The sequence below is a fragment of the Miniopterus natalensis genome, chromosome 7 (assembly GCF_054644295.1).
Source record: "Miniopterus natalensis isolate mMinNat1 chromosome 7, mMinNat1.hap1, whole genome shotgun sequence".
NCBI classification, from domain to species: Eukaryota; Metazoa; Chordata; class Mammalia; order Chiroptera; family Miniopteridae; genus Miniopterus; species Miniopterus natalensis.
Window position 1 is genome coordinate 6,303,114 of NC_142087.1, and position 60,948 is coordinate 6,364,061.

A 60,948-nucleotide genomic window follows, 5' to 3' on the forward strand; every position below is an offset into this window, starting at 1 on the left:
AGGCTTATTGCTGAAGGACAGGTTTGAAAATCTGTTTTCACCTTGTCTGGCTGGATTTGAGCTCCTCAGTAAGCCGAGTATCATGCTTTGTCATAAGAGCAAACAAATGAATGTACAGCCAACTGTGTGACCTCAGGTAATTCACTTAACCTCTCTGAGCCTTAATCTCCTCAATTGTTACACTGAGATAACAATGCTGACCATGATCATCAAATGAGATGATATCCGGGACAATCCTTGAATCGGAGACAGATGTAAGGTGTCTGTTCCACTAAACTGACAATTCATCAAGGGCAGGGAGCAGGCTCTGGCCAATTGTGCCCTCCCAGTGGATCTTGTACAGGGCCTGGCCCACAAAAAGTGTTTCATAAATGTTGGGTGGATGGATGGATGGATGGATGGGTCAGTGGGTGATGGTTTGGTGGGTGGATGTCTGGACACACAAAGAGATGAATGAATGAAAAAGGGATGGCTGGATGCAATGATGTGCTGGGAAATATCTGTCCAAGAAAGAAATAAAACAGACCTGGCCAGGTAGCTCAGTTGGTTGGAGTGTCATCCTGATATGCCAAGGTTACGGGTTTGATCCCCGGTCAAGGCACATACAAGAATCAACCAATGAATGTTTAAGTAAGTAGAACAACAAATTGATGTTCCTCTAACTCTCTCTCTCTCTCTCAAAATCAATTTTTTAAAATCTTAAAGGAGAAAAAGAAACAAATAAAAAAAAAACGCCTTTCCTTGTACTGGCCTCCAATTTCCAGAGTATACCTGCTCCCACCAATGCTGATTTCAAGCCACCAGTGTGACATCAGTGAATGCAGGGTTGGAAAGAGACCTGCAAAACTGGCATTTATGAGTCTATAGAAAGCAGCCCCTGCACCAGACTGGAAGGAAGAGAGGGAGGGAGGGAGGGAGGGAGGAAGAGAAGGAGGGAGGGGGGACTTACAGAGAAGGAGAACCATAAATAAATGTCTACCGTAGAGAAGAAAATAAAAATACTCAGGTCCCAGAAAGAGCAAAGCCCGAGGAGGCCGAACACCTGGGTCTGCCAGCATTCATCATGGACTAGGACCAAATCCACCCATTTTCTAGAGTAAATGATTTCTTAAGGCTGAGGTGTGGCATGGGGGAGTTTTCATAGTGCAGAGCAATGGTCCTTGATTACTTTTAAGAATTAGAAATCTTCCTTTTTTCAAATGAAATCTTTCTTGGAAGACACATGATCATTACAGCTGACATTTATTAAGCATTTACTAGGTACCGGGCACAGTCTAAGTACCTTGCATGGGATACCCCAGGGAATCTTCCCAACAACCCAGAGAAACAGACAATCTCATTACCCCCCATGCAGCAGTGGGGTCGAGGCACCTGCCCAAGGTCACATAATAAGCAGTAGGTCCAGGGTTTGAACAGGTGGTGACGGAGTCCTAACCATTCTGATGTCCCGCCCTAATAGAGCAAACGAAAAAGAAGGGCTCTGATATAATGTTACATATCAATTATACCTCAATTTAAAAAATAAAAAAATTTTAAAGGAATAATAAAAACAGAAAAAAGGAAAGGAAAAGAAGGGCTGCCAGCTGAACTCCCCCTGCAGGCCCTAAGCCAGCGGCTCCAGAGACCCCACATAGAGCCAGGTTCTTGGGAAAGAAGCAGGAGGAACAGGTGCCCGCCCTGGTTCTGAGCCTGGCTGCTGTGTATCCTGGAAAAAACTTCACCCTCTCTGAGCCTCAGCTTTCTCATGTATAAAACAAGGGGATCACCCCCTACAACTATTACAGACTATACGTTGGGCAATTCTCATAAGGATCAGGTGGCCTTCGGAGTAAAATAGCTCCAGTAAGTCACATTACATACGACTTATTTACCTCTAGGACACCAAGACCCATTCGACTTAGAATGCATCCATTCTTATATGACATTCTTGAAAAAACTGCCAGTGATTACTTCTCTAGTGACATTAAATCTTGTAGGGATGACTTTATTCTCAAGGATACCTATTATAAGTCACTTCTGTAAATGCAGAATAATACTTAGTTTCCAGCACTGCCTTCACATTCATTTACAAATGTGCATGAAATTAAGCCTATTTTTGTGCAGGGAAACAACAAAGGACAAAAAGTGGTCAGCCTACTGAGTGTTACTTTCTTTGGGACTCACATCCCTTTGAAAATCTAAAGAGAAATATGGGCTTTTCTCCCCAGAGAAATGCACACACTTGCCAGACTTTGGATATAAGTTTGGGACGGGAAGGATGAGGGGACTGTCAGCCCCAGGATAAGGGAGGATCTTAGTAGAAACCAGAATGTCTCTAAGGTTCCAGGTAATTCTTCAGGTCCTCAATCAATGCAGAAAAATAGCCAGAAGCCACTCAGACACTGCCCGAGATTTTAAAATGAAGAATTCTCTTGATAAATAAATCTCTTAATGAAATACAAACAATTAAGCTAAAAGTCCTATCAAATGCAGTCTGTCACTCAGCCGCCTGACACTTAATTGAATTTCTTTTTCCATCCCCTGGCTCCTTTTCCCTGATAAACAAATTCATTCACCACAGATCAAGTTTCTCTAACCCAGAAACCAATGATAGTCAATCAACTAATTGACACAACAAAGACTTCTATTTAAAAAAAAAAAAAAGAGTTTCCCTAATTAAAGTGGGAATGAAATGTTATAATACTCTGGTGTCTGATATTAATTACTCTGTGGTTAACCCTCTCCCTCCACCTCGGGGACCTGGCAGCGAATTGGAGGGACGAGGGAGCCCCAGACTCAGTTACAAGTCAGCCTTCCAGCTTTATCCTGAATTTGCTGTGTGACCTTGGGAGGTGGCTTCCCCCTCTGTTTTCATCAGCTATAACATAAGAGATAGAACTAGGTGATATTACTCCAGCTCTAACTCTTAGGTTTTATGATCCAGAGGACAGTCTGATGGCACAGTCTTCACTCTGTGATGGCAGGTTAACCAGTGTGGCTGCCAGCAGCTCTCACACAGCCTCGAGTAGAAAATACAGCCCGTCTTCACTGGGCTCCCTCCATCTGTACCTGAAAAATGCGGCAGCCCCTGAATGCATTCACCCAGCTCCCCACGCACCCACCCATACATTTCTAGGCACACTTCTTACACACATTCATACACTCTCTCCTTGCAGCAAACTCCCTCACACACTCATGTCACACACACACACACACACACATGCACATGTTTAGACACAAGCCCCTCTAGAGGGAAGACCCCCTCAAAGCCACACACACACTCATCTCCCTCACCCTGGACTCACGAGCACACGTATGCAGCCCAGACTCCCTTCTAGAGCAAACCCTGTCCAAACAGGCCATGCACACACGTTTACCCACTCACGTGCCACACACAATCACGTCACATGTGAGCTTGAGCTGGATGTGAGCAGGTTTCCCAATCACAAGGAAGCTTTGGCTGGGGCAGCCCAGAGGACCTCAGAAACCCAGCAGCCGGCCCAACAGGACTTTCCAGAACTGACTGGGTTCCAAAGTGTCTTGCATTCATCCAAGGCCCACCGAGTGCCTTCCCTGTGCCTGGCGTGGGGAGGAGAGTGGTGAATGAGACAGACACTGTCCCCCAGAAGTAGCTCTGTTCCTGGTGCCCCCAGCCCAGACTCACCTGCAGGTAGTGAGGGCCTCATCCTTAGGCCCTGACACATCCAGGTGTCTAGTTTAGACGTGGCTTTTCATGACATCATGGTAAAGGTGGCCTTCGAGCCAGGCCTTACGTGACACGCGAGAGAATGTCGCAGGTAGAGAGACAGCCTGAACAGTCAGGGAGGCTGCGGAGGAGGGGTGCTGAGAGGCAGCGCACGCGGGGTGAGCTGCCCAGTCCCACTGCTCACTGTCTCCCAGGCTTGGCCAAGTCACTGAGTGTCTCTAAGCCTCAATTTCCTCATCTGCAGAATGGGGACGATAGCAGTAGCTCCAGAGGAGGACCATCCGTTCGCTCAGCAGAGAGATTGAGCAGCCACTCTGTGCCAGGCACTTTTCTGGGCACTTGGAGTTGTGAAGGTTAGAGGAGATGACGGATGCCAGCTCTTAGTGCCATGTCTGTACACACTGGGCACCAGCTAGGCAGGACCCCCAGGCATGTGAGGGAATGGAGTGAGTGGGAGGCCCTGAAGGCCAGAGGGAAGACTGGGCTCTGGAATGAACAGGGGCCTCTGGGGCTCTTCTTGAGCAGGGCGGGCAGAAAGGAGCTGACAGAAGAATGGAAAGGGCAGAAGGTTAGTCTGGAGGCCAACCTGGAGGAGGAGACCCTGGAGAGGGACTGGTGATGGAACCCCCAGGCTCAAGCCACACCCCAGTGAGAGACAGTCTCGGCCCTGACCTCCTCTGGGCCCACCCCCAATTCCTCACAGGGACCCCTTCCAGGGCAGGGCCTGGTTTCCCCTCTGGGTGGGCAAAGCTGGGGGGGGAGGGGGTAGTGGCAGAGGGCGCATTTCCCTCCCCCTCAGACACAGAGCAGATGCTCTCTCTCCACATCTGATGCCTTCTGTTGAGCTCATCTCCCTGTCTCTGTTTTCATGTTTTCCTCTCTCATGCTGGCTGTGAAAATACTTGCTTTTGAAAGTTGTTGCCATAACAACCACTTCATTACACGCCAGGCCCAGTATCTCAGAAATGCAGAATCTTTCCTTAAAAGCGTGCGCACTGCACATCAAAGGGGAATAGGAGCTCATTATTTTTACATTATTTTGCAGGCAAATAGATATTTTCCAATACACATTTCTTTTCTAAGTTGATTTTCTTGTTCAGTGGAAATGCACATTTCTTTCTTAACGCTTTCCTGCCTGCAGGGCTCAGGGTTGAGAAACTGAAGTTCCTCAAAGCAGGAGGGAGAAGGCATGCCCCTGCCAAGACATCCAGCCCTTGGGCCCTCACGCTGCAGCTCATGAAGGACGGGCGCTCTAATTCACAATTGAACCGCACCCAGAAGTTCGAGAAATGGCAGAAATTCTCAGTGTGCCATACATACGCCTTCAGTGGTCAGACTTTGTTCTAACCAAGGTTTCATAACAAGTGAAGCTAATTATTTAAGGAGCCAAAATCAAATCAAACCAAACAAACATCTTAACCATCTGGGATGGAAATGTGGTCCAGGATTTTGTTTCCTAGACCAGAGGGCCCTGTTAGAATTCAATCAGTCCCTGTATCGGGGGGGGGGGGGGGGGGGGTCCAACCTGCGGGCTATATATGGCCCGCGAAATCATTTGGTCTGGCCCTGCCAAGGCCGCACCAAAGAGAAACAGTTCCAGCCATCACATTAGGGGTGAGTTAATTAAATGTTTGACCAAATATAGCAGGCTGATTTTTAAGTTGATAATTTTGTATGGCCCTCGAATGATATTATAACTATTCAAATGGCCCTTGGCAGAAAAAAGTTTTCCCACCCCTGCAAATGAATGCCTAGCATGCCTCTCCCCCCTCACTAGCACGCAAGGCCCATGATTTTTGTCTTTCTGACTCACTGCTTTCTCACCTGCACCTAGAACAGCTCTCAGGCCCATAGGCGCTCAGGAAAGATCTGTTGAATGGACCAGTGAATGAACATGCTGTGGAAACCATATCTCACAACAGTTCTGCAAAGAAAAGGGTTATCATCCCCATTATTCAGGCAAAGAGTTCGAGGCTTAAAGACAATACAATAGTAACATCAATAACAGTAATAGCTGACGTCTTCAAGTTTTTATTGAAGTGTAACATGCATTTGGGAAGGTGCACCTATCTTAAGTGCACAGCTCCCTGACTTTTCATAAAATGAAAACCTCCAGGCAACCAACACCCAGATCCAGAAACAAACACCTGGAGGGGAAGGAGGCTGAACAGGATGCCTTCTCAGGTCGTTTACAATCACCCCCTAAGCTGCTGCACATTTGTTTTGTGTGGATTTTTGTATCTGTTGTACTTTACAAAAGAAAAGGCAAGTCCCCTTGGGTAACTGCCTCCCATAACCACCATCCTGACCACTAATGTCATAGATTAGCTTTGCCTGTCCTGTGATTTCTGTAAATGGAGCTATAGAGTGGGTCCCCTTTCGTGCCTAACTTCTTACCCTCATGGTTATGTTTTTCAGATCCGCCATGCAGTCGGCCATCATTCATCTCTCTGCTAATGGCACCTATTTTTTAATGAGTATTTACTATGCACCTGTAAGTTCGTTAACCCTCCCAATTCTCTAAGATGAAGGCATCATTATAAGTGATCTGCCTGGAGCCCCACAATAGTGGAGGCTTGTACCCAGCACTTTATGGCCCCCAAACACCTGCCGTTGTCTTGCTAAGCACAGTCAACAGGTAGGTTAGGCCAGGGGTGAGCGGAGAGCTTTTTGCTCCAACATTAAATGATCCCAGCGTACCCTGTCTCAGTATCTTGTAACTGCTTGTGTATTTACCCGGCTCCTGACCTCACTGTCAGGCTCTCAGCTGCACCCTCCTGTGGATGTCACTGTGCCTGCCAACAGCTCTTCCTGTACTTCTGATCCACTGTGCCCAGGAGACCAAAACACTGGGGTTATTAGAATTGTGTGCAAAACAAGAGCAAGTGGCTATGAACAAGGGCTTGCCAACTAATGCGTTACAGGCAACGTTATCTGGGTTAGCTGCCCTGCTGCTTGTTCCCTGGATCTGGATAGGGGAAGTTCCTAGATAAGCCAAGCGCCACTCATAAAATTGTTCCCTTATTGACTGCTTCAATACGTTTTGTGGTTTGGGGTCTGAGGACTTCATTTTTTTTTTTTTTTTTTTTTTTTAAGAAGTGTATTGATTTTTCGAGACGAAGGGGGAAGAGAGAATCACCAATGGGAGAGCATAACATCACCTGGCTGCCTCCTGCACGCCCCCTGCTGGGGATCAAAGCGGGCATGTGCTCTGAGCTGGAACGGAGCCTGCAACCTTTTGGATGACATCCAACCTATTGAGCCACACAGGCCAGGGCTCTTTTTTTTAAATCCTCATCTGAAGACATGCTCTTACTGGTTTTAAAGAAAGAGGAAGGGAGAGGGAGAGAGAAACATCGATCGGTTGCCTCCTGCATGCACCTATGGCCAGGCATCAAACCCACAACCTGGGTATGTGTCCTGACTGGGAACCGAACCCATGACCTTTCGGTGCATGGGATGACGCTCATCCAGCTGAGCAACACCAGCCAGGGCCTGAGGACTTCATTCTTGCCTGATTTCTGTGGCTGGTGCTGATGGTCAGCATCTGACGAGCTAGCTCAGGTCTTTGTAGTCCTGAAACCCTTCAGACAGAAGAGCCAGGAGAATCAAAAGCCCTTTGCAGTTCTCAGACTTGAGGCAGAAGCGAGTGCTGGTGGGTCTACCCGCGAGGGACTGGTTTCTGGCCCTGGGGCAGAGCTGGTGTCCTCTAACCCTGGGCTCTGGCGGGTCTGCTGCAACTCCATTCATGGCAGGTTCCCTGCCGTCCCTTCATGCGCCAAGGCTGGCAGCTCTCTTACCTTATTCTGGGCCTGTGCTGGGCGCTGGGGACTCCAACATAAGCAGATAGGAGCCGCCAGCCTCCTGCTCCTCTGCGAACAGCCCTCCTGGATGGCCCAGGCCGAGGGGACATGGCCCACACTAGTCCCCACCCCAGCCTGTCCATCCCTCCATGAGAGCGCTCGCTCACCTCCGCTGGGCACCTTTGGCTCTCCATATTTTTTTTAATGAAAAACTGAACCTTCTCCCCGCCCCATTAGCTCCCTCGGAAGAAGCCAATTTTGCTCCTATTCAGCTCATTTTCACCTGCCTCTCTTGATTCTCTCCTGAGCCACTTTTTAACACCTTACTGGTTCCTTCATTAATGAATGGGTTAAAAAAAATCTTTGACACAGCTTCCAAAAAAGAAGTAATCCGTCCCTTTGGGCTGTCACCATGAGCGTGAGCACTCGGTTTTCCTGGGATTTACACTCCCTGGATCCAGGGCCTGACACCAGTGTCTCTCGTTATGGACGGGGGTGGCCATCTGTTTGTTTTCTGACACTTTCTGCAGAAGCCCCGATGGCTGTGGTGTAAAAAGCCACTCCACCCTGGACTCGCGGCTCACATTTGGCAACTGTGTCCCTTTAATGGATGCACACGTGTCTATTGAGAGCACAAACATAATGGTTTCCACGGAGACATGGTCACAATGACTAATTAGACAAAAGAGTTTTTTCCAAAGCCTTGAAAGACATCGTGGATGTAATAAATGAACTTCCTCTTGTTCAATTGATGTATGCCTTCTCATTTCTCCCTAGAAACATCAATAAATGGTCCCTGGTGACCCCAGCTTATTACGGGCTGGGTCTCTTTAGGCACCGTCAGAGCCTCCCAGATCCCCACCCGCAGGATCCTGAGCACGGAACGCGTCCCAAAGGCAGCCTCGGGGTCTCCTGTCCCCCGCCAGCATTTCTAGGCTGAGCCGTCCCACTCCAGTCCCACCTGCTCACTCTCATGGTGGCCAGTAAGGAGACCAGGGATGCTCCAGGCTTTGGGGACCTTATCCTGTCCCCTTCAGCACACCAGCCTGACTCGGCCATCCACTGTCCCGCGGGGCTCGCCCCACCACCTTCATTTATTTGTTTCAGAATGTTGGGTGTCACTTTTCGCGTTACCGTCCTCCCCAGCAGAGCATTAGCCAGCCCACAGTCTAAAGAAAAGGAACCCTTTTCCCCGAGGGGGTGTGGCCCTTGAGAGAGAGAACAGCCCCGGGTATTTCTCCCAAAGTCTGTACGCTGATCCGGTTGAGTGTTTCCACCCTTCCCTCATCCCACCATGATCCCAGGTGAAAGGGAAAAATGTTCAGAACACAAAATGCCCAGATCGCAAACTATGGCTTGGCAAGGAAAACAAACCTGTTTCAGCTACTGAGAAATGGGTCCAAAAGCCACCCTATGTAACACCAAAAAGAATACCTGGGTAGAAATTCCTGGACACAAGAAACCAATGGCAACTATGCAAATGTACTCCAACCAACACCCCAAGTAAAAATCACCCAGATTGGAAGAAAGCTATAACCCCAAACCAGAAGAAAAATTTACTGGGTTTTTCCTCCTATAAAACTATATAAGACTGAATATTTTAAAGGCATAAAATGTTAAGAACAAATATTTGTTCTTAACAAACGTAAGTGACGACAACAGAGATGTATCAAAATTTTACAAGGCTCGCAAGAAGCTCCGGGCTGAGCAGGCCGAGGCCGCAGGCCTGAGACCAAGGAGGCCCGCGGGCGCCCTGAAGAGCGGCTCCGGCTCCGGGCCAGGGAGGGGAGGTCAGCGGGGCCCGAGGAGCGAGGGGCCGAGAAGTGAAGCCCCACCTCCCTCACGTGTACACAGCGGCCCGGCCAGGGCATGGGCCGATCAGTAAAGTAGCCTTCACCTACGAAAAAAATTTTTTGAAGATAAAAAAGTAACTGACCCAGGAAAAGAGAAACTACGTGTGTCTGCAGCTTTATTTAGAGCAGCTTTATTCAAAATTGTTCAAAACTGGAACCCAATGTTCTTTCATCTACCGATTAAACCAACCGTGGCACATCTGTACAATGGACTTCACGATAACCAGGAGCAAACCACTGGGACACACAGCGTGGTTCATCTCAGATGCAGTAGGCGAAGTGATAAAAGCCAGACTTCTAGGGCTACCTTCTCTAAGACGTAGGTGATTTTTCTGGAAAAGGCAAAACTACAGGTACAGAAAGCACATCAGTGATTGCCAAGGTCCAGGTACGAACGGAGGGGTTGACCACGAAGAGGCCCAAAGCATTGGGCAGAGCCATGGAACCACTCCCCAGCCTGACCGATTGCGGGTGACTGTGTGACTGCGCGTTTGTCAAAACTCCGAACTGGCTGCACTCTGCTCTGTGCAAAATGGATTAGGACAGGGGAGGGAAAGTTAGTCACAGACTGTCCACCAAATAGGCCCCTGTCTTTTGGTTTAATGGACAGTTTTATGTTGCTCTCTCAAAAATCCACCATCGGATTAACTTAAGTATGTTATCTCAGAATAACATTGTTACTTGTGCTTATAATAAAATAGATGGGTTTAAAACACCATGTGACTGTAACCACGATGTTTTCCCCAATCTCTTGTTAAACTTGGAGGGATGTTTCAGGAAAACAATCCCATTGTGATCATGTAATCTATGTTTGAGGTTCGGAAATTCCTTTGGTTTCACTGGTTTCCTTTTCCTCTCTCAAGTAAAATTACATGTAATAACTTTTATTTTCAAAAGTTTCCCGTTTTACAAAAATAGCCCAACCTTGCTCTCTATCTAGAAACCCCACATAGAAACATAATTTGAATGATGGGTTTTTTGGTGCATGGGGGGTCTTTTTGTCATTTATTGCACCTTTCTGTACTTTTTGCATATTACTGATATGCACTATTTTTCTGAAAACAATAAGTCCTTCCCTGACCCCACCCTAGTGACAGTGACAGTGCCCTCCTCTCTCTCCCTGGCATGGACGTCACACTCCTTACTCAGAGGTGGTGCCAAGTCTGTTGCACCCCCTTCTAGACTGCACATCTTTGAGGGGCAAGAACTGTCTTGTTCATCGTAAATCCCATGGAGGGCCATGGTCCACACAGCAGGTCTTCAACACACACAGTTGGAATAAAGGAGACCACAGATCAAGGAAGTCAGAGGAGAAACCCTTCCTGAGTTTGAAAAGTACCAAAAAAAATCTGAGTTTTCAATCCTGACCTCAGGCGATCGCTTTCCATGGTCTACCATGCGAGAGAGACTCAAGGGAGGAAGAGACATGGCTAAAAGCTTAGCTCACAAGGACACTCGGAGACCAAGCACAGCCAGCTCCCTGCCCAGCATCTAGTGGCATCTCTCCTACTGACAGGCTGAGCCTTTGACCTGGTGGACGGGGCTCTAGAACCGCAAATAAACAAAGAGAACCTCGAACGCAATGGCACCACGGAGACCAGGACGACACCAAGGTTAAGTCAGCAGAGATGGAGCAGATAAGCCCAACAGACCCTATGGCGTGGACGATGTCAACATTAATACCTTACAGCCATCCTCGGACCCTGCAACTTGAGATTGTTTGTGGTTTGATATACAGTTATTGACGAATTAATTCAAATGATGTGCCCTGCAGAGCTGGGTGTGGAAGGTACTGAAGGTGAGTCCCTTAGTCAGAGAGTGAGCCTAGCCCGCCGCCCAACACATCTCAGCAGGGGCTGGTTAGCCTCTCATAGTCCTTACATGTCCCCAGCTACTCCCAAGAAGTGATAAAAACTTTGCTTTTGTGAGACATGGCCCCCAAAATAAATCCAATTGCTTATGTTGGTCACGGGAGTGAAGAAAAAGTGAAGGCATCCGCAAAAGTGATGTCGAGCTACACATTGAAAAAGAATATCAAATTGCAGTGCAGCTCAAATCTACCCCGCGAACTTCAATACACACTCAATATGGAAATCGGAAAACGTGACTCATGAAACTTTCAGCCAGTGCTTCCGTCATGGGCAGAAACACACCAAATGAAAGCTCAGTTTACCCCTTCATCCGCTCATTCAGTTCAGCCAATATCCCTGTTATCCTACTGTGGCCCAGGCATTGGTCTTGGCCCTAAAGATACAACAGTGAGCAGAGGAAGTCCCTGCTTTCACGGAGTTTGTCATCTAGTGGAGGAAGACAGTAGATAAATATACCCTATGTCACGGGGGAGACAAAATATGAGGAGAAAGTGAGCAGGCAGAGGGAGAAAGAGTGGAGGAAGCTGAGATTTTAGATGGTTAAGCAGGGCCTCTCTGAGGAGGAGGCAATTAAGCAGGAACTTGAAAAAGGAGGGGGAGCTACATGGATGTCTGGGGGAATAGGCATGAATATTTCAGGCAGAGAGCAGCAAGTGCAAAGGCCCTGAGGTAGGAAGGCACTTGGAGGAATGGCACGGAGACAAGAGTAACTGGACCAAGGTGAGCAAAAGCGGCACATGAGATAAGCTCAGACAGGGAGCAGGCAGACCCGTAAGGCTACGTAGGCCGCCGTAAGGACCTTGGCTTTGACTCCGAGCAGAAGGAAAACCATTTGAGGGTTGTGAGCAGAGTCTGGTGGTATTTGACTTAAGTTTCTAACAGGATCCTTCCACTGCTCTCGGGAGAATACTCTGCAGGGAGAGCAAATTTGCAGGAGGACCAGTGAGGCCACTGCAATAACCCGAGCCGTTCACTGGTGGCTTGGACGAAGGAGGTAAAGTAGAAATGGTGAGGAGTGGTCAGATTTGGAAAATAGTTTGAAAAATCATAGTCACCTGACCGGGGACTTTGGGGTCCATCCCTAGAGGGTAAGAAGAGTCTACCTGGAGCAAGAATCTTTTACTTGCGCTGAGCTCGTTATGTTTAAATACTGCTTTAAATTACGCATTATATTCATTTCTTAATTTTTGCAATTATAGTTTACAATCAATATTATTTCGTATTAGTTTAAGATGTGCAGCATATATTGAGGGAATACTTTGTAAAGCACTATATTCTGAAGTACACTGCCGATAACAGCGGCTTAGGTTCACGTGTGGTACATTCTCATTGTGATAAGAATGACCAGCTAGGATGCTATGACCTGTAAGCAATCCCCTTGGAGGCAAAGTCCAGATCCAGACACAGCCAACTACTTACCTGATGTCAGATACCTAAATGGCCATCAGGTCCTGGCCGGGTAGCTCAGTTGCTTAGAGCATCGTCCTGATACGCCAAGGCTGCGGGTTCAACCCCTGGTCAGAGTGCATGTAAGAATCAACCAATGCGTGCATAAATAAGTGGAACGACAAATCTCTCTCTCCCTCTCCCTCTCTCAAGTCAATAAATAAAAATTTAAAAATTAATAAATACATGGCCATCAGTGTGCTCAGGATACCTGGGAGGATACGCCTGACCTAGTATGGCCTAGTAACAAGGTCAACATTTAAGGCAAAAACGTATGTTTTCAGAACTACCATTGAAGATGACTTAGGTAACCAGTAAAGTGGGTTGGCCATGGCTGCAACCCTCTTTGGTGATGCTCTGTCACCCTCGAGTCTGAGCACAGGAAGGGACAAATGGACAATACCCTTCACCCTGATGGGCAGTGAGCCTCTGTGCCTCCAAGCCCAGGCCAGGACCTGGAGGACGGGTGGAGAAAGCACCAGGATTCCTGCTTTCCTGCAAGGCCTCCTCCCCGGTTTTGCTATGAAGCCTCTAAAACTCGCTATCTGTCCATGTCTCTGCTTGCTGTTGTAAGGATTAAATGAGATGGTGGAGTCGGTTTCCAAAATCGGGAAGGGGCTGGAATCACACAGGCTTGAGCAACACGCCTTTCTGCCCTGCCTTCACGGTGCCCTGGGGACAGCACTGAGCCCGCCGCCCGCAGAGGTGGAACAATGGTCCCTGCCTCACGCGAGCCACGTGACGGGTATGAAATCGCACATGCCCGAGTGCCTAGCACTGACTTGGCACTTAGAAAGCCCTGATCCATGTTTGGCTCTGATATTAGCTTCATGAATGTTCCCTTGCAAGTCCCAGAAGTGACTTCTGAAGGGGTTCCAGGGCCTTCAGTGACTCCTTGGGTTTGTGAGTATTGGACCCCAGTGGACTCTGCAGGCCCAGATTAAACCCCTAACCCACAGGGAAGGAACAAGCGTCACTTGTTCACAAAGGAGTGTGGAACAGGGAGCGTAGGGTCGCTGGACTTCAAAGGACTTCAAACGAGGGATGCACCCATTGGAGAGTAAAATGAACCAGGCTTCTTAGAGTAACTGTTAAATGATCAAAGGAAACTAACTGAGCCCAAGGAGGTGAAGGTGGCATCCAAGATCACACATCAGTACATATTACAGAACAAAACTGGAGAGGCCCTTAAAGGTCATCTGGTCTGGCTCTTCTTTTTCCAGATGGGGAAATGCAGACTCAGAGGCCAAGGCCACATGGTCACTAAGTCTCAAAGCCAAAGCTAGGACTCAGAATCTGGTTCTCCCTCCCCTACCCAACAGCAGCTCCCATGTTCACACCATGTGCAATTTAGCAGAGATTCCCCCCCCCCCCCCCCCAGCACTGCCATGAGCTGCCCCAAGATGCTCTACGGAGCTGATGCAAAACATTTCATTTTGTATCACGCCTGTGGTGACAGCTGAGTTAAACTGAATGTTCACAGTCATTATGCTCAAAAACCCTGCACAAGTTCCATCTATTGGGGTTTCAGAATGAATCAGGTTTCCACACTCTCCTCTCTCCGTCTAATCGCATGTCTGTATATGGTAACCTTTAGAAAATGAGTCGAACAATTAGTCATCTTGGCCTAGTTAAAAGACAACACTCTGTTCTCAATTTCACTTTGTTTTCAACAGGACAGTGATGCCAACGGTAATTTTCACCATGGTGAAAATACGCTTCTCAGCTGGTCCCTGCAGTCAACTGAGACAGCTCGGGCCCTGCACCTGCCCGGTGCTTCCCCACAGCTCACCCTGTAAGCAGCTGCCCCCCAGGTGCCCTCCCCCGACGCTCATTCACATCCCTTGACACCAGCCGTGTACTGAGCATTGACTAGATGTTTTGGATTCGTTATACTCAATCATCTATGCAAGACAAACTTTACTGCCCTGTGATAAAGATGAAAAATTTGAGAATCTGAGGGTCCTGGTCCAAACCCCAGGGCCAGCCACTCTCCCTCTTTCTCCTGCACTCCAGCCAGGCTGCCTTCTCTGAGTTCCCCACGCAGGGCCTTTGCACATGCAGATTCCTCTACCTGAGGCACTCTTCCCCCTGACCCTTTGCCTGGTTAACTCCTACCCACCCTTCAGATCGCAATTCAAACATAGTTTCCTAAGGGAAGGGTTCCTTGCACCCCCCTATGTCTTCCTATAGGAGTTCTTCGCTCACATAGCACCTTATGTTCCCTCAAAGCAGCTATTAAAAGGCGTGATTAAAAGGGTCATTTGCTATTGCCTGACTCCCCACAAAAGCATCAACTCCAGGAAGGCGATGACAGTGTCATCCACCACGGTATCCCCAAATCTGGAAAGGACACACAGTAAGAGTTTAGTTACTGTATATTGGATGGAAGGTGGATGGATGGGCAGATGGTGGATAAAAGGTGGGTGGCCCTGGCCGGTGTGGCTTAGTGGTTGAGCATCGACCTAGAATCCAGGAGACTGGGATTCAATTCCTGGTCAGGGCACATGCCCGGGTTGCCGGGCTTGATTCCCAGTCGGGGGGGTGCAGGAGGCAGCCGACCATTGACTTTCTCATCACTGATGTTTTTATCTCTCTCTCCCTCTCCCTTCCTCTCTCTAAAATCAATAAAAACATATTAAAAAAAAAAAAAAAGGTGGGTGGATAGTACATGGGTTGTGGATGGTGAATAATGGATGGATGGATATGGAAGGGAGGGAGGAAAGAAGGAAGAATGGATAGTGCAGAAATGCCAAAAACAAAAATGAAAACACTTGCCACCCATCCAGCTAAGAGATGGTTCCAAAATATAAGCCCAAACCCTCCAACTGCCAATCCCACCTGTTCTGTGATCATCTTCTGTTCCCCCATCTCTCTCTAACACACACACACACTCTGACCCAACACTGTGCCACCTCCCTAGAACAATAGTTCTCAAAATTCCCCAGGGACAACCCTGCTGTCCAAACCCCCCACCTGGAGCTTGTAAGGTGCCGATTCAGTCCAGGAAGACCACCAAATACAGTTAACAAGCACCCAGGCCATCTTGAAGGGAGCATTCCCAGACCTCCACCTGAGGGTCCCTAGGCTAGGGTGAACCCACCTACGAATCCTCAAATCTCGGGGTAGGTGGGGGCACTTAGCCCTCCACCCCCACTTGGCCACCCGCTGAAGCTGCGATTGCGGCAGAAGCTGGGGCGGTGCTGCCCCCTGGCGGTCACCGCGCGGATGCAGCCGCTGGACTTCCCGAAGGACACGCTTCGGGCGCCTCTCATGGTCAGTGACATCTTGTGGCCCATGTCTGCTGGGGCACAGCACCTGCATTCTGGCCGCTGACTCTCCGATGACCTCTCCGGGACAGTTTCTCTCCATCGATGTGACATAATGTTCCCTAAACTCCGTTTCTTTGGGTAATACCTTCAACATTTTGTCCATTTCATATGCTACCTGAACTACTATTATTTACTTAATTTTTTCTCTAAATGTATTTATGCAGAATAACTCATTTTAAAAGAGAATCTTGAATCCCCACAGTAGATGGGGGGCAAAAAGTTTCATTTACCATAAATATGGAGTGGGGAGGAGGGTTGGGAGACATGAGAAGTAGTAAAAACTACCAAATTTTTTTAAAAGATTACAATTTTACAAAAAAATTAACAGTGGCTTGCCCAGGTGCTGAAATTATAAAGAACAGCACAGAAATTATGATTATGAAAGTCATGATAGGGATTATCTCTGGGGAAGGGCTGGTGGGGGTTCCTGAGACTCCGGCTGTCCTTAATTTGGAGAGTACAATTATGTGTTAACCTGTACATATGAGCTTAATACACTTTTTCTGTACTTTATATCTCTAATCAAAAATGCTATGGAAGCCCGGCCGGGCATGCCTCAGCGGTTGAGCATTGACCTAGGATCCAGGTGATCGGGGTTCAATTCCCAGTCAGGGCACATGCCCGGGGTTGCGGGCTCGATCCCCAGTCGGGGGCATGCAGGAGGCAGCTGATCAATGACTCTCTCATCATTGATGTTTCTGTCTCTCTCTCTCCCCTCCTTTCCTCTCTCTGAAATCAATAAAGATATATTAAAAAAAAAAAAAGTGCACAAAAGCATTTTTAAAAAATGCTATGGAAATAAGAAATAAACAGTGAAATACAAGGAATTTACATGTGCATAGCTAAAAATAAAAGACACTAGCTCTAGGAAGGACCCTTGGCTCCTGATAGGGCACCTGGGCAGGGCCAGGAGCCCACCTGAGTAAATGTTCCAGAAATATGCCAATAGCAAGGGGCCTGCCAGGTGGCCCAGCTCCAGCCAGCAGCCCCCCACCACACCACAACCCCCCATTCTTCCAACCCCCTCCCTTGGACCTCCATGATTGAAGCTCAAAGCTTAGAGTGGGTCTGCGGGGGCCAGGCCACCCTCAGAGCGCCCAGGGCCAGCATGGTGAAAACAGCATGCGCACACTCTCGGGACCGTTAGCACCCCAACCAGCAGGCGGATGGGGAAAATCAGCCGCCGGGGTTGTGTTTGGGGCAATTGGAGACGCTCACACGTTATATTCACTGATACCACCCATTCTGATTGGCTGACTCCTGCACATACCTGTTGTCCAACACATTTATGGTCAGCTCTGCGCATATGTAACTATTCACATAAAATACCTCTGGTCAGGCACATGGCGAGCTTCAGGATGTGCTAGGCATGACCTGGTTCCTCCCAGGGTGACTCTAAGGACCCAAACATCACAGCAGGGCCGTCACCCGCTCTGAGCCCCTGCAAAGGAACACGGTTAACGCTAGCACTTCCTCGTGCAGAAAATTCCCGAGCTGGGAAATCCCTGTACAGATGGGAATGCTGAGGCCGGGAGGGCGGGACTCCCTGTGGGAACTCCCAGAGCTCTGCTGTTGGCGTGTTTCTGACTTAACCCTCATAACCACCCTTCCAAGGAGCAACTGGGGAAACTGAGGCTGACCCAGGCAATGACCACTTTTATTCGTTTGCATTTTCCTCTTTGGGGTGTGCCTTTCTTCCAAGGAACCCTGCTGCTCACTCACCGAGTACAGGTCCCGGGAGGCCTGGCAGGCACCCCCCCTCCCACCCCGTTCAGCCCAGCCCCACTTTATTAAGCATGTGTGCCGTGCATAGAGAGGCAATCTGGAAGACGACACGCCAGCATGTTATTTTCTTCTTCATACATTTTTGCATTTTCTGATTTCTTTGTATAATAAGGTTTGAAAATGAGAAAATACAGCAGCGTGTTAAGGAAATAAAGCAGCAGTTTGGGGCTACAAGCTCTAGTATGAGTCTGCGGAGGTCTCAAGTCTTCACTCTGCCCTTCAATTGCTGAGTGACCTTAGGCAAGTCCTTCCACTGTCTGGGCCTCAGTATCCCCATCTATTCAGTCAGAAGGGTGTGCCAGTGCTTCTCTATCCCCAACCCCCACCCCGCCCGTTTCCTGCCCTGCTCTGTGCCCTGGAAGGTTGGTCCCTGCGGACTGCACCCCCGGACACCCTTGCTGACTCAGGGCACTGGGGCTGGAGAGAGGAACTGAGGTATTTCTTTGGGCCTCATTTCAGGCAGTACCTCAGCCCCTCCACAACTTCAGCTCCTGTGGGCTGACCTCTGCTTTATGCCCGTGTTCAATGGACCCCAATACGCCTCACCCAACAGCACAATCCCCTCCCCCCACCCCACCCCCAGGCTTCCCACTGTTGCCAGTTCTTGGGAGACTGAACACTGGCTGGGTCCTTTTGCCCACCCACTCTTCTGAGCCATTCACTAATCCAACTGTGTGGGATTCTGTTTCCTGCTGGGACCTCAGGTAAGACGGGGTGGGTCTATTAACAAGCATAAATTTCCCAAACCACATCCCTAGGGATAAAAACCTACTAATTTCCTACTGAACTTATTCTAGCTTTTAAGCTCACGTTTCCACTGAAGGTAGGAAATAAAGTTGCAAACATAACATAGAACAGTGACGTCATTCAGCTCTTCTTAGGGTAAATGATCATCGTATTGGGACTTCACAGGTGCACAGTGCACACTCACACGCTCCACCCAGGGGTGATCCAGCTGGGGAGGTGGGTGTCACATATCATGGAGCCAAACCCGCTGGGGCTCTAAAAATAATTTTTGTTTGTTTTTTCTTATTATGGAAATATGTGCACATTGACGGTTTTAGGAAGTGTAGAAAATATAGTTACAATGTGTCGCCTTCTTTTTGCTATTTGTATGTGAGCGTATATACAAGTGTGTCTCACTTCCCTGCCCTCCTGCAGGCTGAGCTGCACTTTCTGAATAAACTACTTGCACCGGAATACTTGTCTCAGGCTCTGCTCTGGGAGAACCCAAGTGATGACAGAGCTGCATCCCTGGTAGGACTCCAGGCAACCAGTGAGCTCAAAGCAGCAGGGAGGAGGGACACTAATGTCACAGGGCTCTAGAGGGGCCGGTGCTTGGTGCTTTTACCCCTGCGGAGGGGCAGGAGGGCTGGCTCTGCTCCCACTCCCTGCCCCCAGCACTGATGTTGGAACAGGGAAGTCAGCTGACTTCAGGCTGGCAGCGCAGAGAGACCCTTGGAGCAAAAGTGAAGTCACTGCCACATGGCTCCTTTCTCCTCAGTCGGGTCCCTCAAACAGGGACTCCGAAATTACAAAAGCAAAGGACAGCAAATCCCAGCTGAACAGAGACTGCTGAAGCATGGTACGGAGACCACACATTCCCAGGCAGTGCAGTCCCTCCTTCAGGAACTATGGGCAGAGTGGTGTCTCGGGACTCCTGGATGGGCTCAGTGGCCCCAAGGGAGGGGACACACCTGAGGAATGAGTACTACGACCTTTCATAAATGCTTGTTGCTCGAGAAATTAGAGAAAACCTTCTGACAGAATTTTCTGGAACATGTTCCATGGGAAACTAGCTGCTTGAGGTGGTGTGAGGTGTTGGAGAGAAAAGGCTACACTTAGAAAACACCGACTTAAATAAGGAGCGTGGGTCGTTTCACCTTAGGACTCCTTAGATCAAGCGGGTAGGCACTGTGGTCCCCCAGGAGTGCCGTGTGGGACCCCAGCTTCCACAGCTGGGAAGAAATAATTGCTATTGTTTAAGCCACCCAAAGTGACTGTTTCCCAGAGTGACTTGTAGGACTCATGTTCCACGGGATGCCAGCTTGGAAAAACAAGCTTCATTTAATAAATATGCACAAACAGAAATGGCATTTAATTCAAACATCTGCAAGGAAATGACTGAAACTGATGACGTTCTTGGCCACAAAGAAAACCTCAGCGGCACCAAAAAGCAGTCTTCTTCAGGCCACGTTATCTGGCCACAATGCAATAAAAGCAGGAATTAAAAACCAAAGAATTTCCCAGCCAGGCGTGGCTCAGCAGTTGAGCATCGACCTAGGATCCAGGCGATCGGGGTTCGATTCCCGGTCAGGGCACATGCCCGGGTTGCGGGCTCGATCCCCAATGACTCTCTCATCATTGATCTTTCTATCTCTCTCTCCCTCTCCATTCCTCTCTCTGAAACCAATAAAGATACATTTAAAAACCAAAGAATTAAGAAAATAAATACATCACTAGGAAAGTTATCCCTAAATAACTCAGGTCAAAGAAGAGGAAAGAACTGCAATTATCGGCCGCTTAGAGCATAATGATAATCGGGATTCCTCACTGCCAAACTCATGGAATGGAACCAAAGCACTCCCCGCGGCTCCTGGTGGTCTCTCATTAACAAGGGAGCCTGGGGAGGAAGAAAGCATCCCGCTGCAGAAGCCAGGGCACAAGCAATGAGAGAGACCTGGGAAGAATTAAGAGTAAAGGTAAAAACTAAAGAAACAGAAAACATAAACAGCAGTGGGAATGATGAATCCGAGAACTGGCTACTGGTAAATAGCTGTAAGACATCTAGACTTGGAAAAGCGCAATAAAGGGAGGAGGTGTGTGTGTGGGGGGACAAAAACACAACATTAGGAAAGGAAAGTTAACCAAAGATGCCGAGGAGAGCTCCCAGGAAAGAGCACAGTGAACACGCGTGGTGTGCTAGCTAACTTGGAGTGTTCAGTGGAGAAGCCTGGCATGTATTAGTCAGCTCTGGCTGCCGTAACAAAATACCACAGACCGGGTGTCTTAAACAACAGCAGCTCATTTTCTCACAGATCTGAAGGCTGGGAGTCCAAGATCAAGGTGCTATCAGGGCTGCTTTCTGGTGGGACCTATCCTTCTGGCTTGCAGATAGTCACCTTCTCACTGTGTCCTCACAGGGCCTTTGCGCTCCAGCGGAGACAGGGATCTGTGTCTCTTCCTCTTCTTACAAGGACACCCGTCCTATTGGATGAGAGCTCCACCCCATAACCTCATTTAACCTTAATTACTTCCTTAACCACCTCTCTACAAATACAGTCACTCTTGGGTTAAGACTTTGACATATGAATTGGGGGGAGGGCACAAGTCATTCCATAACATGCTTTTCTAGAAAAACAAAATTGCCAAGACAAGTAGAAAACCATGAAAATGGACAAAGAACTATTTCGCAAAAGGGTGGGGGGGAGGTCAGAGAATTGAGTAAAAAAGCTCTTTCTAGCTTTTGAATCTCGCACAGCTGTGACACACAAACCTGACAAAAGCAACCCAAACCCCACTCAGTCTGGCATCTAAACGAGGTCCCACGGTACATTTGGAGAGAGAAGCACTGCACAACACAACACGGAAGGTTTTCAAAATAAATAAGGCCCTTGAATCAAAGAGGCCAGCAGGAGCCCAAAGGGGCTGAGACTTGGGGCAGCCTTGAACAAGAAGTGGCCCATAGAGGGCAGTGTGGGGAAGCCCTGGACCAGAGCTCAAGTGCTCAGAGGGGCCACCTAAGCTGTCCACGTCCGCCTGCTCACATGCAAGGAGACACAAGGAGCCAGAAATGGAGCGGACACCCCACCCCAGTGCCGCACACACACTGTGTGTTTGGCGTGCTTGGGATAGCCTTAGGTCCTGGAGGATGTTCCCAGGGCTGAGGGTGCAGAGGCTCTAACTGCGAAAGGCTGTGAGGAGGCAGGTCAGCTCAGCTCAGTGTAAGAAACCTAACAATGGACCCCTGGGGAGGCAGGACGCTCCTGTCACATTAGGATCATCCTCCAGGGCTGCTCTGCAGGGGACGGCAGCACTGGGAGAGAAGCTGGCCTTGATGTTAGAAGTCTCTCCAAGGCTGAAGGATTCAGACTCATAGTGACTCTAATCCTCCTATGGCTCCATCCTAACCCATCGTGATAATTGCTGACTTGGCTGGCTGGGACGCAGCCTTTCATCTGCAGAAAACATTGCCTCTGCGCACTCTGTGACCTCCCCTCCACGCCTGCATTACCACCTCTCAGCAGCATCCTTCAAGACGATGGGGCGGGGGGGGGGGGGGGGGGCTGAGCGAAAGCAGACCTCGCTTGTATTATTGGCCATGTATATGCAGACAGGTCTGTCTGCATCTCTCTCGTCCCTCGTGTTGCCATGGTGAGCAACCTGTCAGGGCCCAGGCTCAGAGCCGACACTGGGAGAAAGCTGCTGGCTGGAGGACCGTTCAAGATGCCCATTAGAAGCATTAACAAGCCCGCCTTCCCTCTCCCCCTAATGGACTGAATGTGGCCCTGTCACACTAATGGGTGCCCAGCTGCAAAGAAACAGAAAAGAGCTCATGCCCTATTCCTTACCCTGTGGATTTTAAGGACAGATGAAGTGCTTTCATTATCATCTCCATTCACAGACTTACAGATGCCTGGATGACTGAGCCTGGGCCAGCCGTGGTCGTGGGCATGAAAAGGGGTATGGGACTGGAATACAAAAGCATCATCAGATGCCAAACCACCTGTTGACTCCCAGGAGGGCCACTGTCACAGTTCCTTCAATACTGGGTGGCAGGCCTGCAGAAAATAGGCTGTCACATAGTGTGGAAGTGACAATTTACCAAGAACACCTCCTCAGCCAAGTATGGCAGGAGACAGCCCTGAGGTGGGTGGGTGGGGTACAGTGAGCATGACTCCAGGGCCTCTCATTCCTCACAGGAGGCAGCTTGCTTGGAGATGTTAGAATTCCCATCGGTCCAGAGTTCCTGCCAGAACCCAAGAAGCCCCCAGTGAGCACTGGCCAAGCCATTTATCCCTCAATCTGACCTAAGACTTCGGGTCTCCTCCCTCGAGGAGGAGGGAGTACATGGCACTTGTGGAGAAAAGGAAAATAAATACTGGTGACAAAAGGGACAGGCTGGGAACGTTCTTAGGACTCTTGACAAAGTTCCCATCCTCTCCTGCACACAATAGGTCTGCTTCCTGGACCCCTGAAGTTAGATGTGGCCATGAGACTCAGTTTGGACACTGAAATATCAGTGAAAGTGCCATCTATTATTTCAGGGGAAATCAGAGAATTAGGTAAAAAGCAGTATTTGAAGAGACAATAGCTAAGTATTTTCCAAAACTAATGGAAGACACAAATCCACAGATTCAAGAGGCCTAACAAATAAAAAGGAATTCACCGTTCAACACCAGAGTGACACTGTAGGAAAACCAAAGACGAAAAAAAATTCTTAAAACGTATGAAAAGAAGGGACGTATCCGTGGAACTCTGGATTCTCGGCCTGAGTGGAAGGTAGAAGAAACCGAACTCGGCTTCAAGGTGAAGAAAGAACAGAAAATAACTATGGCAGCAAAAATATCTTTTACGAATGAGGGCGGAACAAAGACATTGTCAGACAAACAAAACCAAAACAAAAGGCAAACTTCTAGCAGAGAGAGACCAGATGATCCCTCCTGGCAGATCTGAGATACAAGCAGAGGGGGGTAAACATGAGACCAAGTATAAACAAGTGTGGACAATGTAAAATGACAAGAGCAACAGTCTTATCAAGTCTTTAAAACTTAGGCTTAAAACACAGCAGTGGGCAAAAGTCGGTTTACAGTTGTGAGTCCATGAAACAGAATTTATTCTTGTATTATTATTTATTTATTGTATTATTTACCATGTAAACAACTGTAAAACTACTTCTGCCCACCTCTGTACAGGGAACAGTAACAGCGGTCAGGAGGGAAGTAAATGAAGACAAAGCCCTGTATTATTCAGGAAGAAATCTTGATAAGTTACCCATGAATGTTTTAATTTATAGAGTAACTATAAGCAACGAGTGTAACTTACAAAACAGTGGGAAAATGTAGTTTTTTTTAACGGTCTATTTAAAATAAGAAAGGAGAAAAAAATAAACCCAAGAGTAGGTTAGGAAGCACAAAATAAGATAGATTTAAACCCAATTATATAGGGAATTATATTAAATGTTGAAGTTTAAAGACAAATGACAATGGATGTCACAATTTTAAATGGCAGCTTTCCCAAAGCCACCCTGCCCCTCGAAAGCGGACAAGTAGCCTTTTCCTAATGACTCATGCTGCCCATTGGGGCCACAGCCCCCCTTGACATCACACAATGTAACTCTCAGAATCAAGGAGGCTGCACATACCTCCCCACCTGCCTGCGGTGGTTTCTGACTCTGGTGTCTGCTTCACAGAGTCCTGGCTCACGTGGCATTCGATGGCTCTGCCCTCTGTCCAGCTGCTCCTGACAGCTCCCTCCTTGTCCCTTCTCTAATCCATCACCCATGGTCCCAGAACAGGGAATGCGAGTTAAGACCTTCAGCTACATTGCTCCAAGGCCAGTGCCAGGCAGAGGACAGCTCCATCCTTCTGACCAAAGGCCTTTTCCATGAGGGCATTTTATTTTGACTCTGCGCAGTGAGCTACTCTGCTTTAAGAACAATTTATCATGGAATCTGAAGCCTTAGAAATTTGCCCTTACAACCATCACCACACATCCCGCTCAGATTTCAGTACCACCTGGCATCGTACAGGAAAAAGAACCCCAAGAAAGCCAGAGATGGCCAGCTGCAAACACGCCTGCCATGCAGTCCTCATGACAAAGCCGGAGCCCGAGGCAGCCCCCGTGTCAACAGAAGCCGCACAAAGGAAGGGGGCTTGAGCCCTCTGAAAATTAGCTTTCCAAGTGCAGAGCAGAATGGAAGCGCCCCTCCAGTGTCCCCCAGCTCCCCAACCCTGAAGTCTGGAACGTTGACGACACTAACAGCCATCCCATGTTTGTCTTTAGGATTTCTGTTCCCCAAAAGCTTGTTTGTGAAAATGACAGAGTCAGAGAGAGAGAGGACCACCTTCCTCACCCCTACCACCTCCCAGAAGATACTGCAACCAGGAGAGTAAGCCACCGGCAGCAGAAAGGAGCCGCAGGCCTCCTAAGTGCATGAAAGGAGAGGCGCCTGCCAGAATGAAAGGCATGCGAGGCAAACTGCACTGGGATCGCTTTTTCTTTTTTTTCACCTAAGCAAACTGGTAAAGATCAAAAGGCTTAAGAACATTCTACTGGCAAAGATGGGGCAAAATACGCACTTTTAGGGAAAGCCAGGCGGAGGGTATATGTGAACTCTTTGTACCCTCTTGGCAAGATTCTGTGAATTTAAAATGATTTTGAGAACTTCAAACACACGGAGCAGAAAACACCACGATGAAGAAAAGAATGAACTCAAGCCACACGGCACGCAGGCCGGTAGGTCTCCAGCAATTACCCCCCCTCTCCGTGACCGTTTCCGCACCCGCAAAGCAGGGTGGATGCTCGTGCGGGCTGTGCGGAGCACTGAGGGATCTCACGCATGCAGGGTTGTTCGGATGCAGGGTGGTGCCTATCACGCAGGAAGCCTCAATTAATGCTAGTCTAGTAGCAGTGGTGGTGGGGCTCAGCAAAAAGAAAACATGACTGAGTAAGAGAAACAATGAGTAAGTGAATTTATAAAATACGTAAACAAGTTTAATCAACTGAGAAAAATCACCAATTCTGCACTTAAAGTAAAACTTCTAGACAAAAATAGACTTACCCTAGCTGTGGCTGGTGTGGCTCAGTTAGTTGGATGTCATCCCATGCCCCTGAAGGTCGAGGGTTTGATTCCCAGTCAGGGCACATACCTGGGTTGCTGGTTTGACCCCTGGTCGGGTGCGTACGGGAGGCAACCACTCGATGGCTCCCTCACGCATCAATGTTTCTCTCCCTCTCCCTTCCTCCCTCTCTAAAATCAATTTTTAAAAATAGGCTACGGAAGGGCTTTGTTCAGAAAAATAGGAACACTGAATAACAAATACATATATTATAAATTTTAAAACAGCCTCTAAAATATGAGAAATAATTTTATGTTCCAAAGCAGACAAGAGAGATCAGATGTCAGAAAACTTGATGTATGCAACAAAGAAAGGGGTGGGAGAGACAACAGAGAAGACAAAAAATTGAACAGTAGAAATCAATCCATATATGTCAAAAATCATATAAAAGAATTTAACACCTCTTTAAAAACATTTATCTCTAAATCAAATACATGTCCATTCTGATCAATACTAACCAATACTTTTAAGCCAGAGAGAGTAGTGAATATGTGAAATGTGTCACCACCACCCATTCTGTGCACATAACAGACACAACTAATCAATCACAGCACTCTCTCCTGAGCCTGGACACTCTCCAGAATCCTCAACACTGCTCCAGGCTGCATTACGTAACAGAAGTCAGCACTGTCTTGACAGTGCCCCTTAGAAGGAGGTTTCCCACTTGGTCCACTGTCACCCTCACGGTCTGATTCAAGGTGTTTCAGGAAGAGTAAGGAAATACAGGAGTTTACAAAAAACTCCTGCCTGGAGATCCGGGGGGAAAACCAGGCAAGAGAGGAATGTCTGTTCCACATTCCTGAGCTGGATCTCAGCCACCTGTTCCCTCTCCTCAGTCCTCACTCCTTGCCTCTACTGGGCCTGACTCCAGAAAACATCTGCTGGTACACACTCTCACAGAGACCATCATAAAAACACTTGTTAACAGTGACAGTGACCACAGCAAGCAAGTGCTGGGCTGGGTGCCAGTGACTGAATGACAAAGGAGAGCTGGCAAATGAGCCAGGTGAAGGCAGCCCCACCAACCCTGGGCAGCAAGGCAAGCTTTCCAAGTTCATGTGCAGGATTCCTGGCAGAGGGGAGCCTAGCAGAAAAGCCGTGTCCAAGAACAGTGGGACTCTGGCATGGCAGGAGAAAAGAGGGGAGCTACATTGAGGCCAGGTGCCCTGCAAGTAGTATTTTATGATGTCCCAGACACAATACTAAGGGGTATTTTTATTGCCAATATAGATATGAAAAGTGAGTCTCTAGCCCTGGCCAGTGGCTCAGTTGGTTGGAGCACCGTCCCGTACACCAAAAGGTTGTGTGTTTGATTCTCAGTCAGGTCATGCACCTAGGTTGTAGGTTTGATCCCCAGTTGGGGCACACAGGACAATCAACCAATGAATGCATAAATAAATGGAACAAGTCAATTATTTCTCTCTCTCTCCGAAATAAAAAATGAAAAACAAAAACAAACAAAAAGGAAAAACAAATCTGTGGTGTTTGAAGTTAAGATGATGGCTACCCTGGGCAGGGTGCAGAGTTGTCTAGTAGGTGAGGATGCTGAGGGGGGAGCCTTAAAATCAGAAAAATTCTTCAAGGACCTTCCAAGACCTTCAGAAAGGAGCTATGGCTCAGTTTACCTGCTGCTGCAAACACACCAATGACCACCAGGTGGCAAAAGAGCTGCACCATCATTGCTAGGAAAAAGGCAATTTTATTTTTTCAAGAAAACACACCAACATGAGGAAGAAGCATGTGGGCCATGCCTGGTCCTAAGAAGGCATCTGAGATGAGGCCACACCTGATCAGAGCTTGGGGCTCCCTGTGGCCCTGGGAAAAGGCCCAGGCAGGCCCAGTGGTGGGACTCTGTTCTGTTAGCACCAGAAACTGCCAAAGGCACAGCTGTACTCAGACACAGGACAGAGGTGGCCCTGCTGTTTCCACCTGAGAGATCTGGGGAGGGGTTGGCAGCAGAAGGCTCCCTGCAGGTGGTCACCTGAGTGTGGTTCTTAATTTCACAGATCAGCGTCAGTTCCCCAGCCCCCTGTAAACATGAGAATGGGCTCGTGACCGCCAAGCCCCTCAGGACAAGATGAGGGTCCGAGACGTGTGGCTGGGCTTCAAGCGGCCCAGGAGCTGCCGGGCCTTCTCCTGCATGAAGAGCTGGTCCCTGGTTCCCCCACAGGCCACTGTCTTCCAGGCGCTGGTCATCTGGGAGGAGGCAAGAAGGTTACCATCCAGGCAGGGGCAGCGTGCTCCCAGGGAACCCTGGAGGAAGTGAACCTGATGGGAGGGGTGGGGGACATTTCGATGACCCTCCCTCTGGAAACCAGTCTCCTGTGTTCTCTCCAACTTCCTGGTGGCCCTGGGGAAGTCACTCCTGTCTCTGAGTATGAATGCTGGACTACAAGACATGGCCAAGCCCCTCTGTGGCACCAGCCTCCACCTGAGAAAAAGCTATACCCACACGGGCTGGTGAGGAGGGGCTCACACATGCAGATGTTCACATGAGCGAGCAACCACTGGGCACCAGGGCAGCCTCAAGGACAGGCATGAGCTAAGCAACTAAATACAGACAACGTAAGTACAAGTGAGACCCCTGCCATAAAAGAGGACTTGTGTGGAAGGGGGTCTCCAGTATGAGGGTTCCCTCAAGGATTGGTATCGGGACTGAGACCTGAAACCTAAGCTGATCAGGGATCCAGGCAGAGGCAACAGCTTGTGCTAAGCCCCCGTGGGGAGAAGGGCGGCAGAACAAGTTCCCAAGGGTGGTGCCACATTCGTGGACAGCACTCACAGGGGCAGGTGGTGGTAGGTGGCTTCGGGGCTTCTGGGACATCACCGGCTTCTCAGGCTTAGCCTGCAGGAAGCCCTCGTTGAGCAGGCTGTTTTCACCTTTGATGCCAGGCAGGGCAAGGCTGGAGGAGCCTGATGGCACATGTGTCGGCTGAAATCAGAACCAAGTTAAAGACTTTTTTGCCACAAACTCAAAAAAAACCCCGTCACATCCCAGCACCACCTCCTGGCTGTTGCGACCTTAAGCAGGACATTAACCTCTAAGCCTCAGTTTTCTCTTCTAAATGGGGAGATTAAAGATTAAGAAAATATTTGTCAAGTGCCTATTTCAAAGCCCAGCACCCAATAAATGCTCGATAATGCTGGCCCCTCCCCCACAGCCTCAGGCAGAGAGGAGGGTGCTCTAGTTTCTCCCAGGGCCACAAGCAGTCAGAGCAATGCCTGTGTCTACCAGCACCCAGAAGGAGCTGCACAAAGCACCCCAGGCCCGTCCAGCCTCCCTGCTCTTCTTGGCCTTTGTCTGCTGCGCCCTGGGCCTTAAGAGATCTGAGAGAGCAAGCGCTGGTGTCAGGACGCAACCCAGGTCCACCTCTCCAAATCCTGTGCTCTTAACCACTTGCCATAATGTGTTTTTTTTTGGTAAATTATTTCATGTGCTCTACACAATGCCAGCTGCAGGTCTGAGTGAGGTTTCTAAGTCCAGAGTGAGGTTTCTCCACAAGGGCTGTGGGTACTTGCAAGATCTAATCAGAAAATCCCTTCTCTCATGACCCCCAGCACGCCTCTCACTAAGCGCCAGGGTAAGACAGGCTCACCCCATCGTCAGTTTCAAGGGATCAGCATTGTGGCATGGTTTCTGAGGACCTAGTCTGTGTGTAGGCAAGAGCCCCCTTCCCGAGGTCAGCCTGGGAACTGGAGAGCACCCATCCCAGGGCTGATGTGCCCCAACCTCCTGGCTGTACTTGAGGCATGTCATCGACCCTCTCTGGAGTCACCACCATGGCTAGGATCCAAGTGAAGGTGCTGGGAACCCAGGTCCATGGTTTTCATAAGTATTTTAGCAAACTCAACTCTTGCCAAATAAAACTTTCTGGAAAGACAGGAACAGAGCTGCTCTGATTAAATGAGGGGCAGGTGCCCAGCCCTATGCTGCCCATCAGGCCCCTCCCTGCTGAGCGGCACATGGAAACCACTTCCAAGAACCACCAGACCACTCTACCTCCAGGGTCCTCCCCACAGTGATAGGGTCCCAAAGGCAGAGGCCTCCAGGGAGAGTCCATCCTCGCTGGGGTAGAACAGCTTCTGCGGTTCTCAGACTCCTTACCACAGACAGAACCTTGGGCAGCGTGGACATCAGCTTCCCGCCCTCGTCCACGATGTCAAGAGCCAGGGACTTGCGGACTTTCTTGATGGGGCTCCGCCGCAGCTGGGGGTGGGGAGGAAGAAGGCGGTTATGGTTGGGTTGGGGATCCCTCATGGCCCCAGCTGTCCTCTCCAAGAACTGGGCCAACTGCAGTGGAGCCTTCAAGCCAAGCCCAGCTGGAGAGGATGTGTCAGAGGGGATGAGGGCAGGGGCTCATCAGGGGGACGCGGCAACATTGGCCCCATTGAAAGACTCCGCACCCAGGGTAGACTTTACTGCCAGATGCTGACCAGGAGCCAGGACATGAACTCCAACCACCACCCAGAGACCCGCTCCTCATCCCCAAATGGACCCAGCACAGTCCCCATGCCTCTAACACCCCCCCCAAACAAGGCCAAAAAATAATCATCCAAGTTCCACCTAAAAACCCTCACCCACAACATGGAGACGTAAACCCCACAGAACACAGGCCCTCCACCAACACCTGTGACAGGAATGCCCCAGCCCCACCCCTGCATCTCCCACCCACAGGTAAGGAAGGGGTGAGCTCCAATATCAGGGAGGGGCTCTGGGACTAACAACACCCCCAACTCAGCAGTGTGCCCCAAATGGGTGCAGTCCTGGCTCAGAAACTCCATCCAACACGGAGGAGAGGACCTCGAAGGCCTGGGTTCAAGTTCTCTCTACCGACAACACCCAGGGGCCCCAGTCAGTGGGCCTCTCCAGCCTAACTGCCCACCTTCTCCCACTCTCCCCCCATAACTTCCACTTGCCACCCTGGTGCATTCCCATCTTCCTCCTCTCCCCAGAGGAGAGTATCCAAGAAAAAGGGAACACGAAGACAAAGGGACACAAAGAACTCCCGCTATGGGGAAATAACACAGGAAAAGCAGCGGGGGAGAGGCTGGCCTGGCATAGCCCCTGCCCGGTCCTCTGTGCCCAGGTGCCTCTGACATGTGTCCCTGCAATCTCTCCACCTCACCTGAACTGACTCCCTGCTACCTGGCTCACATGGCCAGCTCCCTCTGGAGGGTTTCCCTTGGAATACTGTCTCTTTCTGCCACGCGTATTAACTAAGGCCCACCAGTGTGTTTCTGCCCACTGAACTCCAGGAGGGTGCGGATGTCTGGGCTTTCACTGCTCTATCCACCCCACCCAGCCCACAGCACACCTTACAAGGGACACAACGCTGAATAGCTAAGGGATGGTTCAAAGAGGGGAGGGTCCCAGACACCAGGGCTCCCCTCGGCCAGTTTCATGGATAACCACTTAGGAGGTTATCCTGGGGCAGCTCCACTTCCCCTGATGGCTCACTTTCACTGGATATCCCCAGACCCACTCTCCGACCACCTCATCTCCCCACAGCTCCTGTCCATGCTGCCCATCCCCCGACCCCCACTCACCCCAGTCTTCCTCTTCTGCTTCTCAGGCCTCACTTCGTCCTCGATGATGAGCTCGATGCCCGCCTCTGAGCGCAGCACCTCCTTCAAGTCCTCCTCCAGGTGCGGGGTCTGGGGCTGGGGCAGAGACGGCCACGTGAGGCTCCCAGGCCGTCGGATATGGGGCAGAGCCATACCCTGGCTGTCCCGGGCAGTGCAGGAAGGAGGTCCAGCGCCGGAACACTGGCCTCACACAAACATTATTAACTGTCCCCGCCTTGGACAAGCAGACACTGACCTCAACACACTGAGGGTCACCACGGGCAACAAGCGCCCCCAAGTTGCCACAGCAACCCTCACACAACCCCCTGCAACAGCTGTCATCTTCCACAGGGTAGGAACAGTGGCTCAGAGCAAGAGCCCAGCCCAGAGTCACACCACTGTGGAATCAGAACCTGGACCCGATCAAAGCCCAAACTCCTTCACCCCTTTGTTCCAGCACTAATGGGGATGCTTGGTTCCACTTCCCTTTCTTGGCCAGGGGTCTCCAGGCCACCTCTCTGGCCTCAGGCAGCAGAGACCAGAGAAAGGAGAGTACTCCCAGGCAGAGGCAGGGGTAGGTACACTGACACCTCAGAAGTGACTCTGAAAGCCCCTGTGCACTTTCATTACAGTTGCCAAGGTCAGAGCGGCAGATTTGCCCTCTCAAACCTGTCCAGAGAGCTCACAGATATAGAAGCCAAACTCTCCTCTCTGGAAAGGGTAGTGCTCACTAGTACCTGGGCCCGTTTAACTCAATCAGCAGCACCACAGGATGGGGACGCCACAGCCTCCCTGTCAGGTTTTTGCATGAGGACCACCGTGTAGTGAGGAAAGGAAGTGAGGGGACCACGCTGCAGACTTAACTCACGGGTCCAGCCTTTCTTTCACCTTCAACTGAAATGGCTGCCTGTCTCAGAGAGCCTAAGGTGCCAGCTGTCTTTTGTCATTGGAAAAGCATGACCATATCATGATCTGGGTGGGATGGGGGTAGCAGGGCAGTTTGCACATGTCTTTACTGGCCATCTCCAGCCCACCCAGAAGTAGCTTTCCCGTGTTTTGTAAAGAACCAGCAGTTAGGCAAAAGGCTTCCTATTTAAGGAACAATTCACTACTTCTCCAAATTAGTCCCAAATTCTGAGCAAGTCCTTCTCCGTTCTAGCACCTGCCCATTTTCTTCCCAGCACACACGCTGTGCTGGAAGTATTTAATTATTTATGCATTCGTGTGTTTAGTGTCTGTCTCCACCATCCCACTCTGAGTTTCACCAGGATGCTGTGAAGTTGTGTCTCCAACACCAGCAAGTGCCTGCCTGGTGCTCAGGAAAGGTCTGAGGAATTGATGAGTAATTCAGCCTGTTTCCCCATTTATAAAATTAGGATAGCTGCAACATCTCAGGGCTGCTGGAAGAACCCAAAGAGATCTGAAAGGGCTCTGTGAACTGCAAATAGCTGGATGAGCCCAGGAGGCCCTGCTGCGCAGACCTGCCTGTCCACACCACGTACCAGAGGCTTTAGTGGTCCATACTTCTCCAGAGCATTCTTGAACGGAGTCGGTGTATGGGGAGTGTTGTCCATGGAGTACTTCTGATCTGGGGTTACAAACCTGCCAGGGCCAGAAAGAAGGCTCAGTGACAGGGTTGGGAGCAGACACCAGCTGCTCTCCTAACTCACCTCCACCTGGAACTCTGGCCTCGGCAGCAGGGAGGAAACCCCCACAGGCTCTCATCCCCAGGCACTCGCTCACCCACCTCCCCCGCCCAAGAGGGTCTTAATCAGGGACTGAGAGGAAGGGGCCATCCTCGGAAATGGGAAAGAGTAGAAGCAGGTCTGGGAGACCCAGGTAGGTAAAAGAATGGCTGAGGATGCTGCTCGGTCATCAGTCTATAATGAGGACTTTCCATAAAACAAAGGCGACTGTGGCCAGCAAGGGAGGGGCGGGGTGGAAGGCGGGGATCCTGGAAGACCGTGTCCCTCCCCCACCTCTCTCCGGAGATCGGGTGGCAGCAGCATCCTTAGGGAAAGGTGAGGCAGACTTCGGGTGTGAGATGGTGAGGCCAACACACATGCTTAACTTACCGTCTTCCCCAGTCTCCTCAGAATGATCACAGTGGGGACAGAAACGTGGAGGGAAAGCTTTAGCAGAGAGAAACCTAGGCAGGGTCTGGTCCACAAGCAGAAATACTAGGAAGCTTCTACCACATGTGGCCCCACCAATACGTGATTTTTGCCTGTGATGGAAAAGCCTGCTGGGGAAGGGACAGAAGAGGCACCTCACACCGAAGCACTGGGACTGCAGGTACGGCCAGGCCACTGGTTGGGGGCAAACCTCGGCTCTGATGGCACATGCTAGTCTCCACCTGCATGAGGCCTGCCTGTCCATAGTCAACGGGAGGCACCACCGCAGCTGATTCCCAAAGCCTTACTGGGGCAGTCTGAGGACACGAGAAACACCCCAGGTTGTCAGGAACTTGGGGGCAAAGGCCAGTCCTGGACACGGCTGCCGGGGGCTGCCGCTCCAGCCACTTCCCTTGGCCTGCCAGTCATTCCACAGGGAGGTAAAATCTAGAAGAGTACAAACCATTACTTCCTCCCTTCCTTGGGACTGAGAGATTACACAGGGGTCACCCCCAAGATCTGTTTCCATATCCTTGTTCTATCCCACCAGGGATAGAGAGACCCCTCTGTAAGGATGAGCAGACAGATCAGCACTGGTCAAATGGAAACACCTCACAGTTCAAACTGCAGTTCAAAGGAATCAATCTGAGCCATGGCTCCAACATCTCTGTGAGACACAGGACTTTTGCAACAAATGTGAGAATTCTAGAGCTTCTTGAATTCACCGTGTTAGCAAGAACTGAGAAGACATGCATGTTAGAAAACTGAGGGAGGCTGATTGAAAAGGGAACATACAAGATGGATTGAAGATGGGGGGGAAAAACGCAATTCTGGAAGCCAGAGGACTCAGCAGACAACCAAGTAGGTGAATGAGAAGATGATCCCATGACATTCCCACAGAGTTCAAAGGAAGAGGCTTAAGACGATAAATAGAAATATGAAGATGAAAAGAGACGGAGATTAATGAGCCTATGCAGGAAGGAATTCCTAAGGTAAAAGGAAAGAGGGAGAGGCCAGAAATGAAAGAAATAGCAGCATGTTTGCTCAGCTCAAAGTTTAATCTTGAGTTTGAAATGAAGGCTGGAAGAAACAAGTTAACAAAGAGCACACCGCCCGGCCGGGCGTGGCTCAGCGGTTGAGCATCAAACTAGGATCCAGGCAATCGGGGTTCGATTCCCAGTCAGAGTACATGCCCCGGTTTCGGGCTCGATCCCCAGCAGGGGGTGTGCAGGAGGCAGCCAATCAATGACTCTCTCATCATTGGTGTTTCCATCTCTCTCTCCCCCTCTCCTTTCCTCTCTCTGAAATCAATAAAGATATATTTTAAAAAAAACAAAGAGGACACCTACATACAGCCTGGCAAATTTCACTAATAACTGGAAAAAAAAAAGACCTGCCCAGCTGGGCGTGGCTCAGCAGTTGGGCATCAACCTAGGATCCAGGAGATCGAGGTTCAATTCCTGGTCAGGGCACATGCCCAGGTTTCGGGCTCGATCCCCAGTTGGAGGCGTGGAGGCAGCTGATCAATGACTCTCTCATCATTGATATTTCTATCTCTCCCCCTCTCCTTTCCTCTCTCTGAAATCAATAAAGATATATTTTTAAAAAAAATTTTTTTTAAGAAATAATGACTAAAATGCTTCCAAATATGATGAAAACCCAAAGATCCAAGAAGCTCAGTGAACACAATGGATATGAAACATAAATAAAAAGATATCACGACACAGCATAATTAATTATTCAAAACCAATGATAAAATAGGATGAGCCAGATGACAGGAAAGCAACATCTTTAAACCAGGATGGGGGGGCTGTCAACCTAGAATTCTATACCCAGCAAAATTTCTTTCAAAAATTAAGGCAACTTTTCAGCTACATAAAAGCTGCAAGAATTCATCACCAGCAGGCCCGCACTAAAGAACGTTAAAGGATGGCCTCCCAACAGAGGGAATTTACTACTAGATGGAAATATGGACCTAGAGGAAAGAAGAGCACTGGAAATCTTTGTGTGGAAGAAAACAGAAGTTGGAGCAGCAGGAGAAACATAGATGAGAAGGAAGAGGAGACATAGAAGTGTTTGTCATTTCCTTCTGTGGTTGCAGCATATCTGCTGAAGGGCTCAAGTTTAAAGTCTAAGCTCTGGCTTGAATGAAGGATCTTTTCTCAGGAATCTTATCTATGTTAAATTTCAGGTCAACAGTTGAGAGGCTGGTTTCTGACCAAGGGACTCATAATCTTTCCTGAAATATGTATCATTATGAGGGATAAACTTCCTAAACTGATTTCTGAATCACCTAACTTATTCGTGAAATAATAAATACCAGTGCTTCTCCCACAACAAATGTAAGAAGCAAAAGTAAAGTTGAGCCACTCTCTCTACCAGGTGGGCAGGCACAGCACTCACGCAGTGTGTTTCTGGTGTAGGGGGGTCTTATCCCGGTGCAGGGGTGTGGTGACCACCACCTTCTGGCTGCACACCGGGGTGGATGTCAGGGAGGGGCTCTCCAGCTCCAGTGTGTCCTGTTTGTTCCAGAAGTTCAAAAACTGCCAGGGAAGACAAAGGAAAAGAGACAAAGTGATGACCTGCGGGTTTGGACGAGACCCTCGAGACCCTCCCTTACTCCCACCTTCCCCAACTTGTCTACTCTGACAGAGGTTCCTCCTGATATAGAAGACTCCCCACCAGTCAGGTACCAGAGAACAAAGGCTGAGACAGATCAGCAGGAACCCATCAAGTAGGTTCATGTAGATCACTGGGCTTGTCATTGCCCCAGTCCCCGCTTTTGCCAAGCTGATAGTGTCCTTAGGACAAAGAACATAGACTGTGTGGGAACAGCTCTTAAATGACCTGTAATGGACAGGAGATGGTGACGATGGCAGTGCTAATGTTGACATTAAAGGACACCTTCTCCTGCCAGAGCTACGTACTTTACTCCAAGAACTTCGCGGGGTTTTCAGATCCTCTGAGGTATAGGTACTACTGTGAACCCCTTTTTAAATATGAAAGGGTTTCAGATTCTTGTGAATTCTAGTGGCAGGACTCAAATCTAGATCTGAGTCAAGTCTGAAGTATTCTCTTCTCCCTGTCTCTGCCCTTGGTAGCTCAGGTCCATCTGTAGCCCTCAGGTCCACTGCCCTTTGTGGGGTCGCCAGAGCAGGGCAGTCACCAAAATGAGGTCATGCAGGTGAGCCCTAATCCAATAAAACAGATACCCTTAGAAGATTATAAAAGGTAAGAGATTATAAAATAGAGATTATGATACAGACATACACAGAGGGAAGACCATGTGAAGACACAGAAAGAAGTCAGCTACCTGCAAGCCAAAGTGAGAGGCCTCAGAAGAAACCAACTGTACCCATTCCTTCCAAACTGTGAGAAAATAACTTTCTGTTAAGCAACACGGTGTGTGTACTTTGTTATGGCAGCCCTAGCAGTTTAATAAAGGCCCTCTCTTGGAAAACCCACAAGCATCCCCAATACATGGGCCTGGCCCTCAATCCCTCTACTGCAGATGATGGTGTGGCCTCTTGAAAGATGCCACCTGTTGGCCTCGCTTTCTCAATTTCTGTCCAGGACATGGGAACTCTAAGACCTGCCTCTCCCCCATCCCTCCAGTCCACCCTCCCAAAGCCCTACCATACCCATCCCACCACAGCCCCTGAGGGCAGTACATACCCCTCAGTTATACCTAAGGCCCTCCAAGGCTCCTGCCCCCATCTTGGCCCCCCACAATCCCTCCTAGCATCTCTGCACCTTTGTGCAAGTCAACTGATCAACAAAACCCAGCTCAGACACTGCTCTCCAGAAAGCCTGGGGGGCCTCCCCCTGACCTCTAGGAAAGATAGGGCCCCTCTTGAGCAGTACTCAGAACACAGTAAGATCTCAATTGCTATCATCAGAGCACTTTCCACGCTACATTCTGGATCAACTCATTAAAAACCTGTCCCCAATACTAGCTGTCCTCTCCACCTTTGCTCCCCTGTGATAATGAAGCCAATATGAAATAGGTGTTCAGTAAATTGATTCTTTTACCAAATACTGAGAGAGCCCCTTCCCTTCTTTGCCCAGTGATCACCTCAGCTCAAGCAATTCCTCCTCCTCATGGAAGCCTTCCTGGATGACACCCTCCCCCCAGACTAGATGAGCCAAAAACTTTCTCCTTCATTCCATTTATATTTACTTGGGTCTTTTTATTAACTGGTCTTCCTGCCAGAATGTAAGCTTCATGAGCGCAAAGCGAGGCCTGTTTCTGCTCACCCTTTCATCTCCAGCCCTCACACACAGCAGACAATCCATGAGTACTTGTTGAACACAATGTGCCTGCATGCAAGGCCCTGTACTGGGAACTGGGAGTCTGTAAACAAAACCTAATGCACAGTCAGGGAGGGGTCCACACACCTGGGAGGGCGAGAAGGGCAAGGTCTTGACAGGTGTACTCTTGGGGGTGAGGCTGTTGCAGGAGTCCAGGAAGGACAGGTTGGTGCTGTTCTCTGTGACGGGGGACAGGGTGACACGCCTCTTCTTCTGCCGCTTGAGCACGGAGGGTGGGGTGCCAATGCCCAAGCCCCCCACTTCAGTGCTGGGGGAAATGGGGATCAGCTCGCCCCGGCTGCCCCGGCTCAAGTCTGAGATGGTGTGGCCGTCCAGGCGGTACTCAGTCACGCTGGGCCCTGGGGCAACAGGCTGGCGGGGCGGCGGGGCCTGCCACAGCTGTGATGACTGTGGCTGCTCTGGGCTGCTGCTGATGCTGCCCTCGGGAGATGGCTCCTCGGGGAGGTCAAATTTACTCAGGTCACACCAACCATCGGGGTCCTGCCCAGAGAGGAGGGGTTAGTAATCACTGCAATTTGTCTGCTTTTCTTCCAGTAGATACGAGAGGACTCATTCATTAAAGGAAAGTACACAAGTGTCAAGTATGAGCTCACAGACCAGGAACAACTGTTATCATTTGCTCCCATTTCCTCAAGGATTCTTCTATTTCTGCATATCTATGTTTATAAGTAAAACTGAAGACATGTTGTGCGCATACGGCTGCTAGCTGTTATTTTTAAAATGTTCCATGCACTATTTAACATATACAAAAACAAAGAAAAATACAAAGAAAACCCAAATATCCATCGATAAGCCAAAGAAATAAAACCTTATCACTGAAGCCCATGTCCACCTGCTCACTCACATCCTCTGCCTTCAGATAGGAAATGACCAGAATTTAGAATTTACTATCCTCATGCATTTCTAGTACTTTGCATGTTTTTAACATTAATATAAATCACTTCTATATCCTGCTTTTGTTCCACTTAAAATGTCTGCAAAGCAAGAATAACTGTGTCTAATTCTATTACCTATGAGTTAAATGTTTACTATGAATGGTGAAAATTTTTCAATTCTTTTAATTTTTGACTGCAAAATATTCCATCCCATGACTATCAGCTACTTAACTACTTTATGAACATCTTGGATATAAATCTCCCACATTTTCAGTTTGACCATTAATATAGATCACTAGAAGTGGAACTCCTGGGCGCAATGCTGTGGCCACATTTCCGGAGAGGCAGCACCTGTGCTCTACAGGCCTGTCAGTCATGGGTGCCTCCCCTGCCTGAAAAGCTTTGCTTTCCCCCTTTTATACTGAGGAACCCAGGCCACAGAGGGTGCACTCTGCCCACTAAGTATCTAACAGCAATCAATCCTGAGAGGCACACCAAAATCCTGCCAGTAAATTACAACCCAGCCAAAAGACTTTTGGACAGAAGCTTGCACTTTGGTCCCCGACAAGACCTACACCCTAGTGATGATTTTTGGTCCATGGGCAGGAGAGTGGGGCAGTTCATTCCTAATGGTGAAGGCCAGCTCAGGGCAGTGCTGACTTGGGCCCACTTCCAGCAGCAAACCCCACAAGCTGGGGGAGGCCCCAGAATTGATGGCACCTAATAGAAGCACATCCTGCAAGGACCTCCTATAGGTGCTGCAGGGGAGCAACAGAGAGTAGTATTCCAACAAATGCTGTAGCTCCTTCATCGGCCGCTGAGCCTGACTCCCGGCCCTGGCACTCACCAGCTATGTGATGCCGGACAAGCCTCCTAACCTCTGAGCTTGGGATTCCCTCACTGGTGATGCGTCCACCACCCACTTCACAGAGCTGTTAAAGGACTAAGAGAGAGAATGTATGCAGGTAGCCAGTAATAAGTCTGGCACATAGTAGGCACTCAAATATTAAGATACTGTAATTACTAAGCATTGGAACTCGCATGCACTGGGTGCTCAATACGAGTGAGCTCCCCTCCCCTCCCCTCTTCTCTGTGCCCAGCAAGTGGAGGAAGATGCAGTACAGCCTGAGGATGAAGGTGGCAACACCATGAAGTACTAACAGTGCTGGGCACAACTCTCATCTCCAGAGTCCCCTTAGGGCCCAGACTTCACATGGCAGCCTCAGAGCTGTGTGCTACAGATTGAAGAACACATCAGGCCTGCTTCTCAAGCTACTGTGAAATTCCTTGGAGTGGAAGGGACACCAGAGACAGACCATGTAGCTGGGTCCAGTCCCAGCCACTGGGGCGAAAAGGTGAGACCCAGAGTCAAGGGTCTTAAAGATGGCCCCCTAGGGGCCATACCATCTAGCCACCATTAAGCAAGACACTGAGAGCACAGTACAATGGTGAAGATCACCAGGCTTACTTGCTATGTGACCTTGGGTACACAACTTGACCTCCCTGAGCCTCAGTCTACAAAACAGAGAAAGGACATACCTCAACGAATACTGGGTGGTCTGTACATCAAGCTCAGAGGCTGGCATTTAATAGATGTTCAATAAATGTCATTATTTTTACAAAGGACAGGGGAAGGCCAAGTGGGAAGGCAAATGTAGGGTGCCTCCCCTGAATTCCACTGCCCCAGGTTGCCAGGCCTTTTGCCCATCACCTCCTGAAACCCATTCCACACCACAGGCCTGGCTGATGGAACTGAGAGCTGGGGACGTCACACCAAGAGGTGCAGCCCCCCCTGCAGAGCTCTCTCCTAAGGGGCACAATCCACAGCCAGCTTGCCTCGGGGCTGCAGCACCTGAGTAATTAGAACCCATTCACCACTCCAGCACCACCAGTTCCCAGGTCCCTCTTCAGGGACACCCAACCATCTGTAGCTCTGCAAACACCTTGCTCAACTGTGCTGTTATTGGCCTCAAACACCCTCTCCCTCCACCATCCGAGAATTCAGTGTGTTACCTCCTCTGGGGAGCCCTCCCACCCCACCTGTGCTGTATATCATGAGTCAGGAGATCCCTGAGGGAGGGACCATATGGCAACTGTCTCAGTGTCCCAGGCCCTGGCTGCAGGCTGGGCACTTAGCATCAGCCCAGTAAATGCTATTGGGATGAGTGAACAGAAGGGTGCCCGCCCATGAGAGGAGTCCCTGCTGGGGGGTGCTCTGGGCCCACTGGGAAGTGCTGTAACCAACATTACCGACTCGATCAAGTCCAGGGCTTCTGAGAAGCTGGACCCCTCAGCCGGAATCAGGAGGTTTGCAGCCTCCACCACCCACTTATAGGGCAGGCTGATTTCTGGCGAGGAGCCCTCCTGGTCTTCACTCTTGGGGGTGTCGTCTGAGGGCTCTGGTGTGCACACTCTGTCCAGCTCGGCAGGGACAGCCTCCTGCTCCTCAGCAGGGGTTGCTGCCGGGGCCTCCTCCTCACTGCTTTCCTCCTCCTTCACAGCAGGGAGCGCCGGAGGCCAGCTGGTAGCAAGGCTTCCCTGTTGGACACAAGGACACACCACTTGGAGTTTTTGTTATAAGATAATTATGTCATATTTCAGCTAAAAACCACATAACCTGAAATGAAAAAGGAAACCCTCATGAACCCAAATTGAGAGACAGTCTCTAAAAGAAATGCCCTTACCGTACACTTTGAAATATCAGTATCATAAAAGACTACAAAAGGCTGATTACAGTTAAAAGTGGACAGAAGAGATATGACAAGTAAATGCAATGTCTAATCCTGGATTGGATCAGGAGCAGGAAAAATGGAACATGCGCTGTAGATTAGATAGAAGTAGAAAAAGAAAGTCTTGATCAGTATTAAATTCCCTAAGTTAGATACAACTACATTGTGGTTATGTAAGTGAAGGCCAGTGTTCTTAGGAAGCACCCAATGAAACAGCAACGGGTACAGAGGCACAATGCATATAACTGACCTTCAAATGGCTCAGATTAAAAAAAGTAATATATGTAAGAAAGATCTAAAGCAAATGACAACTGTTAAAAACTAATGAATCCAGCCCTTGGTTGGTTCAGAGCGTCAGCCTGCAGGGTCGCAGGTTTGATTCCCAGTCAAGGGCATATTCAGGAAGCAACCCATTGATGTTTGTCTGTCTCCCACTCCCACTCAAAAAAAAAAAAAAAATTAATGGAAAAAATATCCTCGGGTAAAGATTAACACCACTACCAACAAAAAACAAAAAGAAACTAATGAATCCAGTAAAGTTTGTGTGAGAGTTCTTTGTACTATTCTTGCAACTTTTCCGTAAGTTCAATATTATTTCAAAATGAAAGTTTGAAAAATTAGCATAGAGAGCATTTGAGACCTTGCTCCCCAGAATATGTTATCCGGTTGGCTGAAATAAACTCATTTTAAAAGGGAAAGAAAAATGAGTGTAGACTAATTTTGTGACAAAAAATATCAAGAAATACAGGAAAATTCTTCATGGCAATAGTTCTCCTGGTAGAATCTTAGAAAGCTCAACACATTAACCAGGCAGACAGACGCCAGTGTAGCCTGAAAAGGGCACCTGTGATTAATAGGCCACATTGAGAGTGAAAAGCAAGGTCCCGTGTTAATGGGGGCACAATGGAGTCAAGAATACAGCTCCAGATTCAGACAGAGCTTTACCATTTACTAGCTGACCTTGGGCAAGCTGTATGACCTCTGAGTTTGTTTCCTTGCCTATACGAGGACACTAAGGCTACCACGCAGGGACCTAATGCAGGTCGGCAACGTTGTATAAAGTATTCAACCTAAATAGTGGCTGTTATTGCTACTGTAATAGACAAATGGTCAGGATGGAAATAATTTGTGAAATAAGCAAAGGAAGAAAAGGAGATAAGAACAGATCTTCTGATTAAAAGCTTATAACCACTACAATTGGAGAGAGGGGAAGAATGCTATACACACTGTTTAAAAGCTACCAGTGTGGGAGTCCTCCTTCAGAAACAGCCACGTTGAAGAACAGTCTGGCAATTTCTTACCAAGTTAGGTATCTACGTATCATACTACCTAGCAGTCCCTCTCCTAGATATTTGCCCAAGAGAAATTTAAAGTTATGTTCACACATAAACCTGCACACAGATGTTTCTGGCAGCTTTATTTGTCAACACTGGCTGGAAACAATGTCCCTCAGCTTGTAAACAGATAAACACACCATGGTACACACGTACAACAGAATGCCACTCAATAAAAAGGAAAAAGTCACCGACGCAACAACATGGGTGAAATTAAATGCATGACGCCAAGTGAAAGAAAATAGACGCAGAAAGTATAGACTGTCTACGACCATTTACGTGACGCTCTTAACAAAACTGCAGAGACAGAAAACAGATAAACAGTTGCCAGGGGCTGGGGTTGGGGAGTGGTTGAATACACATGGGAATTTTAGGGGGTGATGGAAATGAACTGTGGTGATAGTTACATTTGTCAAAACTCACAGAACTGTCTACTAAAAAAGGGTGGATTTCACTGTCTGTAAATTATACCTTAATAAAATAAAGAAATGAGGAAGTTACCAATAACCTGGGGAAAAGTTACCCCATGACCAAGGGGTAACATCCTTAATACACAAATAAAAGTTTACAAGTCAATGAGGAAAAAAAAGGCAAAAGCAAATCAATAAATTAAGGAAAAACTGTCAACCTCACTAGCAGTAAAAGAGAACAATTGAAACCTAACAATATTCCACATTGCATGTGAAATTGGCAGTTATTTTTAGTAGCCACAGCCAGGAGTGAGTGACAAGGGTGTGGAGGCAGGCGGTCCCAGGCACTGCTGACCGGAGAATAAAATGTAAAGCGGCACCATCCCTTGGGTGGCAACTTGGCGATGCTTATAGCTATTTCAGGTGTCCACACCAGGTGCCCTAGTCGCTCCACATCTATAAAATTACCCCACCAATGACGCTCACTGCAGCACGCTGATGGAAAGGCTACAGAGGCCCACCAGCCTATCACCAACAGGAGACACGACAGACTCAAGAATGATGTAAAGATCTCTATACACATAATGACAAGGAAAGAAGTGGAAAAAGAAACTTGTAAAACAGTGAGATATAACACAACCTCATTTTTAACTTATTATGGTTAGTCATCAATGCTGGCAGGTACTAAGCAATATACTGGTTTTCTCTGGCAGTTAAGGTTACCAGGCTTGGCCTCCTACACTGTCAATTCTGTGAACTTTCTAACTCTACAATGATCATGTAATACTTTTAAAGCACAGGGAAAAATTTGTAATTGCAAACATTGACCAGTGAGGAAAACAGGAGGTGGTCCCATCCACACATGAATAGGCAAAACTCTTCTGGTAGGCAATCCAGCAAAATGTATTAAGAGTTTTTTAAGTGCTCGCTTCCATAGCACGTCTACTAAAATTAGAATGATACAGAGAAGATTAGCATGGCCCCTGCACAAGGATTACATGCAAATTCATGAAGGGTTTAATATTTTTTTAAAGGAAAAAAAAGTTTTTTAAGAATGTGACTATCCAGTTCTAAGAATTTCTCAAGAAACAACTGAACACACGAGCGGTGATTTAGCTACAAGACCAATTGTTAAAGTTTTGTTTCTAATAACAAAAACATCAGATTTGCCCTGGCCAGTGTGGCTCAGTGGTTAGAGCGTCAGCCCACAAACTGAAGGGTCTCAGGTTCAAAACACAAGTCAAGGGCACGTACCTGGGTTGCAGGTTCTAATCCCAGGCCCTAGTCGGTACCAGTTGGGCGTGTGCAGGAGGCAACCAACTGATTTCTCTCTCTCACATCAATGTTTCCATATCTCACTCTCTCTCCTTCCTCCCTACCCCTCTTCCACTCTCTCAAAAAAACTCAGTGGAAAAAATATCCTTGGGTAAGGATTAACAAACAAATAAACAAACAAAAAATTAGATTTAACCCAAAAGAAAAAACACACACACAAAATTTTAACAAATTTTTTTAAGTTGGATTTAACCTTATTTAAATAAACAACAGAACCATTAAAACTTTGCTTCTAATAACAAAAAAGTTGGATTTAACCTTATTTAAATAAACAACACAACAGCCATTAAAACCATTCAAGTGTTGTTTCTAATAACAATAATTGAATATAACCTTAATTAAATAAAATAACCAGCACAACAGAACCATTAAAATGATATAAGCCTGAATCAATTCATTGACCTGAGGACCTGTGCCTCCAGGGTCTGGGGCTCATGAGGCCCAGCCTCCAGACACAAGAGTGCCAGGGGACAAAAGCCAAGGAAGAGTTTCAGGTTTCAGACACTAAGGAAGGTCTGCCCACCACACTATCCATCCTGAAAGACAGCTTCTCTACTTGCCGATGCCCATGGTTTCTCTTCATGGCATGCGTGCTTCTTCTTCAGTCAGAAGAAGGACTGAAACATATTACTCAGTTATACAGGAAAGACTGAGAAACAAACCGCTCTGGTTAGGGGCATTGCAGGGAGCCCAGACTGGAGGACAACGCTGCTTTACTTTTCATTTTATACCTTTCTCTACTATTTACATTTGTTACCCAACAAATGCATTCATAATCAGGGAATCAAGAGATATTCTCTGAAGTTAAGAAATCAAGAAATAGAGGTGAAAATGCTCCAGCGAGGCAAGTAGAACTATGATAGTGAACAAGTTATATCCAGTCCCCAGCCAGAAAGGGAAGGGGGAGCAGAAAATATCTATTCAGTTCACAACTACAGAAAAGATTAGAAAGCAGTGTAGAAATGTGCTACCTACCACATGCCCAGCACTGTCGAATCTTCACAGTTTGACACGTTTGCCTCAAAACTTTGTTTTTTTAAGACTCATGAGATTTAAAAACATCATTAAGAAGTTTGCTCTGGGGTGTTGGGTTTCACTTTTACAATTGCAATGTAATACTAAACGATTTCATTTATGACTTTCTAGGAAACCATATAGAATCACAGAGATAGAACAGATGAGGGGTGCCAGGAGCTAAGGGTGGGAGAAGGGCTGATGAAGGAGCCCCAGGGGTTGGGGGAGTGATGGAAAGGCTTTGTTTTGTATCTTGATTGTGGTGGTGGTTGGTTACATGACTATATGTTTTTGTCATGACTCAGAACTGTATCCCTCAACACAATGAATTTTGCTGTACGTGAATTATACTTCAATAAACCTGGTTTTTAAAATTATAAGCATGCTTAGTATGAAAAAGCTGAAAAGAGCAACAGAGAAAGGCTGAAGACAACCCTCAGTTTTATATGTCAGCTTACTCTGTCATGCTTCACCTGTGGGGAGACAAGTACCAGGTATATGCAGACATGTGACAAGGAAAGGCCCCAGTGAGAGACACGCAGCCACACCGAGGCCCTCAGCAGGAACTAATGAACAGCCATAGAGAAGGTGAAAAGGGCAGAGCAGGTGTTAAATGGCACAGTGATGGATAACCCTGCAATCAAACCAACCAACCTGGAGCCACACCCAGTGGCTGAGCAGCCCTCTCACCTGGCCTTCCTCGGGGTGGACACTCTGGTGGCTCTCCTTGTCCTCGAGCTCCAGCAGCAAGTACACTGGGGGCTTGCAGTCTTTGGACTCGCTCAGGAAGCCTCCCGTGTCCACCTTCCTTTTGATGGTGGAATTCCAGTGATTCTTCACAGCATTGTCTGTCCTGCGGGGGCAAACGAGGGACCTCTGAACCCTGCAGCCCATGTGCCACCAATCACATCACTAACCTCCCTGAGCTGAGCTCCCACTTCTGTAAATGAGGGTTTAACCTGAGGAACTCGAAGGTGTCTTAGCTCTAAGATTAAGTCACAAGTTTCTAGCCCTGAACAATTTCTAGAGCGTCCCCACTCACTTCTGCTAAATACTAGTGCCCAGCAGTATAGAAGTGCTCACACACAGTAGGCACTTCTTTCTTTGAGGCTCCAAGCACAGTGCTTTCCCTTTGGATTGTGAACAGAGGGTAACAGCTTGGCTAAGCAAGCAGTGTAAGAGGAGGGCATGTACCGCTAATCATTCCCCCTGCAGACCATCAGGAAACACAGAGCACCTTCAGGTCAAGGCCATTGTGTCCCCATCTTTTACTCTTCTCTACCCCTCCTCCCACAGGCAAGAGCCCTTCTCCATAAACCCCATGTACCTCTAACCTCTGCGTCTCAAGTTCTGCTTCCAGGAAACCTGACCCAAGACACCTCCCTGCCCTCTCACCCGCAACAATCAGATCTGGGGCGCTCCAAGCTATAATGTACTTCATTCTTCTGATCACATACATCTATGAGGTGCCCAATGCGTAGCAAGCACTGCTCCAGGCACCGGGGACACACCGCCAAGTAAGACAGGCGGCTACATTTAGAGTCTAAATAGTAGGGGAGTTGGGCATCACTGTCTAATTATAATTGGGGTACAAGCTGCTTAGAAGACAGGTGGGGACATTGTGGTCAGGTTGCCATGGACTGAGCATAGGGTGGAAGGACAGAGAGCTTTCTCTGAGGAACTGACACCCCCACTGAGAACTGAAGGATGTTGGCTACACAATGGGCGCCAGGCAGAGGGCATTCTGGGCTGGCAGAGGTGCACGGGGGTGTCTCAGAGAGGAGCTCACTGTGTCTGAGGGAGAGAGGAGGGACGGACGGGCAAGCAAGGGCGCGGTGGGTCAAGGTGAGGCTGGTGGCCTGAGCCGGCCAGCAGGACACAGAGCGAAAGGCTGAGTCTTCAACCCAAGTGCTAGGAGAAGCTCCAAAAGGACAGCACGCTCAGGTTTGAGTCTGAGAACAGACCAATTTATACTTCAAGGGGAATACACCACCTGGCATTATACCTCCTCTCCCTCCCAGGACCATAGTGTCACGAGAAAAGGAAGATTAAAATTAAAAAAAAATTATAAAATAAAATAGAAAATAAATGAAATAAAATAAGGTAAAAACACACTAGGACAAAGAGAACAGGGTAGAGGAAAACAGCAAGAGATTTTTGTTTCCAGAAGATGGAGAACACTTAGGGGAACAATAAGCAACTTAGGAGACTGGGAGTTGATCAGGAGGAAGAGCCTGGCAAGACTGAAGCCAAGTCTTCCCAATGCTCCTTGCAAAACCCAAGAGGCTAAGGGCTTGGAGGGACCAGGCCCAGGGAGGAACAGGTTGAAAACAGGGCAGTGGTTTGGATGTCCAGATCCTGGCCTTGACCTCACAGGCAGGAGGGAGGTTTATTCTCTAGAAAAAGACCAGAGAGCCTGGCCAGTGAGGCTTGGCACTTGAGCACTGACCTATGATCCAGGAGATCTCAGTTCGATTCCTGGTCAGGGCACATGCCCGGGTTCTAGGCTTGATCCCCAGTGGGGGCCATTAGGGGCGTGCAGGAGGCTGCCCATCAATGACTCTCTCATCATTGGTGTTTCTACCTCTCTCTCCCTCTCCCCTCCTCTCTCTGAAATCAATAGATTTTTTTTAAAAAAAAAAAAAAGAAAAAGACCAGACAACCCTGGTCACAGCAAAGGGCAGGGATGGCACGCAGAGCTGCGAGGGGACTAAATGAAAATCTACACAGCCAATGGGAGGTCCCAGGCCCCTTTTCCTTGCCCTGCCCCAGAACTCCCCACAGTAAGGCCCAAGCAAGAGTCTGAAGGACTCATGCATCTCTGGGTAAAGTGAACAACTCCAGAGGAGACTTGAGGAATATTCACCCACAAGGCTCTCCCAGACCTGGGAACCTCATCCTGCCTGTTACCACCATCCCCAAGCCCCTAGAAGGTGGCTCACCTTCCCGGCAACATCTTGGCGATCTCAGCCCAGCGGTTGCCCAGCACCTTGTGGGCCTCACAGATGATGCGGTCCTCCTCCTCGGTCCAGCAGGACTTTTTCACCTCGGGGTTGAGATGGTTGTGCCAACGTTCACGGCACTGCTTCCCCAGCCGGCCCTTCAGGTGCTTGGCAATCAGTGTCCACTGCTTCGTCCCGAACTTCTTAACCAGCTCGATGACCTTGGAAATAACCTTTGTGAAGCCACCAAACCTGCCCCTGCCACACACCAGCACCTTTCTCTCCTCATGGGCTTCGCTGCAGCCGAGAGGTGCGACTGACTGATGAGCAAAGGACACACACCCAACCTTCAGCTTGACAACCCCTGCCAAACGCAGGGGCAGCCTTCCAGTCTCTTGATTCACTGGGGGTAAGTGAAGGCCCACTGTGTACAAGACACTGTCCCAGTAGTTACCTTCTCGTCTTCCTCTTTAGTCCACGGCCCCTTGACAAGATCTGGATTCAAGACTCTCAGCCACCGGTACTGGCATTGTTGGTCAGTGCGGTTCTGGGAGGACAAGAATCATTGAGAACTGGGGAGGCAGCCTTGGATCCTGCTTGATCACTGGGCTCAGGGGACTGTGGCCTGGGCCAGGTGGCTCAGATGGGTTTTGTCTTGTTCCTGCATCCACTATACCCCACACGGCCACATGCCAGAACACACATGGTTTCTCTTTGCTACAGAGGACATGGATGGAACTGGGCAAACTAATAACCCTGTGGGAAACCACCTTGCTTCCTTCTGGGACAGCGTTATTTCCCTGATCATGTTATTTCAATCACATGGAAGAGGGAGGTGAGGAACAGGGCAGAAGAGGTCTTGTGACCTGGCTCCTGAGCAACCCAAGACATAAGCCAGGCAGCAGGTCCAGTCACACAACCCTCCCAAGCAGACACCTGCAGTCTTGGGAGGGGGTATCTGTGAAGACCCCCTGAAGGAGGCCTCACCATGAAGCCTGCTGAAAGTATCAATTCCCTTCAGTTTCAGTCTCACTGTTAAGAAACTGAGCACCAACACAGGAAGAAATGCAAATATGCCACAGATCACATGCTGCAGACGTCAGAGCCCAAAGACCACAGGCATGCTGAGACTGCTACATGGTGATGCTTAATCAGGGCGCCTAGAATTCCAGTTTGGGAAGAAAGGGCCTGGGGGGATTGATAAGGAACTCCCTTTTCTTCTGCTTAGCAGCAAGTCTGTCCCAGGAATGCTGTCTGGTCACTCAGAACCCTGTCCTTGGGGGAGGAGGCCACAGAAGGGCTGCACTCACAGGAAAGTGGCTGGCCAGGAACTTCCAGTCTTGTTGTCCGAACTGCCTCACCAAGGTCCTCAGCTGCTCATCCTGCCAACACCAGACAGAGCTCAGCTCACAAGTGCAAAAACCAGCTGTTTGTGACAGAGCCCTCTCCAGAAACAGCCCCATTCTTCCACTCAGCCATGACCTACTAAGCACCAGGTGCTACAGATGAGCAAACAACTGACTTTGTGGGATTTACGGTCCAGAGAGAGACAGATGCTAATCCAAGTCTCCCGCAAACAAAAGTAAAGTCACTGTGCTGGGGGGCATGGAGAGGTTAGTGGCGACTGCCTATTCAGGGAGGAAAAAGGAGAGGCCCAAGAAGTCTAGTGTAGCTGGAATGCAGGAAGCAAGGGGGAGAGGGAAATGCAAGCTGGTTTTGGAGGGGATGGCAGGGGCCAGACCACACTGGGGGTTGATTCAGGCCTCTGTGTCCTGCAAAGCCCTTGATGCATTTGAGCAATGCGTGGTCCCAGTCCAACATGCATGCTTGTTGTGAAGTTTACTTGGGCAGCTGCAGGAAAAGGGGCTGTCAGAGGACAGGATGGATGAAAGGAGGCCTTTACAGGTACCCCCGCCAGAGATGATAGTGACACAGAACTGGAGATGGGGAGACATGGGCAGAATATGGAGTAGTCAGAAGGCAAAACAGTGCCTGTCAAAATAGTCTCCTGAAGCCCTGGCCCATGTGGCTCAGCTGGTTGGGCATGGTCCTGTGCACTGAAAAGTTGCCAGTTTGATTCTAGTCAGGGCACATGCCTGGTGGGCTCAATACCCAGGGATCGTGCAGAAGACAGTTGACTGATGTTTCATCCTCACACTGATGTTTCTTTCTTCCCATCTCCCTTCCTCTTTCTTTCAAAATCAAAAAAAAATTTTTTAAATATATATTCTCCTGAAAATAAACTACTGATTCACACAACATGGAATCTCAATATCATTGTGACAAAGAAGCAAGACATAGCCCTGGCTGGATTGCTCAGTGGGTTGGAGCATCTTCCCATACACCAAAAGTTGCAAGTTCTATCCCCCATTGGAGTGCACAGGGGAGGCAACCCATTGATATTTCTCTCTCTCTAAAATCAATAAACATATCCTCTACTAAGGATAAAAAAAGAGAAAAAATCCAGACCTAAGAGTAAGCATTGCTCCATGCATATGAAATTCCAAAAAGTGTAAACTAAGCCATGGGGACAGAAAGGCAGGCGGTGGCTGTGTGAGGTTGGGGTGAGCAGAGGGGAGCAAGGAATGTTTGGGGGCATGAAAGTGTCCAAGAAGGTGAAGGTGTTGGAAGTTTCCCAGAAACACATCTGTAGAAGCTCATCAGATTGTACTCTCACTCACTGTGGTGGACCATACGTCAAGTATTCCTCAAGTTGATTTTTAATTTTAATATTTATATATAAAGAAAACGACTCGGTGGGCGGGGCCGAGGCGAGAGGGCGCTTCCTCCAGGGCCTTTCGTTTGTCCAGGTCTTCGGGGCCGCAAGCCCAGCCCACCTGCTTTCTGCTCCTTTGAACCCCCACCCCCCTTTTCTACAAATTCTACTCTTTTTTAATTTACTTTTGCTTTGCTTATTTTTTTTATTTTAGAGAACGAGTGAGAGAGTGAGAGGCAGAGGGCAGGAGCTAGCGCTCCACCTGTGGGCCTGCGAGTTCTGAGCGGGAACTGCACTCGAAGCGGGCAAAGTGACCGCAAGAACTGCCCAATGGGCCCGATGGCCCGCACCCTCCTGCTCAGCGCTGCCCTGGCCCTCAGCGGGGCACCAGGGGCAGGGAAATGAAAACCCCTCATGGGAATGCTCATGGACTAATTTTAGATGAACAAATAGGAGTGTGCAGAGCTCAAGAAAGTTGGTGGTGGGAATTTAACTGCTCCCAAAATGAGATAGATTTTATTTGAGGAAAACACATATATATATCCATACAATGAATGGCATATGATTCAGCCTTAAAAAGAAGGAAGTTTGGACATATGCTACAACACAGATGAACATCACCCTAAGCGAAATAAGCCAGTCACAAAAGGGCAAATACTATAAGACTCCACTCATAGGAAATAGCTAAAGTTGTCAAAATCATAGAAAGTAGAAAGGTGGTTGCCAAGGGCTGGAGAAGGGGGTTGAGGAATTAGTGTTTAATAGGTATATACATTGTTTTTCAAGATGAGAAAGTTCTAGAGATCTGTTACACATGGGACTACACTACTGAACTGTACACTTAAAAGTGGTACAGCGGTCAATTTAATGTTATGCGTTCCCTCCCCCAGCCCCTCCTGGACAAAAAAAAGGCACCACAGAAATCCAGACCCTCAGTTGCAGCTTGGCCACCATCCAGCACAAGCTGGACAAAGTCCCCATAAATCCTACAGCTGAGCCAGCTGACACCCAGCCAGCCCTAGACACTCCACCGTCCTCTGTGGTCCAGCCTGGCCAGGCCCACACCTTCCTTCCTCCTGTGTCCATCTCCAGCACCACTGTCCCCCAACAACTGGCACGGACACTTTGCCATTTCGTCTCCAACTCCTCCAGGACCCCATGAGCCTCCTCCACCTGTCAACTCCACCCTGCACTGCCCTAGTCTCTCCACAGTCATCTTTGCTTGCCGGTCCCATGCAGTGCCCTCCCCAGCTCCCAGCACTGTCTCGGGGACCCACACTGCCCCCAAATCTATCCATCCTACACACAGCAGGTTAGCGTCTCTGAAGCCTGGCTATGTTCATGTCACTCCTCTGGCTTTAAAAACCTTCAATGGCTCCGCTCCACACTGCCAGCTGAATAATCCTACATTCTGAGCCTGACTTTCAAGGTCCTCCAGGATTTGGCCCCAATTGATCTTTTCCAACCACTTTTCTTCCCCTTAAGGACTCTTCACTGCAGCCAAACCAGGGCTCCTCTACTGGCTTCTCTCCACCTGCCACCCATTTCCTATTCTGATTTGCCCACCATTTTGCACACTTCTCTGACTGCTGGATTTCCAAATCCTTGTCCATGAAACTTCCCCTAACCTCTTAAGACAACAGTAACCTCTCCTTCTAAAGGTATTTCAACAATTACAATTACCTCTCTGACTGCTGAATTTCCAAATCCTTATCTATAAAACTTCCCCTAATCTCTTCAGACATTAACTCTCCTCCTAAAAGTATTTCAACAATTACTAGTGCCTCCTATTGCTAGAAGCCTTAGTGCAACACACAGACACCAATCCTTACCGGCACCAGGGATGACCACAGCACATCCAGGGGCCTGTGGTCAGTCTTATCTCTCCATCCCAAGCAGAGAGTTGCTCTGGGGAAGGGATGCCATCTTATTTATTCTTCAAAGCCCAGAAAAGCTGAATAGTTCTTAGCTCACAGTGGGATGAACAGAAAGGCTGGCTTAGCACTCCTTTGAAGAAGCATCTTTTATGATATAACAGGGATTTACAACTCCTACAGTTAAAAAAAAGACCTAAAACTAAACACGTCCTGGCAAATAGAGGTAGAATAAAAAGATAAGGCCAGCAGGAGTCTAAGACGGTACAACCAATTTAGAAAAAGGTCTGGCAGTTTCTATAAAACTAAGCAGACACCCATCTCATGACTGTACCTAAGTATGTGCTCAGAGAAAACACAATCCTCAAAAAGACTTACCAAGAATCCTCAACTGGAAACAGCCCCAATGCCCAACAACAAGTGAAATACGTGGTATACTCCAGAATACTATTCAGCAATAAAAACAAATAAATTAGTGAATCACACATTTTGCTGAACGAAAGAAGCCAGATAGAAAGAGTACAACAGTATGATTTCATTGAAAGAACAGGCAAAATGAATGAAGCCAAAAGAGATTAGATCAGCGACTGCCTAGAGATGGGAAAGATGGACCACAAAGGGAACATTTTGGAATAATTAGGGTGGTGCTTCCATGGGTATACACATCTGTTAAAACTGTTGGAACTGTTCACTTTTTAAAGGAGTATTTGGTCGTATAAATAATTATACTTCCATAGAGCTGACTAAAGAATAAAAAAATAGATGTCTCAAGATACAATTTCTTAAAATAATAATAAAAGGGGTTGCAGATTTGGCTAAACCTCCTAGCAGTTAAAGGACAAGAAACACAATTATTGTCCATAACGCAGAACATGCCAACTTCTGTGAGACACAACAGTGATCGCCAGCTCTGAGGTCTGAGACAAAACCCCTACCCCAAGGAGTCCTCAGTATTGAAAGTCCCCAAGAACGCTGAGAAGAGGTATTGGGGAGAACCAGAGGACCCATCCACATCTTCCATCAGCTTCTCCTCTTCATCGCACCCACCAGGGCATCACACACACATCCCAGCTGCCATCACCCCAGCTGTAATTGCCCTTCAGTGTCACTCACCTCCTCATGGGTCCATTTGACCTTGCACTTGCTATCCCTCTGCTCCTGCACATCTGAATCTGTGTCCTGGTAGTGTAGCTCATCCAGCTCCTCACTGCAGGGAGAGCAAGCTAAAGGTCAAACGTGTGTCTCCATGTCCTGCTACATGATGGATGGATGGACAGTACGTGGGTAGGTGCCAGTGACCTCTAGGGCAAGGTTTGGGGGAAGCAGGTTTTTACTCTCTCTGCTTTCAAAAACATAGGTACGTATACCCTCTCTTTAAAAATTTTAACAAAATAGGGTTATGAGCTCTTTTCATTTTCTTCTTTATTCTTTTACTTATTTTCAGGAACACCCTAAGGATTGGAAAAGCTACAAGAAAAAAGAAGTTGAGATTTCACTAAGATTATGATATTCAAAACCAGACACTCATCTAGTATTTTCTTTTCAATAACAACTTTTAAACTTGCATGGATGTTCAGAAGATTAAAGCTGATGCTGCCTGTAAATATGAAGCACCAGAGTTTTAAGAAATATTGGTTATTTGGGAAAAACATTTTAAATATATCTTAGTAATTATGTCCATTTTTGCATATCCCCTCTCAACTCTTGCCTACACACAGGCACAGTTTATGAAGAGAAAAGTCAAAGTACAAGAAGCTTTGAATTCTGGATGTCTTATTTTCTAACAGGCAATTTTCCAACGTGCTCCAAACCTTCACATTTAATCAGGTTTAATTAAATCAGGTTAGGAAAATGGAGATCACTCTTTCCACCTCAAGGGATGTAAGGTGCTCCCAACTCCATATGGAAGGACCTGCAGCAGGTCACCTTTGAGTACATTCCTAAGTGGAAAGAGCCTATACATCTTCAAACAAGCAAGGCAAGTGCAGACCATGTGTGGAAGGAAGGAAGAGGACTTCCCTTCGTGTCCATCTTCCTTCTGCCTCCTCTAGAACTCACCATCTTTCCTAAAGTCAACATCTTCCTATGCTCCTAGGGAACCTTGGAAATTCTATTCCAGAATGTAGGCCCAGCAAGCGCTCCCCATCTGGGGAGTACACCTGTACCTCTCCCTTTCCCCTCTTCTTCCCCCACAGGCACGCATCTCCTAAACTCTAAGGGACCTGCAGGAGACTTGCAACCAGGGGAGCAATGGGCAGCAGCAGCTCATCCAGGGCTAACCTCTTGAACCTGTCTCCAAGGCCCCCTTTTCCAACTTCTCAGTGAGCTACAGCAGCACTGCCTAGGCTCTCCTGCTGCTTCTTCACTCTCAAAATTAAAAAAAAAAAAAAAAAAAAAAGGAATGTAGGCCCTTAGGCTTCCTGTCTCCTTGACTTCATGGACAGAGGTCAGGTCCACATCTGCAGGGCCTCAGGGGGTTAGCACCAAAAGGCCCTAAATGTTTACTCAAGGAATGACCAGATTCGGGAATGAATAAACCTACAATGCTGCCGACTAGTAAACAAGAAATGTCAATTAATGTAATTTGGGAGGAAGGAGGAAAGGGACAGACAGTGTCTAAACCCAGCAATACATTAGTCACAGAAGGAGCTGGAATTCAGCCACGTCCAATCATTCCTGACCCAATTCATGAGGTCCTCCACCGTGTCAAAGTAGAAGACAAAAATTCTTTAAGAGACTAATGACAAAAGGAGGCTGGCTTTATTTTATAACCAACTGCTCCCAGACCCCTGACAGAAACCATCTTTAGGTCTCCAGCACCCAGCTTCTAACAGGAGCTCGGCAAATGTTCCTGCAAGGATGAAAAAGTATGTGAACACTCTGCACTATTCTATTTAATGGAGACAGTGACTCAGCTGGGGGAGTTCTGCGAGAGATGATCCACTTCTATCACCAACATGGCGCTGACTGTCCCCTCCACGTGCATCCTTGTTATCCCTACTTAACAGGTGTGGAAATTGAGGCTCAAAGGGGTGGTGGCACTTGCCAAGTCCACAGCCAGGTTTGAAACCTACACCTTCAAGTCATCACCTCAGCTGAAACAGCAGAGGCCAATGAGTGGCCGCCACCACACGTAGGTCCAACACACCCTTTCTATGCCCTTCCATGTGCTGGGCTCTGCTCCAGGTGCAGTGAGTCAGAAGCTGGGCAGGAAGTGGGGCGCTGGTGAGGGGAAAGTTACAGTGAGTGGCCAAGAATAGAGATGAGGACTGTGGGGTGCCGGGGTGCAGAAACCATCCCTTACGTGGGAGGTTCCTCCACTGAGTCCCAGGGGAGAAGTGGCAGAGGGCCAGGGGTTGTGGTTCCCTGGAGTAACACTTCCTGAAACAAAAACCAGGATAGGACCTGACAAGTACCTGACCAGAACACTCCTGAGAATTGTAGCTGACCTGGGAAACTGTGGCCTGAAGAAGAGAGACCCTGTGCCAGGTACCCTGACCACTGCCCAGGGATCAGATGCTTCTCTACTGAGAAACTGGGAAGAGCCAGAAACCAGTGCTTTTTGAATCTATATCCTTGGCCTGAGAAGACAACCACCACCTAGAGAAGAGCTTAAGGTTATCTGGGCTGCCTAAATCCAGGGAGGGAACAGGGGAGGCCCCCACTGGCCACCCAGACTCCCAGACTGGCAGAAGAGCCCAGAGCTCAGGCCCCAGGCGCACAGGTGTAAGAAAGGGACCTGGAACCCAGAGACTGGGTTTTGGGCTCAACTCTGCCACTTATTCTCTGGGGGAATAAGTACAATGTAGACCGCAGTTCCTGCCCCGGCCCCAGAGGCTCCTGAACAGAAGAACGGTCGTGATACACATCAGTCACTCTTCCCCACACCTTCAACCCCAGCTGCCCTGAAACTCCTCAAGTGGAACACGAAGGCCGATCTCTGAAACTCAGCCCAGGTGGGACCCGGAATCCAGGTGGTGGGGGCCTGGAGAGGCCCTCCCCACCCCCACTCCCCACCCCCGGCACCCTTCTCAGGCCAAAGAGAGGGCGAAGGGTGCTCTACGCTTCCCGGAATGTTGAAAGAATGCCCACCGGCAAATCGGAGCGCAAACAAGCTTGAAGGAAAAGCGCGTTCCCGGCTTTGGCCTCCCGCGCGCAGTGACTTGGAGAATCACTCCCTCTCCAGGGGTCGCCTGCCTCCGGGATAATGGCTCTTCCAGCGGACACCGCTGTCCCACCCCCACCCCGCAATTAGGCGGGAGACAAAATGACATCATGCAGGGCTTGGCCCAGATCCCGGGAGACCCACCCGCCCCGGCTCCGAGGCCCAACAGGCACGGAAAGCGGAGCTAGGAGCCCCAAGAGCCCCCCAGCTTCGTGCGCCCCCTGCCTCGGGCGGGCCAGGACGCAGCACCTCCCGCGGGAGCCCCTCAGTCTGGTCCCGCTCGGAGGGGCTAAGGGGAGGGTCGGGGGGGAGGGGAAGGGGAGGGGGAGGGGCCCTCAGCCGCCCGCTCCGCTCACCCGCGCGTCCGCCGAGACATCCCCCCGGCCCGGGCCGCGCCGCGCTCGCCTACTCGCCGGCTGAGCCCGGAGCGGGAGCCGGGCCGGGGTCAGAGCGCGGGCTGCTCCGGCCGCTCCGGGCCCTGGGGCCGCGCTGGGAGGCGTCGGCGTAGCCGCGGGTCCGGCCGCAGCTCGCAGGAACTGCAGGCACCGCTAGCGCGCGCAGAAGCACTTTCCTATCTCCCGCCAAGCGCGTCGGCACCGCCCGGGCCTGGCGCGCAGGCGGACCCGGGGCGCGGGGCGGGGCCTCAGGGAGGGGGCTGCTCGGCGGCCGGCGCGGCGCCGCCCGGAGCGCTGAGGGCCCGGGGCCGGCGGGTCGGGAAGGTGCGGCTCCGGACCCGGGGCGGCGTGACTGGGACCCGGCTCAGGCCGGGTGGGGGTGGGGGGGGTCGCCCGGAGTAGCCCACACAGCAAAGACTGAGGAAAGGGGGTGAGCCGCAAGGATGGGAGAGTCAGGTCGGGGAAACCGCCTACGCAGAGACCCAGGGCTAGAGCAAGCCGCTCCTCTGGCCTGCTGCCCCCTCACCCCTGCCTAGCCCCGGGCTGTGCCGTCCAACCTGCTTCCTCTTCAGCCTCGAATTCAGTGGTTCTGGCCCCTCCGCCCTTCTCCTGCCTGGCAGTCCGTGTAAGCCCCCTAAAATGTAAACCTGATCTAGTTTTTCCAGAACTTAAAACCTCTGTCCTCTCTCAGGGTAAAATACTCCATGATCAGATTTATAGCATTCTGCCCGACCCCCCCACCCCAGCCAAAAGAAACTGACTAGCTCCCTTGCCTTTGCTTGGGCCAGGAACACTTCTTGTCCCTCTCACCTGTTTATCCTAGGGGTCCACTCCCCTTAATCCCCTTGTTGACTTTCGCGTTTCCACCTTTGTACTGTGGTGGGGGCGTAGTGGTGAAAGGGGGAGGGGGAGGGAAGGGGCCAAATTCTAAACCTGACTAGCTCTGGAGGAGCCTGCAGGGCGGCCTTACAGGCACAGAAACAGAAAGTAACCGCTTGGATGGTCTCAAATTAAAGCCTAACTAAAACAGTTCCTGGCAGTAGTCATGTCCTAGGGCAGTGCTTTTCCCTAACAAAGGTCAATCTTCACCTTAACTGAGCCTGTCCATTGTCTTTTTGCATCTGGGATGACAGCCTTCAGGACATCAAGGTAATTTCCTTCCACCCTGTGCTCCCCACCCCCGAGCGCAACCACCCACCCGAGCAGAGACCACAAATCCCCTCAATGTTATCCTGTTAATTGTTGAGTGTTAAGTATCCTATACCCACAAACGTTAATGAAGCAACTCTTTCTTTTACTTTTTATCCAGTCCCAAAGATTTCCCCCACTTTGCTTTCTCCCGCCTCCTTAATCTGTCACCGGTGAATTTCCTGTAACTCCCTGCTATCTTCTTCCCCTTTGACTCAGACATAAAATAAGTAGTAAAACTGCCCTGGCCGCCTGGTTCAGTTGGTTGGAGCACCAAAAGGTTTCCGGTTCGATTCCCAGTCGGGGCACATACCTAGGTTGCAGGTTTGATTTGTGGTTGGAGCAAGTATGGGAGGCAACCTATCAATATTTTTCTCTCCCTTCCTCACTCTCTAAACATCTATATATATATATTGAGAAATTAAATAAGTGGTACATTTACCTTAACTGGTAAATTTGCCATTTTCCAGAGCATTTTCTCAGTCCTTTGAGATTTTGCTTCCTGGCGGTTGTCAGTGCCGTTCAAACAAACTCATGAAAACTCTGCAGGTTTGAACATTTCTTACGTTGCCAAAACTATGGCATGCTGAGGTGCAAGTGACGGTAAATGGCAAAGCAGGGATTAAAAACTGGGCTGTCTAGTTCTTTTGTCTACGTTCTTAACCACTACACTGTTAAGTACTTTGTAGGGTGGTTGTAGGATTAAATATGTGTAAACCACTAAAAACAATCCCTGGCACATATTATTACTTTTAGTTGTTTGTTTTTACTCTCCAGCTTATTATTGTGACAGTTCTGCTCGCATGCTTGTCCTGAGGGCCAGTAGCTGCTTTGCACACAGCACACACTCAGATGAATTATCAGCCGCCCACTGCCGCGCGGACGGGCGCAGCAGGACCTGCCTCGAGGGACCCAGGCGGGTCCGACAGCGGGTCCCACACCCGCTCGCAAAGCGTCCGCTACAGACGCGCGCTCCAACTCGGGCGCCCCGCGAGGCATCACGGGAGTCTCGCCGCCTGACGTCACCAGGGAGCGCGGGCGCTCGGTCCCGCTTGGAGCCTCAGTTCCGGCGCACTTCCCCGGGCCGCCGTCTCGCCGGCGAATCCCGCCCGCCCCGCACCCGCGGAGCCGTGGTCACTGGGAGGCCTGCCCTGACGCCTGTCGTTTGGGGTCGTGCAGAGAAAGAAAGGCCGCGGGGGTGAGAGGGAGCAGCGCGGGCCCATCGCCGGCCTCTGACACTATGGCCGTCCCGGGACTTCGCGGCCTGCAGTCGCCTCTGGCCCTGTGGACCCCATTCTGCCTCGAGCCGCCCCGGACGACTCCCCGTGAGTCAGCAGGCCTAGGCAAGCTCCTGACACCGCAGGTTTCCTTCGCGCGGTTTGTCACCGTTTGTCGTTCTTACGAGGTTATTTTCTCTCCTCGATTAGTTTGTGGGCTGCAGCAGCCCTAGGATGAAACGTTAGTGGGCTTCATGTTAAAATCTGGTGTAAGCCAGAAACTTCTTTTAATAAGTGCATGGTATTACTGTCTTAAAGGCAGCGGAAGAAGTTGATAACGTGGGTTGGAGAAAAGGGAACTGAATGCCTGAAGAGAGTGAAATTCTCTCTTCATCCTTTAGTTCCGTTTCTAGCTGTTACCTAAGCTTTATTTTAAAAAAGTTTTAAATTTCATCAAGGCATGCATACCAGGACCCTTTACGGAACAGAGTTTAAAAACTTATATTTGGTTTTATAAATAAAAAGTAACTTAGGAAAAGCCATAGATCTATGAATCATTAGATACCACAAATTCTCCTCCTTGCTCATGGGGAAAGATGTTTTGTCACCTACAGGTATCTCCCCTTTGTCGTGTTATCTCCCCTTCTTGGCTCTAATGTTTCTCTGATCAGAGAGGTATTTGAGTTCAACAAATAAAATCTCCAGCAGTTATTTTTTTGCTGTTACCTGCTAGGACTGGTGCTATCACGTTTTGTTGTTTGTGGTGGTTTGTGTTTTTTTAAAGAATAAAGTTGAAACACTTGTTGAAGTCACTTAACTTTTTCATCTAAAGTGGCTTATGTGCCAGAAAAAGTTCATACACATAGTGGAACAGCAACTGGGATAAAAGGGCATTCTTATAGTTCATGTCTGAATTTAAAAACACCCCTGCTTATTACCTTAACCAGTTGATTAAACTTAATTTCACTAATAGAGGTCTAAGCTGACATTATATACAGTATCACCTATGAAATAGTCTTGCTAAAAATGTTTAACTCAAAACTAGCCAAGCCTTTATTTTTTTATTTTCTCTTTTCAGTCAAGCCTTTAAACTTCCAGTTTGCAAGAAATAAAAGAAAGGCATAATA

General features: G+C 48.9%; 1 protein-coding gene and 1 non-coding gene across 2 annotated transcripts; one reads left to right on the forward strand and one right to left on the reverse strand.

The window, feature by feature from the left end:
* Positions 1-25,892: 25,892 nt before the first annotated feature.
* MYBL2 (MYB proto-oncogene like 2) lies at positions 25,893-57,559 on the reverse strand. The gene is made up of 14 exons (XM_087818726.1): positions 57,378-57,559; positions 53,970-54,063; positions 49,577-49,648; positions 48,721-48,813; positions 48,267-48,487; positions 46,015-46,177; positions 40,753-41,040; positions 37,694-38,107; positions 35,699-35,838; positions 32,684-32,783; positions 31,164-31,277; positions 29,722-29,823; positions 28,399-28,548; positions 25,893-27,812 (listed from the first exon to the last, which is right to left on the reverse strand). The coding sequence occupies exons 1-14, from the start codon at positions 57,395-57,397 to the stop codon at positions 27,684-27,686; spliced, it is 2,100 nt and encodes a 699-aa protein (XP_087674852.1). The 5' UTR covers positions 57,398-57,559; the 3' UTR covers positions 25,893-27,683.
* LOC148092670 (U6 spliceosomal RNA) lies at positions 43,897-44,003 on the forward strand. The gene has a single exon (XR_015714847.1). It is a non-coding gene; the product is annotated as a U6 spliceosomal RNA (small nuclear RNA).
* Positions 57,560-60,948: the final 3,389 nt, after the last annotated feature.

Excerpts from the sequence above, each read along its gene's own strand:
- MYBL2 (XM_087818726.1), bottom strand. The coding sequence starts at position 57,397 with ATGTCTCGGCGGACGCGCGG. Across the intron at positions 49,649-53,969 it reads TCAAATGGACCCATGAGGAG|GATGAGCAGCTGAGGACCTT; the intron begins GTGAGTGACACT and ends TGGTGTTGGCAG. Across the intron at positions 48,814-49,576 it reads TCCTGGCCAGCCACTTTCCT|AACCGCACTGACCAACAATG; the intron begins GTGAGTGCAGCC and ends TTGTCCTCCCAG.